The 51,019-nt window shown below is 36.0% G+C and overlaps 1 protein-coding gene and 1 pseudogene across 3 annotated transcripts; one reads left to right on the top strand and one right to left on the bottom strand.

The window, feature by feature from the left end:
• Positions 1–10,094: 10,094 nt before the first annotated feature.
• LOC141818158 (protein FAR-RED IMPAIRED RESPONSE 1-like) lies at positions 10,095–11,607 on the bottom strand (annotated as a pseudogene).
• A 2,839-nt stretch (positions 11,608–14,446) lies between these two features.
• Positions 14,447–48,537, top strand: LOC141818157 (mechanosensitive ion channel protein 2, chloroplastic-like). Of its 3 annotated transcripts, none has more exons than XM_074705715.1 (14): positions 14,447–14,648; positions 15,358–15,411; positions 19,393–19,553; positions 36,338–36,400; positions 36,659–36,779; positions 36,887–36,981; positions 37,056–37,169; positions 39,039–39,099; positions 40,657–40,806; positions 40,935–41,045; positions 41,157–41,324; positions 41,455–41,568; positions 47,307–47,363; positions 47,639–48,537. In XM_074705715.1, exons 1-14 carry the CDS (start codon positions 14,553–14,555, stop codon positions 48,392–48,394), a joined length of 2,121 nt encoding a protein of 706 aa, XP_074561816.1. In that variant the 5' UTR covers positions 14,447–14,552; the 3' UTR covers positions 48,395–48,537. The 3 variants fall into 3 exon arrangements, with proteins under 3 accessions (XP_074561816.1, XP_074561818.1, XP_074561817.1); XM_074705717.1 differs by lacking the exon at positions 36,338–36,400 and adding an exon at positions 15,096–15,274; XM_074705716.1 differs by lacking the exon at positions 36,338–36,400.
• Positions 48,538–51,019: the final 2,482 nt, after the last annotated feature.

Genomic DNA, 51,019 nt, shown 5'->3' with positions numbered 1-51,019 from the left:
AAATGAACTTAACGACGAGATTTATTATCGTTTCTTGCATGTCTCGTAAAAGACAGAGTAGGTGCAAATTCTCCCAATTTGTGACCCACCATACGATCCGTTATATAAATAGGTAAATGTTCCTTTCCATTATGAATAGCGATTGTATGGCCAATCATTGTGGGTATAATGGTAGATGCCCGAGACCAAGTTACTATTATTTCTGATTGTGAATCCACCATGCGCGGGTTCAATTCCCGTCGTTCGCCCATTACATTTTTTTCAAATTAAAAAAAATTCTATTTTCAGAATATTCCTATTTACGGCGACGAAGAATAAAACTATCACTATATTTTTTCCTTTTCCTACTTCTTCTTCCAAGCGCAGGATAACCCCAAGGGATTGTCAAACATCGAAACTCTAGGCAAGATCTTAGTGCATCTTGCACCAACAAAGACATTCCTAGCAGTGCTCAAAAGGTTTCTAAAGTTTCAGATTTTGAGACAATTGGCACAGATCCATAAATTCTTATAGGGATCTCAGAATTAGGATTCCACACCATAAATACATTCCCTACACTACCCTTTTCTAGTACATGTTAATTTTTTATAAATTTAAATCTCCTAGGTCCATTAATATATATTGATCAAAACTTATTGATATATCTAGCAAGCTCTGATTGGATGCATTCCAAGTTTAATAGGTTTTTTTAATACCCCAGAGTCCAAATGAGTTATCAACTTAAAGGCATTCTTAGCAGTGTTGATTTCATTAGTTCTAATTTTGAATAATAACACCATAGTGGTGTTGTTATTCGAATATAAAACCAAAGTCTAAAATTTTAAAAACCTTTTGACCACGATTGGGAATGCCTTCAAACTAATAACTCAAGGTATATTTAGACTCCGGGGCATTGAAACAATCTATTGAACTTAGAATGAGTCCAATCAGAGTTTGCTAGGTAAATCAAAGAGTTTTGACCAAACTCTCGTGATGGGCATACTGTTGGGATTGTCCCAGTGCAATGCGCGTATTTACACGTTTCACAAATGTGCGCAGCAGAAATATATAAATAATTAAACTAATTATTATCACAACACACACATACAAAACAGGAAATAACATGTATAAGGCATGAGTGGAAATTAAAATTTTACAGAATAACAAATTATTCAACGCGTACCTTATTGATAACATTGAGCAAAGTCAGCATCAATCGAGCGGTCCTTGTCGAACTCCCACCTCTACTAGTGATCCACACTAAGCTCTCGTCTGGATAGCTTTCGAAGCCACGGGTCGCGTCATCGTCTTTGGTGCTAGCCGATGATCGATAACGATCGATTTGAGAGAAAAATATAATTCTGGAAAACACGCAACTACGTTTGTTGTGATCGTTTTCGAGGCTTTCTAACTATTATCGAAAATCGTATTCCTAATGTAGTTTTCGGTGGTCAACCTTTGACCGTCGATTTAAAATAAATAGTTAGAACTTTTTCGACGTTGATGGAACGCTATTTAGAAACTTCACAAGTTCCCGCGAACAATAAATCTCAACAACCACCCAAAATAACTTCGATAGCAACCTGTTAGCTAGAAACTGTTTTCGACATAGGAGGTACCGGTGTTGCATTCGTCCACTTGGTCGAACAAAAATGGATTTCCTCCTCTCCCACACGGCCAGAAAACACAAATAGCATCTTCTTCTCCTCTCCTCCTCTCCCACACGGATGAAGCTCGGGCTTCTCCGACGGACAGCGAGCTCCGGCCAGCAGAAGCAATACACAGGAGAAACAAGGGCGAGAGATACTCTGTTATATGGCCAGCGACCCTCTTGTTGTCTCCCGTGATTTTCACAACTAGGAAGAAAAAACCTCATGTGCGATTTCCTTCTCCTAGTTGTGAGCCGAAAATCTAAAACCACCACACTCAGAGGAAAGGCTAGCTTGGGCGAAGTAGTGGTGCGATGGCGGTCGGCTTCACTTGGAGGAGGTTGATCGGCCAACGCTAGGGCTTCCCCATCCGCATACGGTCGACGATGCCCGTGTGATCAAGAACCAGGGATGGCGACCAACAATTGGGAGACGGAGGGCTCACTAAGGAGTAGGCTAGAGTTTCGCTCCTCGCCTGTGCTTCTCCGACGGACGACAAGCGACAAAGAGCGGGGCGGCACGGCGCGAGGAGGAAGGCCTCTGTTCCCAAATCGTGATTCACCATTTATAGAGGAGCTATAGTAATTAGAATCGCGATTAGGGTTGGGTTGGCACGCGTGGGTTGAATCGGATGAGAGAAAACTGGACTGAATTGGTTTTATTATTTACTATAGCGAACCAGTTCACTTTTGATTCGCTTGGATAACCAAACGACCTCCGATTTGACCCAAATCAGTTTTGTTCAATTCGTCTTCACAAGGCGAAGCTTCTCATCGCATTCGTTTTGCCAAAATCTCTTCTATCATGAACCAAACTAAGTTGATTCAATTTGGTTCAAAATCAAATCGTTTGGTTCAATAACCAAACGACCTCCAATTTGAACGAAATCAATTTTGTTCATTTCATCTTCATAAGACGAATTCCATCATTTTGTCATTTGTCTAGTCCAACCAGACTTTATTTCTCTCATTCTGAGAATCTAATTCTCAAACTCGTTTTAAGTCCTTCGAAGAACTTGTAGTGTGTGTGACCCAATAGGTTTCCAGTTATGTTAGTCGTCCGTAATTAACCATTAATTATGGAACGATCATGAGTGACACCTTGTAGTACATCATGATCCCCAATTGATCAGAAAATCAACGATTGATTCCAGAATATTTCTAAACCCTTCAACGGCTACAATGAGACGTGTCTCATTCCTTTCATCATCTCATACCCCCGCTTGGTTCAAGACATGATCTATATGTGTCAGTCTCCACTAGGCTGACTACATCACACCTAGCCTAAGCTAGCTTTCTTGTTATGTGGATTCAAGTTACTTGTACATGTATCCAAGAGTACCGTACTCTTGACATGTAATGCTTTGACCAAAGACTTTTAGTAATAATTTTGACAAGGGTCGCAGGGTATACGTCTCTTTTTCCAAGGAGCGGTGAATCCTCTGTGGGCTATTCAAATACCTTCAGATACTTCGACTTATACCTAATCATTCTGAGTCCACAACTCCTCAGAGATGTTTGCTTAAGATGTTAAAATATAAGCCTCCATGACCAAGGTGACTTGAATACCACAAGTCAAAGGAAACTCGCATTTAAGCTGCACTGAGATCTTCATTGGTATATATAGAACCATATGAAGTCTCATGGTAGGTCACTCCAATGAACTGATTACCTTTAACCAGCATCCACATTTAACTCTCAACATCCAATGTCTCCAGCCAATAAGATCAGCTGCCTGGCTAACCAAGGAGTTCAAAACGTGCTAGTCTTAATAGAATTGATAACATCCATGCTCATTAATTCCTCGACTAGGGATAATTTTAATACATTCATAATTACACATATATAGATGCTCACTAATTGTGATTCAATCATAAATTCTTTCATGCTATGAATCGTATTGTGGATATTCAGTAAATGAGTTTAAGATCCAATTAAACACATAAAAATGTGCACTTAAATAGTGAATTACTATTTATTTAATAAATAGTATAACCGTAAGGTAATTACCTTAAGACACCTTTCAAATCTAACACATATTGAAGGCGCTGGAATTTTGTCTTATTCTATTTCTGTCAGACAAAAATTTTATAGGGACAAAACCTTTCCAAGCAACCCACATGCTCGATCAGACATGTGCTTGATCGATCAAGCAAGTTCTTGATCAATCGAAGCACACCTTGATCGAAGCATAAGATCGCTGGCCTCTTGTGTTGGTATTCAGGATCCATACAAAGAAAACTAACTACGCAGCGGAATTAAACTAGTTGTACCTTTCTTTTGTGGATTGTATAGAAGATGGTTTGTACTCGAAGACCTCTTGATCTTCTGTTGTATTCCTCTCCTCTTCTTAGATGTCGTGTGGGTGACGGTCTACCAAGATAATCACCACCCAACTCTTCTTTTCCTCTCTTCCAAATCGATGGCAACAAGAGAAGGGAGAACCTATGGTTGAGACACCACCTTCTCCTCTTCTTGTCTTCTTCTCTTCCTCTCTTCCTCTCTTCTTCTCTTCCTTTCTTCTCTTCCAAACCGTCGGCCACTTCCCTTGCTTTCCTCTCCTTGCAACAGCCGCCCCTTATGAAAGGAACAAGGAGATAGGGCGCCAACCCTAGGATGGATCCCAAGCAAGGGGTGCCGACCCTAATGGAAGAAACAAGAAGATAAACTAGAGAGAGAGGCGTCGGCCCTAGAGGAAGCACCAAGGAGGAATAAAAGGGGTAAGGGGCGCCGGTCCTAACAAGAAAGAACCTAGGAATTGTTATCATTAGGCGCCCCCTCTCCTCCACTTTTATAGGCTTGCCTCTCTAGGAAGTTTAGGAAAAAAATAACAGAATTAACAGAATTTTGTTGGTTAACAAAATTAACAGAATTCTATTGGATAACAGAATTAACAGAAATTCTGTTAGGTGGATATGAGACTTTATCTAGAGGCTACAACAGAGACCTAGAGAAGGAATTGGTTTAGGTCTCCTGATGGGCTTGAGCTTCCTATGTTCAACCTGAACACCCAACTCAAGTCCATCAATAATAACTCATACCACTAAAGGGTTATTATTGAACTACCGCACCAATCCCATATTATAATATGAGCTCCTTCTTATCATGAGTGCATTAATCTCCCTGTGTTTAAGATATCATATGTCCGTTAATTAATTTAGTTACTGACAACTCAATTAATTAACATCTAATTCCAAGAGTAGTACCACTCAACTTTATTATCATGCCGGACTAAGTCCACCTGCAGGATTTACATGATAATCCTTATGAGCTCCTCAAGGAGACATCATCAACCTAAATAATTAGGACACAGATTTCTTCTATAATCAACAGCACACTATATAAACAGCACTATCTCCCAACTCATCGGGCCTATTGATTTAATGAATAAATCTCACCCTTTGACAAGTTAAAGAAATAAATACTAAGTATATGTGTTTGTTATTATATCAAGATTAAGAGAACGCACATCCATAATAACTGAGGTCTTATTCTTTTATATAGTCAGTATAAAAAGAACAATCTCAAACGGTCTTGCTCAATATACACAAAGTGTAGTAGTGTAATTTTATAGTCAAGATAAACTAATACCAATTATACTACAACCATTCTAATGGTTTGTCACAATCCATCTTAGTTGTGAGCTACTATTTATAATTTATAATGAACTGATAACATGATCTCCTGTGTGACACCACACACCATGTTATTTACACTATAAATTAATTGGACAATTGCATTAACATATATAAAGAATATAAAATACAAATATTTGACCAAAGTGATTCTCATTTCAAAATAGATGTTCATATAAAAAGCTAGGTTTATAGTATACATCCCAACATATATGAGATTTGAATTTCTAAAAAATTGATATGTACTAAAAGATGGCAGTGTAGGGAATATATTTATGGTGTGTAATCCTAGTTCTGAGATCCCTATAAGAATTTATGGGTCCGTGCCAATTACCTTAAAGTTTGAAACTTTAAAAATCTTTTAAACACTACTGGAAATGCCTTCAAGCTGATAACTTAGAACACATTTGGACTCTGAGGCACTATACAAACCTACTAAACTTGGAATGAGTCCAATCAAAGCTTACTAAGTTCATTAATGAGATTTGATCGAAATTCATTAATGAACTTAAGAAATTTAGATTTCTAAAAAAATAACATGTACTAGAAGAGGGTAGTGTAGGGAAGGTATTTATGGTGTGAAATCATGATTTTAAGACCCCTACAAGAATTTATAAGCTTGTGCTAGTTGCCTCAAAGTTTAAAATTTTAAAAATCTTATGAGTACCATTGAGAATGCCTTCAAGTTGATAACTCAGGACATATTTGTACTTTGGGGTACTATAAAAATCTACTGAATTTGGAATGAGTTCAATCAAAGCTTATTAGGTTCATCAATGAGTTTTTGACTAAAACTCATTGATGAATATAGAGGATTTTGATTTTTGAAAAATTGACATGTACCGAAAGGGAGTAGTATAGAAAAAAATATTTATGATGTCTCATATAAGAATTTATGGGTTCATGCTAGTTGTCTCAGAATTTTTAAATAATATCAACACAATGGTCGTGTTGATTTTTTGAATCAACACCCAAGGAAATCATCATCATTTTGATGTTGTTTTTTTCTGTAAAAAAAGTGAAATTCACCACCCTAGCGGCTCAACACAGTTGACCCCACGACCATCTATGAGGAGGCAAATCGAGAAATTACAGTTGACCACGACGGAGGAGGATATTGCTCAGCACTAACATAATTTATTTATTTTTATTTTTTTAAAATTTTATTTCATTTTCTTTTGTAATTAGCTATTAAAAAAAGATATATATATATATATATATATATATATATATATATATATATATATATATATATATATATATAGAGAGTTGCTAATATGGGCGGCTTGTTTGAGCGGCAGGTGCGTGCCTGCTGACGTGGACCGAGCGACGTGGCTGGCTTCGCGTGCGTTACTGTCTTCGCGTGCGTGGCAACGAGAAGCCGCGGCGGCGAAACCTCGAAACCCAAAATCGAAACCCAAATCAAAATCGCGCGATTTAGGTTTTCCTCCGCAGCTCCTCCACTCCGGACCTCCGACCCTCTTCTTCCTCGACCGCCGCCGAAGACCCGCGCCGACAGCGCCGACCCTCCCTTCTTCCTCTCCTCTTCGCGCGCCAACCCTCTCTTCTTCCTCTCCTCTCCGTGCGTGTGCCCTAAACCCATCGCCGACCCTCTCTTCTTCCTCTCCTCTTCGCACGCCCTAAACCCATCGCCGACCCTCTCTTCTTCCTCTCCTCTTCGCGTGCCCTAAACCCATCGCCGACCCTCTCTGCTCGCCGTCAACCTCCACGCCGCCGCAGCACCGTCAACCTCCACGCCGCGTCGTTCTTGCCCTAAGCCTTCTCTGCTTTGCCGGTAAGGGTTTGATTAAAAAAAATAGGTACTATGCAGCCACACTTGATCACACTATGAGCTCCAGAATGGATTATCTGATGTAAGCCATTTAGTCAAATAGGTTAGACATAAAGTCGAATTATAGCGGCTCCATTTCTGAAACTTGAACAGGTATAGTTTATTTTTTGATCACTCGATCCATCTAACACTAACACTCTGACTTGTGTCCAAACACACAAATTTGAAGATTGGGCTGTGCCATGTAAATAGGTTGTATCATCTTTGCCACCCCTAACTCTAACAGAATGAGATGAGAGTTATGATGTGATGATGGGGAAAAACAATTGTGGAGATGAGGGAAAGACAGCATAGAGGAGGGTAGGGTTATAAAGGAGCCAACCTGAGCTTGTTTTATTCAAGTTTGCTTGTCAAAAAATAGATAAACTCAATTTGTTGTTTGATTTACTGAGATCAATTTTTTTTTTCAAGCTTGTTATTAAAACTCCTTGCTTATATCCTAGCTTTAAGTGAGCTCAAGCTTTTACTAAGCTCAACTAGGAAAAAAAATGTACTTATAATTTCAGCTTTCAACTTGTTATAACTAACTGAGACTAAAGTACACTGTTTAAGAATACCATGCTAAGACAAATTTCTTTTTTGTGTTTTTAATAGAATTAACATTATTAATAGCTTCACTATTGTTGATTATTGGTGTGATTATTTTGCTTTATAAATTTCCTCTTATAGGTTGTTTGCTTCTGGTTTAGACTCCAAACTTATACACGTAACAAGAATGGTAAGTCATTTCAATTTAATTTTGACTTAATATCTTGGTTATATAATAATTTGAATGTTTTTTTTTTGATTTAGGGAAAAACATATGTTGTTTTTGTTGGACGTCAACCCGGGGTATATGACACTTGGCTAGAAGCATCTATGCAGGTTAATGGCTTTAAGGGCGCTATATACCAGTCCTTTAAGAGTAGAGAGGAGGCAGAAAAAGCGTTTCAACTAAATGTCAATAAAAATTTTACCCCCACTTCTGTTACATCCACTCAGAACCAAGTTTCTAATGCAACTTCAGCTTCAGTATCAAGTTCGTCTTCAAAGAGAAAACTGTCGCGACCAGAAAAATTATCTAAGATGAAAGAAGCTTTGGAAGCTTTGGAAGAAATAAAACAACAAATAGAGGCTCTCCAATTTAGTGATGATGAAGATTAGAGCAAATAGTTTCTGGATTAGCGTGTCAGATATTGTATCCTGATGATGATGATGTTTGTCGATTATGGACTAGTTTAATGTTTTGTAGCATCTGATATTAATTTGAACTAGCAAATATTATAGAGCTCTTTATGTTGTTTGGTGTCTGCAATGCTCTCTAGTATCTTATATAATAATTGTACTGACTATTAAACATTGATGAATGGAAATGATAGATTAATTAAACACTGTGTGTTGATATGGCATGAACCAATCGGATATAAGTTTAATTTCTTAGGTGATCTTATTACAAAAATATCCCAGGAAAAATATGTGGGATGTTTGCTGGAACTCTTCTGCAGTGCTTGTTGTTTGTCCATCTTGGCACTGATGATACTGCTTTTATAAATTTTGATCACGGGCTTAATAGATCTCTGAACCAAGATACTATCTTTATCTGGCATCTTGTGCCTAATAGCAGGTGGCTGGATTGTTGAAGATTAAATATATTGGGCAAACCACCCTTGGAAGCGCAGCAGTTTTTGGACTCTTCATGGGAGCTGGGAGCTTGATACATTGTGGAAAATCGTACTGACTTCCATTGTAGTTATTTGAAAAGCTTAGCATTCATAGTTTTGATGCATTAAGAGCATGATGTATCGTGAATGTATCACTTCTTTCAGCCAAATTTAAACATCCAACAATTTTGAGGGGAACTACTCATCCCAACCTGAACTACAACCACTACTCCTCCATTTTATCAGATACCTCAAGACAATAGGAACTACTCATTCATAAACCTCATAAACCTCACTTGCCAGGACATTCTGGACATGCACAAAAGTTCAAACATAACCTATCAATTGTTACCAAAACATGCATGCTACCAAAATTGCAAAGGAACCAAAACATGCATGCTACCAAAAATGAGAAGGCTCCAACAATTCTCAATCATGAATAAATTTAACAAGAGAGCTCTTAAAACATGCATTCATATTTACAATTAGTGTTGAAATATTCCTAAACCAACTTCAGTAGAGTAACATCAAATCTGATGAAAGATGGGTCTTTACAATGATTGAAGTATTCATTCGAAACTTTAAACTAAATAATTGGCAGCTTCAATTTCAAACACCAGCACCGAGTTTGGACGAATCCCCCAATCACAAAACCCGACAGCTCGATAAGGAAAGCCGGCACCTCATCCTAGCTTGTAAGCAATGAAACATCCTTCATGTTGTTAATTCATTTCTATTCAATGCTGAACTTTTGAATCACAAAACAAAACTATAACCTATCTGATCAATCTGTGTATTGTGCCATCTTACAGGTGACTAGCTGAAGAAGTACCTAAGATCATCAGGAACATTATTAGGTCTACTCTTTGGGAGAAGGATATTGGCAACCGCCCATAGACATAAAAGTTCAAACTTTCTACACTTAAACAACTTTAACAAGATAAGCTACCAAACTTTCTACTAAGAACATTTCAATAATAAACCACCACAAAACCTAATACCCACCCGCTGAGAAAGGATTCATCTTTCAAAATGATAGAAGTTGAACAGAATGGATCCAAGGCAGCCACAAGCAAAAGGAACTAAGACAAGAGGGAAACAGCAACAGCTCAGCATGGATCCGGCACGCATTGGAGCAGTGGCCTTACACATCTTTTTGAAACCAAAATCATGAGGAATCACAGTATAGAATTCCCTGCAAAAATAAATCTTAGAAATATGAGAACAGATATTTACCACTGTAACTAAAAAGAATAATAAAATGCAGATATTGACAGGTGAGAACAGTTAGACTACCACATTAAGTAAACAAAAAACTGCATGAAGACATGTGTTCATCATTAATTCTGAGGCATGTTGTTAGAACCTACAAAATAAAGGCAATTATTAACTTTAATTTGTCAATTAATCAACGACTTTAATTTCCTAAATTGAGACTTGTATAGTACCAAATCTAGAAGCCAAATCTTCTTCGTTTGTGTTGTCGTCGCTGTTATCATCATCATCTATAGTTGATCTGGTAATAACAACATCATTATATTTACAAATTTATATAAATTTATTATGCAAATAAATTTTGCATACAAATATAAAAAAAATTGGCACATACCTTTGCTGCAAAACCGGACAATTGCGCTTATCATGAGACACACCCCGATGTCCACATCCACGACATAACCTGGATTTTGAGGTTGCCTTCTCCTTTGACGATTTCAATCTTTTTCCACATCCTTTTGTTCTTACTAAAGAAGGATCAATAATACCAAGGGTGACATCCATGGAATTTTTTCTTTGACTACCAATGTCACATGTTTTACTAATGTTCATGTCTTGAATTTTGTGGATACAATTGAATTGTTCCTCCAAAAAGGATGTCCCCTCATCAGTCAAAGATGCATCTTCAATTAATAATGAAGCTTTATAGGATAACCTTGAAAGCCTTGACATCAAAAACTTTTTAGGATCATTGATGGAAAGTTGATCTTCCCCCAAAACATAATTTGCTCCAACCTTTGCATCTCGTGTCCATCGTTTGACTATATACTATTCAGGTAAATGAAAGACTTGGGTGATGCGAAAAAAGGCTAACATATGCCTGCATGGAATGCCCTCAAACTCAAATTTTCTACAGCTACAAGATATGTAGTCCTTTTGTTTGTCATGAGTGAGTAATCTTGATTTGGAAGAAGAACAACTTTGAAATTTCATCACATTATAAATCACTAAATCTTCTCCTATAGATGCTTGTTGCACATAATAACTATGGCTCTCACTAATTTCATTTTGAAACTCCAACCATTTCTTTTTTATATACACCTTAACCATTTGAATTTCCATTGGCCAATTTGTCTTAGTCCTGGGATGCTCATTAATATCAACATGATCAGCAACTAATTCATTGTGTCTTATATGTCTCACTGCCCTATTGAAACGGATAATAAAATCAATCAATGAATTCTTATTTGATATGTACTTCTTAAAAAATGCATGTGAGCTTTCAGATCTCTGACTGCTTGACATTCCAGCACAAAATACATGGCTAAAATAGGCTGGCACCCACTTTTGTCGCAATTCATACATTAATGACAACCAATCATTATTCTGTAAGTTAGCACATTTGACAACATCTTCCCATGATTTCTCAAATTCATCAGGCGTTGTAGAATTTGCAATAACATTCTTTAGGCTTTGATAGTAATCATGAAAAATCAAAGGAGATAATTTATCTGAAAATTTATTCAATATGTGCCACAAGCAATATCGATGCACCGTATTAGGGAAAACTTGTGCAATAGCTTTTGTCATAGCAAGATCTTGGTCGGTAATGATCACATTTGGTGCTCCTTTAGGCATGACTTCTATAAACTTGTTAAACAACCAAATAAAGGAATCACTTTTTTCATCACTTATAAAACCGCACCAAAAAAGAATTGTCTGATGATGATGATTAACTCCTACAAATGGTGCAAAAATCAACCCATATTTATTGGTGTTATATGTCGTATCAAATGCAACTACATCACCAAATACAATGTTAGCCGCCCTTGATACATGATCAGCCCAAAAACATCTATTGAATCTGTTATTTGAATCAGTCTCATAATCAAAGAAAAACATTGAATTTTTTTCCTTCTCAGCTGCAAAAAACTCAATCAATGTTTCAGCATCAATACCCTTTAGTTCATCTCTTTGTTGTTGGTCAAAGTTTCTAAGATCTTTTTCTGTACAACCTACCCGCTCGGGCCCCCCACACTCTATCTCAAAAATTCGCATTTATTGATAAGTTGGCACATTGGCCTCAGAAAATTGTTGAGTCAATGCTTTCTTTGCTGATGAAATATGACGATGTGAGCGAAGCAAATGTACTTTTGAAGGAGTCGAGAGTGTATGATTATGACTCTCCATGATGTTACTGATAACCCAATTAGGTCCAGTTAGTTCTTTTACTAATGAAATATGTGACTTACAACCAGTTCTAGTATCACTGCAGGCTCTTTCCGTAGATTGTTGGTCCCTCATTTTATCTGTTTGACCTTGTTTAAAACAAACAAATTTCTTCCATACAACTTCATTTGTAATCTTATTTTTTTTGCTATTGCTCATCCTTGCACTAAAACCAGCTTCTCGTGCATATTGGTTATAAAACAAAAATGCTTCATCTAGAGATGAGAATTCCATACCAACTTTGGGCTTCCGATCATCTGCAACTTGGGGAATATAAATCTGATCATGACCGTAATTTCCTTCCATTGCCGAGGATTAGGGGGACTCTGAGCAGGTTGATATATGCCTGTTTATGTTGTAAAACACAGATTAGTATAGGACAAAAACAAAAAATTCACATATAGTTTACTTGTATTACTAATGAAACTATTCCTAACTTCAGATAGAATCCATAAGATGCCAACATACTAATGAAACAAATAATACCACACTGTTTAATACAAACTGAACCAATAGGCTATAATTCGTACATCCTTGATTGTAAAAGCTATTTGTGACTAAAAAAATAAGAAACTATCAGAACTATTAGAGCAAGTCATAATGCCAAGGGTTAATACTATGATGGATGCAGTAAACAATGAATGAACAACACACATGTACAATTTGATGTGCAATTTGATGCAGTTCACAGAATGTTTCTCTTCATTTCACTATTTACAAGATGTTACTGATCAGAAAAAAAAACTCATGTAGGAAAAATAGGATGCTAGTAGAGAGGCAACATACACGAACTTGATTGTGAAGGGGACTAGCAAGGGAGCAGCGCGAGGTTCGGGAGTAGCAGGGGAGCAGCGCGAGGTTGAGTAGCAGGGGAGCAGCGCGAGGGAACCGTAGTTCTGTTAAGGACCTTCGGCGAGCAGCGTGAGGGTCGGGACCTTCGGCTCGCGAGTAGCAGGGGCGAGCAGCGTGAGAAAACCCTAACTTCGGCAGGCGGGGATCGAGACGTTGACGGCGAGCAAAGAGGGTCGGCGATGGGTTTAGGGCACGCGAAGAGGAGAGGAAGAAGAGAGGGTCGGCGATGGGTTTAGGGCGCGCGAAGAGGAGAGGAAGAAGAGAGGGTCGGCGATGGGTTTAGGGCACGCGCACGGAGAGGAGAGGAAGAAGAGAGGGTTGGCGCGCGAAGAGGAGAGGAAGAAGGGAGGGTCGGCGCTGTCGGCGCGGGTCTTCGGCGGCAGTCGAGGAAGAAGAGGGTCGGAGGTCGGAGTGGAGGAGCTGCGGAGGAAAACCTAAATCGCGCGATTTTGATTTGGGTTTCGATTTTGGGTTTCGGGGTTTCGCCGCCGCGGCTTCTCGTTGCCACGCACGCGAAGACAGTAACGCACGCGAAGCCAGCCACGTCACTCGGTCCACGTCAGCAGGCGCGCACCTGCCGCTCAAACAAGCCGCCCATATTAGCAACTCTCTCTCTCTCTCTCTCTCTCTATATATATATATATATATATTAACGTTCCTGTGATTTTATAATTTTTTTATCAACCTTCTTTTTTATTTCTAATTTTATTAAAATTTTATTTTTAAAAAATTAATAAATTTAAGAGATGATCATGAATTTAATAACATATTTTTTTTAAATAAGTTTTTAAGATCATCAATTATTGATGTATGAAACTCCTTCATTAAATAATTAATTTTTTTTAGTTTAGTATGATTAAATTTGGCTCGATTTAAATAAAAAAATTAATTTTTAAAAGTTGGAAGACGAGAGAGGTATAATAAAAAATAAATATGTTCTTTGGATAATATGAAATTTATGTATGTTTTTTTAAGAATTTGACAACTTTAAAAATGCCGTTTGAATAATTATCGATTTATATAAGAAACAAATATTTTTTAGTTTAATTTGGAATTGCAATAGATGGAATAATATATTTTTTTATCAAAGTATATAGTGCACCCTTGAGAATTCTTGAAATCTATATGCACCCTTCGTTCTAAATGCCATACTTTGATCATTGTAACATGTTCTAAAAATAAAATTATTTTTATTTAGTAAATCAATTAATACTAACAAATAACAATAATCTCCAGATAATTACAAAATTCCGAAATTTCTAAATTTAAAGTATTGAATAATTAATAATATTTTAAAAAAATATTAAAATTAAATTTATGTATTTTGAGTCCGTATTCACTCGTGCGGAACGGAGTATATTCGATCTCCACAAATCCAACGCGTGGCCGACGCAGCAGCCGTCATCGCCTTCGCCGCCCCTTCCCCTTTCTTCCAACTCGTAGCTTCTTTTGTCGTTTCCTCCCAGATTCGCCTAGTCTTTAGTTCGTCTTCAATCCGCCACATGTTTATGGAGACAAATCGCTTTTGCTTTGAATCTCAACAGCCTTTGGGAGCTAACCTACCTATTTGGACTCCATTGTCCTCTGATATTGTGCTGGTAAGATCCATCTCCATCTATGTTTTTTATCTTTCATTTTCTTTGAATTTTCTTTTCTTTTTAATTCTCTGACTTTGTTGCTACAATTTTTAAGTGTTAGGATGGAATAAACTTACTTTACTGTTCAAATTTTATCCGACGTGTTATCTTTTTTCCTTTGTCATTAACAAGTGGAGATTATTGTATAAGGCAGATAACTGTGAACGATATGGCGAAGTGATTTAGGATGCAACATTTTATTTAATTTTATGCTGGACACTGAAAAAAAGGTAAAAAACAGCTATGATTACATCTCAAGTAGATTTTATTCCCTATACAACATTCGTGCCCATATTCATTCGAATTTGTATGGATTCCAAATGCATATTCCCCCCTTTAATGTGTTTGTAAAAAGCTTATCTTGATGAATGACATCTTACTATCGTTTTATCCTAATGCTTCTAACAGGGTTGAGGGTTTTAAGGTAGATATATTTTGGTGATTTACCGTTTGAGAAGTTTGTGGCAAGTGGGATGAATTTTGTTTGCTAAAAAATTTACATCCTTTGAAGAATGTCTCTTGGATCACCCTTAAATTTGTACGAGTTGAGCCTTGTCAAAAGATTTAGCCCACCTAATCAATTACTGGTAATATGAAGTTCGTGACATGCTTTATCTGCTTGGCCTTTTTAGTCTTCTTTGGTTTCTGAAGAACATTTATGACTTTACAGAGATTAAAAGCAAAGAAATTGTGCCAACCAAAGACATTTCTCGGTTCTTCTCTGGTATGTAATGCCTTTGAAAATATTATGCATCACTTTATTGATTCTGTTTGGCTTCTTCCTTTTTCCAATGGCAATTACTTGTTAGATTCAATGCAATGTGAGGAAGGCCTTTCTTCAGACATTCAATTTTTTTGTTCTTACCAAGCTGAATAAGAGAAAAATAGTAGCTCATGAGTTAATGAACAGAACCATTAGTCAAATTAAGAGTTATGCTCATTTAATCTATCACTCATCAAAATTTCACAACATTATTCTATTTATTGGTGATTTTTTGTGAATTGATAACTTCTAGAAATTTGCAACTAATAATTGTAATCTAGTTATATAGGTTAATGTTCATGTGAATTGTAAATACATTCATTTGACTGAAGTACAAATTTAATTGACAATTTAGTTCATTGGAAATTTGTTAATTAGATGCTAAATTATCTATCCACAATTACAACCTTCTAATCATGACTCTTACACAACAATTGAATTTCTTGATCTCGTTATCTAGTTTCATTTATTTCTCCAATGTTATCATCAACTCCTCGCATAGTAATGACTAGTTATGCAAAGTTAGACTTCAACATGAAGCGTTTAAACATTTGTCTCATGGTTCAATTGCTATTTATCAACAAATATAAATCAAAATAATTAGGGTATCTTTACCATGCAAAATTGTGAAAGAATTTTGAGTTTTGTCAATCTAAATTTAGAATCATTATTGCCTATTTCTTTGGAAGTAAAACTAGAAACATGGTGCAGTTCACACTAAACATTGTATGCCATCTAGTGTTACCTTAGGTACACCATAAAATACTAATAATTTAAGTTCTCTTTTTGAATGGGAGTGAAACATCTAGGGGTTAAAGGTGTGGGTAGGAACACTATAAGCCTATAAAAATCACCCTATATATAAATCCCTTTTTTATTTTCATTCTTGATTAACCCAAGGCTTTCACCTTTAGTTATATTCAAAATACTACTACTGAGATTAGTAAGATAAATTATATTGTATTTACAATAACTGAATCTTAACATATTAAGGTTTTCAATAAACAAATGAGTAGATGGAATTATACTACAAAGCACATCTAAGGATCATTTGATATCTAAGTTTAAAACTCAAGTGCATTAATTAGTAGCAAGGTTTGAAAATGAAAAGGCTTTTTTTATAACAATAACAACAACCACCAAGCCTTTATCCCACTACATGAGTTGGTCCAGACGGAAAGGTTGACCGGCATAAGGCTCGCCTGGTTGCTAAAGGATATACTCAGATCTTTGGATTGGATTATGGGGACACTTTTTCTCCTATTGCCAAGCTATCCTTTGTGCGCTTATTCCTGTCCATTGCTGCGATACGACATTGACCTCTTTATCAGTTGGACATCAAAAATGCTTTCGTACATGGTGACCTGCTCGAGGAAGTCTATATGGAGCAACTTCCGTGTTTTGTTGTTCAGGGGGAATCTTCTGGTCTTGTCTGTCATCTGCGGAAATCTTTATATGGTCTCAAGCAGTCTCCCAGAGCATGGTTTGATCTCAAGCAGTCTCCCAGAGCATGGTTTGGTAGATTTAGTACTGTAATTCAACAATTTGGCATGATTCGGAGTGAGCCTGACCATTCTGTCTTTTATTGTCACTCATCTACTGGTTGCATCTACTTAATAGTTTATGTTAATGATATTGTTATCACAGGTAGTGATCATCTCGAGATTTCGCAAGTGAAACATCTTTTCAAACATTTCCAGACAAAAGATATCGGCAGACTCAAATATTTTTTGGGGATAAAAGTAGCACAATCTAAAGATGGGATTGTCATATCCTAAAGGAAGTATGCAATGGATATTCTAGAAGAAATAGACATGTTAAACTCAAAAACAGTTGACACACCCATGAATCCTAATATCAAGCTGATGCCAAATCAGGGGGAGCTTCTTTCAGATCCTAAACGATACAGGCGATTAGTAGGGAGACTAAGCTACCTTACTGTTACTCGTCCGGATATCTCATTTGCAGTAAGTGTAGTAAGTCAGTTTCTCAACTCTCTATGTAATGAACATTGGGATGCTATGACTCGCATTATTCGATATATTAAAGGCGCTCCAGGAAAGAGTCTTTTATACGAAGACAAAGGACATACTCGAGTCGTAGGGTATTCTGATGCAGATTGAGCAGGATCTCCCATTGATAGGAAATCTATTTCTGGTTTTTGTATATTTGTCGGAGATAACCTTATTTCTTGGAAAAGCAAAAAGCAGAATGTTGTGGCAAGATCCAGTGCAGAGGCAGAATATCGAGCTATGACCATAGCCAGTTAAGAGCTTATATGGCTCAAACAGTTGCTTCAAGAGCTAAGATTTGGAGAGGTTACACAAATGCCACTTATATGTGACAATCAAGTCGCAATACATATCGTCTCGAATCTAATTTTTCATAAGAGCACAAAGTAAATTGAAGTCGACTGTCACTTTGTCAGAGAGAAAGTGATATCTGGTGAAATATCTACTAGTTTTGTTAGCTCACATGATCAACTAGCAGATATATTCACCAAGTCACTGAGAGGTCCTCGAATTGACTACATATGTAACAAGCTGGGTACATATGATTTATATTCTCTAGCTTAAGGAGGAGTGTTAGAATATTTAGGGATAAATATATTTTTATAGAATAATTCTCTTAGAATAGGTCCCTATGTTTGTGTTTAAATAGGGGCTTATTTCTTGTAATAAAACAAGATCTATGATATTATTTTACAAATGGTTTAGTCATTATGAATATTTTCTTGTTCATCATTCTATTATCTCGAGGATACCATGGCGGTTCTCACAGAACAAAACAATCAAGGACCAACTATAACCTAGCTTGCTTTTTGGGTTTCAGTATAGGTAGGTAAGTCATAGAAAAGTCTCAACCTTACTCCCAACAAGTTGTAAAGTAGGTCATGGAAAGTTTTATTAATATCAGTCTTTCTGAATCAAGCTTAGTTCAACTCGTCATATATAGGTTAATCAGGTGTTGGTACTCGGGCATGCGTTGAATCATTCTGTATTTCTTGTAGCTTTGGATACTGAACTTATGAAAAGAAGTATCCTTGTTCTTGTTAAGGTAGCAAGGAGGGTACGCTCTAAATGAGATTCTGCAATTGAATGCCAATGGTGCAGCTACAAATTTCATAGTCTATGGTTTTTTAAATTTATTTTTAATTAATATTTTTTTTACATTTTCATAATAGTTTAAAATTCAAGTTTCCCCTTCCTTTCTCCTTCCCTCCAAGGAAATAGTTGGCTGAAAAATATTTCATAGTTTTTTCCTATAATTTTTTTCCTTTAGCCTTTCCTTTTCCTGCTTCCTTCCTTTGTTAGAAACATGGGCTAAATGTTTTCTGGATATCATATTCCATGAATGAATTTCTTCCTATCTTCTATATAATTTTTTTTGTTTTTTAAATTAGTTATTTTTGACATTTTTCACATGACGAGTGGTTTCATTTGTCTTTGAAGTTTAACATACAGTTAACTCTACATGATTAGGAATTTAAAATATTCTAGAAAAAAAATGGAGTCTTCTCCCAGAGCCATGAAATGACACATGAAGTTAATATTTGGATACCTAGGGCATTGCACTCTCCTCTGCCTCCCTGCTTGATTTGATCTATCCAAGATGAAACTTGCCTGGTTTTGTATATGATGAAACTTTTATAGTTTTTGATGATGTGCAGTAAAATATGAGAATTTCTATCCAACTAAAAATTCCTTTTTATTGAATATTTTGACCTATATAGATTACAGCATAATTCCTATGTTTCTACAAGTGTGTATGCTAGACACTTCATTTCTTGATATTTATTTTACCTCCTGAAATGGTGTTTTCTCATGATGTGTGCTTTAGAAATTCTTCTCATTTGGGAAATGTAAGTTTTTGTACTCCAACAAACAGTTAGTTCTAAATGTCAAAGCCTTTTCCAATATCTCCATATCATTTTTCATGCAGCGACAGGATGTATGGGGGGACATTCATGTTTCGTACAGGATATACAAGCCAATATTTTCTATTTCATACAAATTCAATGTCTTCAGATGTCAATCTTCTACACGGCTGAGCTCTGAGCATGTTTTGCCACTTCTGAGAAATGTGACATTGGCTTTGACTAGGTATGGTTTTTTATGGGCACTAACTTTTTCTAAAAGATAATTTATGTATGATCTTCAGATGCTTTTTAACCTTCTACTTTGTCAACACAAGCTGATGACTTTGAAAAACATTATAGGTGTTTAATCTACACTAGGTAGCTTCTTCATGCACCAGAGTTTTCATTTTGAGCAAGAGTCACTTTGTATCTTAGTTCTTTTCCTACTTAGCATCAATTATGTGGGAAAACATGCTGTTAGAGTTTTTAGGATTGTTTTTTATTAGAAAAGTCTAATCTATAAAAGAGGTTAAGATCCCATGTATTTGACAAATTTCAATTTCCCACACGGTATCAAAGCAAACCCTAGCCTTCTCTTCAAACCCTATTCATCACTTGAAATTCTGGCCATCTCTTCTATCGCAACCATTGAAGGACTACTAACCCTAGCCTCCTCTTCCCTTGTTGATCAGCATTGACAGTCCTTTCTTGCTATTGTTGCGAGTAAGCATCAAATCCCTCTTTTCTCCCCTTTCCTATTGCTTGGCTTTCATTGCTGATTTTCCCTGTCTCTCTCACCAATATTTCTGTAAGATTTGACTTATAAAAATATTAGACTATTGTAAATAGACACGTCATACTTGTAAATGGAGTTGAAAGCTTCATGGAAAAGCTCCCAGCCAAGACTGGAGATATAAAAGAGAATAGATAAGGATTAATAGTTGGATGCATATGGCGAATACACAACAAAATAAAATAGCACCAAAGGAGTCAGGTGGATTCACCATGAAGAGGTTGAGAAGCTTGAGACATTTATTCATTGCGGCACTTAGGATTGTTTCCATCCTCTATTGTTAAATGCCTGAGATATAACTTTTTCAACTTTTGGATCATGGATTTAGGAGCTGCCGATTATATGATCGACTCACTAAGTGTCTTTTCCAAGTATTCCCTCTCTAATAAGAAAATATCCACAACTGATGATTCTTGGACTACTGTAGCAGATGTAGAAGATGTTAAAATAAATCCATTATTGATCTTAAGAAATGTTCATGTCCTCTGTTAGGATTCCAAAATTCATAATAAAGGAACACACAAAACACAGAATTGTATTGGGGTTAACACAAACAATCTGGTAAAGAAAACTCTCTCCACTAGCCAAAAGCCAATGCTTTCACCAAAGCCCATGCTTTCTTCTGACAATAATTCTTAGATCCCTTGCCCTCCAACTTCCCAGAAATTTATAACCACACATATTCTTAAACATGCTAACATAACTGCCACAAAGATATAGCTGACTCTAAAACGTAAACTATCACTATATATTAATTCTGCTTAGGCTCCTTTTTGTTTTGTCCCTCCTGGAATAAGCCATGTTTTGGGCTTGTTTCCCTCATAATCCACCGTGTTTCACCCATGATCCAATACCTGGCCCACATTTGGAACTTGGTTCCTATCATTACCACCTGCTGCAGCTCTAGCCTTGTCCTTAAGGCTAAAATAAGGAAATTGAGTTCTAAGAGTGAAATCCTCCTCCCACGTTGTGTCAATCATGCTCTTGCCCTTCCATTTGACTAGCCATTGACGAATCACTTCATCATTTTGAACAATGTCTCTACTAGCAATCACATATTCTGGTTCCACATCATCTTTTAGTGCTACTTCCAATCCATTGGGTAGATTTGCTTGCACATTGTACTCTCCAATAGCTTTCTTAGAGTCACAAATTTTGTTAGAACCCCATCCTGTTGTTGTACTGGTTCTACCCATTTGGAAAGATTGACCCAATTTCTTCTGAATTGAATTAGGCCTTGTATATAGTCGAAAACTGCCCAAATCAGTGCTGTCTTTGCTGAGATTGCTCCATAACCTCTCCTTCCCTAATGTCTTTTGTGGGATCTCCTATTCCTCCAGCAATTCCTCTTCAACATCCTTTGCCATGCTCATTAACTGCTCCTAAACAGTGAATTCAATGTTCCAACTCTTCTTCTGATATGAGGTAGTAATCCACTCATGAAATAGCTAGTATATTACTTTCTAGAAGACGTGGAATTTATGAAGAAATCAACTTAAAACCTTTAATAAATTCTTCTACATTTCCAGTATGTTTTAATGCTGCCTAATTTTCAAAAGGATTCTCATGTTTACGCCTTCCATAACAGGCTATGAGAGCGCGTTTAAGTTTTTCCCAAGTTAGATTAACTTTGGTGTCCTTAAGAAGATTAAACCAATGAATTGTAGTGCCTTTCATACTTACATGGGCCAACTTGACCTTAACTTACATCAGAAATATTCTAGACTTTGAAATAAATTTCAGCCCTTGTAATCCACACTGCTGGATCCCAACATTGGTAATTCCACTTTCTTAATAGACATTCTGTGCTCTTCCAATTGATCACCTTATTGTTCTTGAGACTCAGAGTGAGAGGACTGATCAACAAAAGTGGATGCCCCCTTCAATGGTGTTGCTTCAACCCTTGTTCATAATTGTTTGCTAATTTGAGAACCATATTTTGTATTTCAGACATCAATCATTGCATAATACCTCTCATTTCTTTTATATTTCTTTTGTGTGTGTCACCATCCTCTCTTCCAAAACATTAACCCTATCTCACTTGACATTCCTTCTAAGCATACAACCCTTCTTAGATCCGGTAGGTCGAACCAATGTTAGGATTCCAAAATTCAGAATAGAGGAACACACAAAATTCAGAATGGAGGAACACACAACACAGAATTGTATTAGGGTTAATACAAACAATCTGGTAAAGAAAACTCTTTCCACCAGCCAAAGCCAATGCTTTCGCCAAAGCCAATGCTTTCTTCTGACAATAATTCTTAGATCCCTTCCCCTCTAACTTCCCACAAACTTATAACCAAACATACTCTAAAACATACTAACATAACTACCACAAAGATATAATTGCCTCTAAAACATAAACTGCTACTATATATTAATTCTGTTTAGGCCTTTTTGTTTTGTCCTTCCTGGAATATACAAGTCATGTTTTGGGCTTGTTTCCCTCATGATCCAACATGTTTCACCCATGATCTAGCACTTGGTCCACATATGGAACTTGGTTCCTATTATCCTCAGATAATGCATAGACCTTATCTCTATCCAAAAGCTTACTTGAGATTTATGTTGCAATGATATTATTTATCATAGTTATTAGTTATTGTTATTGTGAATTTTAGAACAAGGTTTCAAGAAAAGATGATTAGACATGCTAAAGAAAGGGATGAGTTCTACTATTTTGAAATGTTGGGTTAATCAAACATTACCAAAGACAAGTTACTTCCACTTAGGCATCCGTCATTTAGAACCATTGAAAATTTGATTTCATCTTTATTCCAGAGCATAGATGTTGAAAGTTTTCCTTATGAAGTGTGTAAACTTGCTAATTACATGTGTGCCTTTTCCATTAAGTAATACAAGTTCTTTTCCATTTTATCTCATTCACGGTGATTTGGGTTCTTTTACTACTAATGTTTTTGGGGTAAAATAGTTTGTGTTATTCATTGATGATTGTACTTGTGTTACTTGAACTTTTTTACTTAAACATAAATCTGATGTTACTAATGTTCCTCTTAATTTCTCCCAATTTTTTGTTCCATGATTACAAACTAATTTAGGGTCATTGTCAAAAGGGTTTAACAAATAATACTAGGGATTATTTTAATTAAGTCTTTAACTCATTATCAAAAAGAAGGGATAGTACTTGAGTCATTTTGTGAACACCACAACAAAATGTAGTTGTAGAAAGAAAAAAATGGTCTTCTCCTACAATCAACTTGATCCTTTTATTCTAGAAAATCTACGTAAATCTTTTTTGAGGAAGCATTTCTTACAACTACTCATATTATAAATCATTTGCCTTCCAAAATCTTTTTAAGAGTCTAATGAAAATACTCAGCATTCTAGCCAAACATATACACCACAAAAGATTGTCCTTTTTTTTTGATAAGTAAAAGTGGTATATCAGGTATCCAAAATGTACAAAATGAGATTTTATGGTCTATTCATGTCTGATGAAATATCTGAATAGATACCTAAAGACTTGTATATATGTATCTGCACACTCTTGATTATCCTCTCCACATCTAATTGCCCCTCACAAAAAAATTATGATTTCGGGCCCTCCACACATAATGTTTCAACGATGACAAGGCTAAATGACGAGCCTTTGTCATTGCCCTGCTTCCACGGTAATGCTATCCAAAGACACGGATCGTCCTCTGATAGGTGGACATCTTTGGATGCATATAAAGCCAGTCTCAAATCCTTCGCCATAGGTTTGCAATAGGAGGGCACTGGAAGAATAGACACTCTTGTGTCTCCAGCATCGGCCCACAAAAAGTGCACTGTCGATGTCTAGTGGGAAGCCTTCACTTCGCCAGCATCCAGAAGGTGACTGCATGACTCGACTGAACGTAAACTTCCACACTATCCGGGCCCATGACACCTTGGGACTAGGGCATTTGAAGAAGTCGTAAGCTCGGGTTACTCCTGTATCCTGTACAAACCACTCTGCCAGTCTCTGTCTAGCAGTCTTAGGCGACTCAACAACCTCTAGGATGAGATCTTATATGTTCAACAAGAACTTGATCAGCAGGGAATCTGAATGAGCTGCTTGCCAGGCCCACAGATCAATGCGACTCAAGTAGGTATGATGTACCCATTTGAACCATAATGCATCCTCCTCCTGAATCCTCCAAAGAACTTTAGCCAAGAGGGCTAGGTTCCACGACCACAAGTCTTTGAATCCCATGCCACCCTCATCTTTCGATCTACACATATCCGTCTAAGACACTAGAGGGTGCTTGAACATCAAGACCGACAGATGTTATAGATGCGATCGATGATACCCTGAGGTAACGACATAACAGATAACCAAAAGCACTCGATGCCCTGAAGTACTGAAGTGATAAATTGCGCCTTGCCTGCATAGGACAATGTCTTCCGTGGCCAGTGTTGATCAGTTGGATCAGAAAGTCAATTAGCAAGTTATAATTAGATATCCGTAGGCGTGCTGTAGCTAGTAGAATCCTGAGGTACCTGAAGGACATAGTGTCTTCTTGGAAACTTGTGATGGATATAAGCCTAGTCCGCATCATATCATCGACTCGTAAATATTAGACTTTAGGCGATTAACCTACACCAATAGAGCCAAAGTTCTGTAAACATGTAATCAATGTGCCCATTGAAGCTGTATCACCTTGGCTGAAAAGGAGATTATCTGCATAAGCTAAATGAGCTAGTCTAAGGTGCCCACACTGTGGATGGAAGCTGAAGCCTGGTCGAGTCGTACTCTGTTGCAACTACTTCCCAAAGATTTCTATGGAAATCCTAGAAAGGTACGATGATAGAGGATCCCCTATCGTAGTCCTTGGGCTCCTCAGAAATGACCAAAAGTCCCTCCATTGATGGCAAATGAGAAAGAGTTAATAGTCACACATTCTCTAATCCATGCAATAAACTATTTCAGAAAATTCGGCCCAATGAGTGTCTCATAAAGGAAATCCCAATGCACTGAATCAAAAACTTTTTGAAGATCATCTTCAACAACAACAACAACAACAACAACCAAGCCTTATCCCACTAAGTGGGGTCGGCTATATGGATCCTTTTACGCCATTGAGCTCTATCTCCTATTATATCATCATTTATATTTAAATAAATTTTATCTTGTTTTATTGTTGCTAACCAAGTCTTTTTTGGTCTACCTCGTCCTCGTTTGATATGGCATCTCGACTGCTGGCAGGGCCAGTCGACTGCCCATTTTTCTGTGTGATTTTTCTGTCGTCTGATTTATGAGCAGTCGACTGCTGGCAGGGCCAGTCGACTGATGAAGCTGAAAAATCCCATTTCAGCTTCTCTTGACCTTGACCTCGGCCTTCAAACACCTCCTATAGCCTCGTGCCTTCCCTGGATGCTCCATCATCCTCGCACTAGCTTGAGATGCTTCCATCAGCTTCGTCATGTCAAGTCTTTGCCAAGACCAACCTTGGACTTCTCCTTGCCAAGACTACCCACTTGGACTTTTCTTTTGCCAAGACTTCCCACTTGGACTTTTCTTTTGCCAAGACTTCTTTTCACTTGGACTTTTCTTTTGCCAAGACTTCCCACCCACTTGGACTTTTCCTTTGCCAAGACTTCCCACTTGGACTTTTCCTTGCCAAGTCTTCAACCTGGACTTTTCTGCAAACTTGCATTAAACATGTTAGATCACAAGTATTGCCTAACTTTAAACATGGTTTAGCCAAACATTGAAACTCAATGCACTTGGGGCAAAGATTGCACCAACAATCTCCCCCTTTTTGATGTTTGGCAAAACCTTGTTTAAGTTAGGTCTTTAAACCATATAAAGCATAGCATGTGATTAATATTTGATAAATAAAGCATGAATCACATGATATCAGAGCATCAAGAGCATCATAAAATATGATAAGCATGAATAGCATGATAAAGCATGATTAAGCATGATTAAACATGAATAACATGAATAGGCATGAAAAACATTTGTTTCTCTCTTAAACCTTCATAGTTTTCCCTAACTCCTAACTTAAACCTTCATAGTTCTCCCCCTTTTTGTCAAAGATCAAAAAGTTATTCCATAGGCTAAGTAGGGTTAAAATCTCCTTAAAATTGTTTATCCCCCTTTAGTATTGCACCAACAATCGTTTCGGAGGGAAAAGAATATTTTAAACTCTCAAAATATGCTGAAAACAGTAATATCAGTCGACTCATAATGTATCAGTCGACTCAGCAGTCGACTGCAATCTGACCAGTCGACTGATATGCTGAATTTCAGTTATCAGAGACGAGATTGAAAAATGCATAAGTAATTGTACGAGTTTCAAAAATTCGTGAAATTTTACACGTACATTACTCATGTCTAACACTATTTGAGAAAAATAATTTGAAAAATTTTGGATCTCAAATATGGTAGTGTGATACAAATTCCAAAAATGGTTGGATAAGGTTAATAAAAGTCCAACTTAGTATCACCATTTCTAATGGATTGGAATTTTCTGATTTGGAGACTATCTTTAATTTCCTGAGGGATTTTAAAATGTGTTTGATTTTGTTGGTTTAGGATTTAACCACAAGGCTCCCCCTAAACATCATATGATCCTTTCAAACACCATTTAAATCAAATGCTCCCCCTTAATCATAACTCCATGAATTTAAAAACAAATAAGCTCCCCCTTAAGGTTTTGAAATCACAACTCCTTAGAATTTAATCAATCAAACTCCCCCTTAAAGTTGTGAAATCTCAATTTCTTTTCTAGGTCAAACTCTAGCTCTCCCTTAAGGTTTGAAATCTCAACTCCTTCTAGATATTTCAAAATTAACTCCCCCTTAAGGTTTTAAATTTCTTCTAAATATTTCAAAATTAACTCCCCCTTAAGGTTTTAAATATATGCATTATTTGATAATCAAAATCAATAACATATGAATCATTTCTAAGCACATAGATAAATTCATCATATGAGATATCAAAATTTAAAACATCAATAAATGAAATATTAACATCAAAAGTATTAAAGTTATCAAGCAAGTCAAAAAATACATAAGTCATAGTTTAAACAAACATCCAAGTTCAAACATCCAAAGCATAAGTCATAAGTCAAAACCTCCTAGCAAGATTACACAACCCAGATTTTCACCACATGTCATTACTCATCACTTGAAGAAGAAGACCACTCAGGAGTATGGAAGCACTTATGTAGCAAATTGACCATTTTCAGAATTTCTTGTTGTTGTTCATACACTTCGTTCTGTTTCTTTGCTACACTTTTAACTTCTTGGTGTAGAGCACGAATTTCTGCTAGAGCTGCTTTCCCCCGATCATCTACATCATGAAGTGTATCTTCTAACCGGGCAAGTCGCTCTTCATCACCTATGTTCTTGTGGTCATTTTCATTCTTCGCATCATCAGATTCAGAGGAGATTACCTCTTGAGTATTCTTCTTCATCCATCTCAAACCACCATCTGAGTAGATGATTCTTGCAAACTTTAGATGACGTGGACCTAACTGATCATAATCCTTTGAAAGGTATCTGATGGCCCCAACTGTAGTGTCAATTCCCTGGGATGCTAGGAATGATGTGATGATATGGCCAAATGGCATGAAGATCTTGCCATTGATGGGTTCAGAATGATATAGAATGGAATGATATATGTGAAGAGCAATGTCAATGTCAAGTGGAACTTCTAGAGCGAACATCATGATCAAATGAGGAATGCGTATTATCGATCGACCTCTAGACACAATAGGAAGGATGCAGTCAAGAACGATTCGATACCAGACATACTGATCTGCAGACAATTTTGTGACATCAAATCTAGTCCTAGATGCTTTCCTTGGTTCATTAAAATAGTAATCATGTATAGTGTCGATAGTCTCATGTGAGAATGAACCATAGATTTCTCCATCGACTTTAGGAAAGCATACGAAAGGATTCGAAGATGGACGAAGACCAAGGAAAGTTCTGATTAAATCTGGAGTGAAGTCAACATGCCTACCGGCGACAGTGGATATAAAGTGACTTTCAGTTATGTCCGTAGGTCTGAGATTGACATAAAATTCTTTGCACAAGTCTAAATTTATGCTACTTGTGCAATTTACAAGGGTTTCAAGCTGATAGTGCACAATACGGTCATAGATGTGAGGGACTGCAAACTGGAAGAATTGATGATTTATGTATCGACAATCTATAAAATGGAATTCAGAGGTTTCAAAGATATGTTGTCGTATTTTTGAAGGAAATCTGGGTAAAGGAGTGCGAAGGAAGTATTCAGGATCAGGATATTGCGGTAGGTCCTTATTTTTGCTAAGAACTATCCTCCTATGGGGTTTAAAAGCCATACGCTTTTGTCTAAGGATGAAAATATGCAATGAAAGATGAGAATGCATGAGAAAACAAAAGAAAGTTAGTTTTCAACAAAGATTTAGAGTAATAGAATCAAGACAAAGTTGATTTTGAAGGTATACCTCTTTGAAACCGGTTGATTCTCCATTAGAATTGAGAAAAGTAGTTGATTTGGATTAAAAGAAGGACTCCTTTGACTCTAGAAGACCTTGGGAACTTAGAGGAAGAAGAATTTCGGCAGAAAACGGCGCTGACTTAGGGTTGAAAGCAATTTCAGAAACTAGCCGTGGTTGCTATTTATAAAAGTGTTCGCCTGTCAGTCGACTGATTCATAGGTGAGTCGACTGATCAGTCGACTGGTGTAAAACAGTCGACTGCCCTCTTATTTCAAACTTCACAGAAATATTGGTCGAGTGCTGTGAACGTTCAGTCGACTCCTATCAGTCGACTGGTGGTCTATCAGTCGACTGATGTCGAATTTCAAAACTTCACAGAAAGATTGGTCGAGTGAATACTGAAGGTGAGTCGACTGCATCAGTCGACTGCTCATGTAGCAGTCGACTGCCCTTAAATTTCGAAGTTTACAGAAAGATTGGTCGAGTCATTTTGGTCCTGAGTCGACTGATCAGTCGACTGATGAGAATTATCAGTCGACTGATATTCTGAATATGTTCTTTTCAGCATTATCAGTCGAATTTCAGTAATGCCATAGAAATTCCACAAAATTCAGAAAAATCTGAAATTTTGCGAGCACATTTGTTTCAATGATATCTATCAGGGAAAAATTATATTTCATGAAAATTCATCATATTTTTACGAATTGGCACAAACTTCAAGAATGTGCTTAAGTGTGCATTGTTAAATATCACTATGATGCATTGTTGTGATTCCTATAGGTTTGTAACTGTCTAGCATTGTGATTGCATTTGTTATTTGATTTCCAAACATTTTAAATATCCAATTATGACTAATGCGCAAGATATCCATGAGTTGAATATTTGCTATCCTCATAATTGGTCTATTATTGATATTTTGATACTTTCCATGCTATAACAATGTGCCATAAGCACAAGTAGAGCATGAGTATCATCCTAGCATCTCACATAATGATCAAGCAAGCTCAAGCACAATCAAAGTCATCCTAATTGTCTTGTGAGATGTTATTGTTAATGTAATGGCTCATGCATTGCTAAAATCAATCATTCTACAAAACATATTCCTAAACCCCTTCTTATATTTGTGAATTCATTTTCGGGTAAAGGTTTAGTGAATATATCGGCGAGGTTTGATTTGGATTCTATGTAGTTTAATTCTATATCACCTCTTGCTACATGATCCCTTATGAAATGATGTTTAATTTCTATGTGTTTGGTCCTAGAATGGTGAACCGGATTCTTAGTTAAGTTGATTGTACTCATGTTATCACATAGGACTTTTACATTGGTATAATTTAATTCATAGTCCTTAAGTGTGTGCATCATCCATAATAGTTGAGCCACACATCCTCCTAGGGCTACATACTCAGCTTCAGTAGTAGATAAAGCTACACATGGTTGCTTTCTACTACTCCAACTAACTAGGGAGGATCCAAGAAATTGGCATCCACCACTAGTACTCTTTCTATCTAGTTTGCATCCTGCATAATCTGAGTCAGTGTACCCTATCAAATCAAAATTTTGGTTCCTTGGGTACCAAAGACCAACATTCAAAGTTCCTTTGATATACCTCAAAATTCTTTTCACAATTGCAAGATGCGACTCCTTAGCACATGATTGGTATCTAGCACACATTCCAACCGCAAACAAAATATCGGGTCTACTAGCGGTTAAATAAAGAAGACTACCAATCATACTCCTATAGGTCTTAGAGTCTACATTCTTCCCTTCTTCATCCTTATCTAATTTTGCATTAGTTCCTATAGGGGTTGATATATTTTTGGCATTTTCCATTCCAAATTTCTTAATCATTTCCTTAGCATATTTTGTTTGATATACATGTGTTCCTTCATTTGTTTGTTTAACTTGTAAACCTAGAAAGAATGTGAGCTCTCCAACTAAGCTCATCTCAAATTCATTCTCCATATGTTTGATAAATTCATTTAAAAACTCATCATTTGTTGACCCAAAAATGATATCATCCACATAGACTTGGGCAACAAAAATCTCATTCTCCTTTGACTTTATAAACAAAGTTGGATCTATAGTTCCTCTTCTAAAGCCTTTAGAAATTAGAAAGGTAGACAACCTCTCATACCAAGCTCTTGGAGCTTGCTTTAAACCATATAAGGCTTTTCTAAGTTTATAGACATGGTTAGGGTAGTCACTACTCTCAAAACCAGGAGGTTGCTCTACATAGACTTCCTCCTTTATGTACCCATTTAGGAAAGCCGATTTTACATCCATTTGATGGAGTTTAAATCCCATATATGCGGCATATCCTAAAAGTATTCTTATTGATTCTAATCTAGCCACGGGTGCATAGGTTTCATCATAGTCTAATCCTTCCACTTGGTTGAAACCTCTAGCTACTAATCTAGCTTTGTTTCTTGTCACATTGCCTTGTTCATCTAATTTGTTCCTAAATACCCATTTTGTGGTAACAATTGTTTTATCATTGGGTCTTGGAACTAGATCCCATACATTACTTCTTTCAAATTGATTTAGTTCTTCTTGCATGGCTAGGATCCAATCGGTATCACCTAAGGCTTCATCAATTGATTTAGGTTCAAATTGTGATATTAAAGCAATTTGATTTGATTCATTTCTAAAATGTGATCTTGTTCTAACACCTTGTTCAATATCTCCCACCACTTGGTCAATGGGATGATCATCTTCAATTTTGAAGATCATCTTCATGATACAAAAAAGATTTTGTCCCTTGAATGCATGTGCCATTTGTTTATGTGTAGTCAAAACTTAGGGAAACTAGATCCAAGGGCATTAGAATATGTATCTGTAAGGTATTCTTCAACTACAAGTGTTATCATCTTCCATCAAAGAAGTTCTTATAGGATTGGTAAGTGTGCTAGAGTGGGTGGTGGTGAATAGCGCTTTTAAAAACTTATTTTATTTTTTAGAATTAGAGTAAAATATGCAGCAAAAAAATAAAAGAAATGAAATTCAATGCACAAGAATGACACAGTGATTTAACGTGGTTCACAATCCCAGGGTTGCTACTCTATGGTCTTAATGATCCGTTAGGTGGATCACTCTTCGAAATTTACCACTATATTTCTTCTTTACCGAAATGTATCTGGAGGTGGAGAAACCTCTTACAAAGATACAAATATATGAACGAAATGTATACATACGTTGAAAAAGAAGAAAAAATACAAGCAATTAAATAATGTTACCAAATGAAGAGCATTGCTTGTAGGAAGTTTTTTTTGAGTGCACTTGAGGCGTGATGCACACTTTTCTTGAGCGAATTGAGCATTGAAAGCTTTTTTGAATTGTCTTTGATGTTGTGTTGCTTGAAATTGAGCTACTTATATATAATTTTTTCGGTCAACCGATGGATCGGTTGAGTGTACCACAGTTTATCCTATGCTTGATACACTATATTTATTTATATTTGATCGCTTGATCTACAATTCCAATCGATTGGATCATGACTACGCCAGTTTTTCCATCTAAGTTCATTTTACTGATCGGATCTAATAAGACTCATAAACAACCTTCTGGTCGCTTGATCACCTACCATATCAGCAAGCTGTAGCTTATCTCCTGCCACGTCAACAATCCGAAACTTATCTTCCTCCACGTCCACTACCACGTCAACAATCCGAGATTTATCTCTTGCCACGTTAGCACTCTGAAACTTATCTTCCTCCACGCTCGATGCCAAGTTAGCATCCCGACACTTATCCCTTGCTATGTCAATATCTTAAGACTTGTCTCCTTGCCATGTCAGCTTTTCGAACCTTATCTACTGCCATATCATCATGCTGAGAATTTACTCATGTCACATCAGCAACACTGCCACATCATTTGCCATGTCAGCAAGTCTGTGTTAATCGAGACGTCCGATCAACCGATTATATTTTCTAATTACTTGATTCTTCTGGTTGATTGAAAATCTTTTTTGGTTATTTGAAAATTTTAATTTATTCTTGCTTCACAGAGTTAGCATAATAAGTATATTTATCATATAATTGATACTATAACACTCAAAATTGTCTTTGACTTAATTTTGAAATGCTTATTGGTTTCTTAGTCAGATCAACACCTAATTATAAACTACCCATGTCCTACAAATAAGACCCTCACAGTATTTTTTGCCAAAAGGTGCTCTCCTAGACTTATTTTGTCTAGTTATCCGGGGCTTCTTATCTTTGCCAAATATTCGGTCTTGCTGATCCATTTGGACTTTCACTTCTAGATATTTGGTTCATCAATCCATTTGGACTTCCCATGCTTGGTGTCTCATTCTCCTGATCTACTAGGACTTCTCCTATTAAGTTACCTGCATTTGCACCCTTAACACACAAATTAGATCTTTCAATGTTTAATTTTAAATTATTTGTCATACATCAAAACACTGATTCGATTATCTGATGCTGTCTACACCAATAGTTCTATGTGTAGGTGGACATTAATTTCAATGATCAAACATTTTACTCTGCCGCACCTCATCTTCACAGGGAGAATTCTACACTCGAAGATAAGGACAGAATTTCTTACTTGATCTGTCATTAAAGTCAGTTTCTGAGTTCATGTCAAATTGAATTTATACCAAATCCTTTGTTAAATCTTATGTCTCAACTTGTGTCAAATCGTGTGTTTGAACATGTATTTGAATCTATGCATGAAAATTCCAGTTGTCATTAATAAGAATGTGAAACCTGACAAAGCAAGCATGAGGGAGAATATGATAGTTCCTATACTAATGCATGTTTAGGAAACCATTTTGAATTTTGAGAATGAGTTAACAACTTCTACTTCTCTTCATTACAAGTTGAAATAAGATATGATATATGATGAGGACCTAAATCTTCTCTTTGCCCTTAGAAAAGGAACTAGAGAGCGCACAAAATGACCTTTATATCCTCTTGTAGACTTTTTATCTTTTCAATAATTTTCACCATCACATAAAACCTTCTTATTAACCTAAACACTATTGTTATTCCTCCCACCTTATTCAAGGTATTATCCAATGAGAAATGGAAACAAGTCATGAATGAAGAGACATTCAAGAAGAATAAAATATGAGAATTAGTGAAGTTGCTAGAAGGAAAGAAACTTGTAGGGTGTAAATCGGTCTATACGGTGACATATAGGGTACATAGATCAATAGAGAGATATAAAGTAAGGCTAATGGCTAAGGGCTATATCCAAACGTATGATTATATAGAGACTTTTGCTTTAGTTGCAAAAATGAATAGCCTCAGAATTCTATAGATGAAGAATATGGAAATAATTTGAATGCTCATACTATATAAAAATTGAAGAAAGCCTTATATTAAGTAATCACCATGATCATGGTTTGATAGATTTGCTATAGTTATGATTTCTATAGAGTACAAACAAAGCTAAGGCGATATATTGTTTATTAAAGACTTTTTTCAGAGGGAGTTATAATGTTCTTAGTATATGTTGATGATATAATATTGAAAAAAATCATAAAGAAAGACAATTTCTAAGTGACAAAAGACTTAGAAATCAAAGTATTAAGAAGGTTGAAATACTTCTTGGGATTGAAGTGACTCACTATAAGGAAGACATTTTCAATATCCTAATAAATAGATAAGTGGCTTCTAGATCTCCTTAAAGAAACAACGTGACAACATACAAGCCAATAAGTACTCCAATGGAACTAAATCTCAAACTTAGAATAAAAGATGAAGATGCTGTAGTAGATAGAGGAATGTACCAACGTCTAGTAAGAAAACTTATTTATCTGTGTCATTCATGGCCACACATAGCATATGTAGTAAAGTGATTAATCATTACATGCATAACTCAAAAGAAGCTCATCTACAAGCATCTCATCGAGTATTATAGTATCTCAAAGGAACACCAAGAAATGGTAATGGTATTATGTTTCAAAGAAATGGAGGTTTGGTGCTAGAGGCGCTAATCAATAGTTGATAGATGATCGATCACTAGATATTGCACCTTTTGTTGGCGGTAACCTTGTGATGTGGAGCAAGGATGTGGTGGTATGATCTAGTGCAGAGGTAGAATTCTAAGCAACGACTCAACGTGTGTGAACTACTTTGGTTAAAAATCATCCTAGAACACTTGAAGATCAAGTGGGATGGTTCAATGGAACTTTATTGTGATAATAATAAGTTTACAATTAGCATAGCTCACAATCTCATACAACATGATCGAACGAAGCATATTGAAATTGACGCTTCATCAAGGAGAAACTAGAGTGCGGGTTGATTTGTACCTCTTACATATTTACATATGAACAAATTGCATATATACTTACTAAAGGGTTAAGTAGCTCAGTGTTTCAACTATCAATTCAACAACTTAATGGGGAGTGTGGGAAAACATGATTTCATAATAGTTTGTGTAGTTTTAAAAAGTTTGATATGAATATATAAAAGAGATAGGTTCTTGTATTTTACAAAATTTTAAAATAATATAATTTTTAATTTTCAACAAATTATGCTTTGTACAACAAGGTTCAACATCTCGAACCATGTCGAAGTTTTGATATTTGATTGGAACAATATTGTTTTGGTATGTATTGATGTTTTGATGTATGGTGCCCGTGATGGATTGGAGTTGAAGAAGGGAGGAGATGAAATATAGAAAGAAAATATTGTCTGTGCCAAGCATGGTTTTAAATCTTGTACCAAGTTGAGTGAAACATATCATTCCGATAAATTACTAAAACTTGATATCGCTCAACACAGACAATCCAATATCTTTTTAGTCAATGCCTGAAGCTATGACACAACTCAAAATTTTGAATCTTTGTGCTGAATGGTATCGAGTTTCGGTGATTTACCGGAACGATATGTTTCGATTGTTTCGCCTGACACGGTACGAGATTTCAAACCATGTTATATAGTTGAAATCCTATTGAATAACATACTTAGAAATAAGGACTTTGCATTAAATTTATCAGTCCAGTAGGTGCAATTTTCATTTTCTAGATCTATAATTAGGGGGAACTTTGTCATGAAAACCCTTTTTTATTTATTCACCATTTGGAGATCTTGCAATGAGTGTATAATATTTTCAACAATTCTTGTGTATACAGAAAATGCTCTGTGGTGCCAGATCTGATTGTGTTTCAATCCTTTTTTTTTAATTTTTTGCACGAACATGTATTACTCAGAAAATATATACAGTGTCTCTACATAAAAAAACTCACAAAAGCCTCTCCTATATTATACCAAAAATAAAAAAAATGAAAAAGAAAGCAAAAGCCTCTCCTATAAGACATCTATACCCCACTCCCCACCCAAAAAAAGTAAAGAAAAATAACAAGAGTATCCATATCTCAAGATAAATTCACAGACCTTGAAGAGAACACCCATATTCAATTGCCAAATAACATATAAACACAGGAATAACACTTGCAGCCTCCTTGATAGAACTAACAGCCTACAAACAATTGGACAGACCTGAGATCAGCACAGGAATAGGATTGGGAGACTGCAGCAGCTCAGCAAATTTCTTTGCTTCTGAATTTTGACACTTGTGCTCATGAATATTTATACTTATGTTTGAATTTGGACTTCTTTGGTTGCTTCATGGATTCTAGCATTTGTTTTCTAATTTTGGTATTCCTTTTTACTTTTTATTAATGAATTGTGTTTCTGATTGGACAAGATCAAAAACATGATGTTTTTTTTATGTTGAACATTACCTTGCTATTAGTTATTCTTAAGAAATTAAACTAATGATTTCTTTAACTTACTTTTCTTGTCCACTTTCTTCTAATACTTGTTCCTTTCTATCCAGGACTTTTATTGCCATAAAATATTCTTTTCAAGGTCATCTGAATAACATATATTCTGCATTTAGGTTAGTCTTAAACTTTAGAAAGATTATGCTAGGTTTAGCCATATCTGAGTTTTCCTTTAGGAAATCTGAACTTTAGATATTTAGTTTTTTTAGCTCTTTTACTAAATGCCCTTGCTAATATAGATTGTTGCTGATAACTTGTTTTGATTGGTATGCTTTTTAGAACTAACAGCGTCTCATTGATTGTTCCTTAGTTGTAGCTACAAGTAGAGTTTAGAAGAAAAATTTTAAGCCTGATTGGCTATGTTTGTCTCATAGGTCTTGCAATTCTTATCTTGGAAGTCCTATATCTCTTCAGATAATCCCTGCTATTGGGATCATTGCTTTTGCTCTATGGTTTCTTGGGCCATTGATGCGTTATCTGAGAAGCCTGTTTCGTGTAAGAATTATGGATGATTTTTGTCTCTTTCTCTTTTCCTCTCTATATTATCTTTTTTTTTCTACAAGTTTTTATACTACTATGTTTTTTATTAATGCTGTTGACAGAATGACACTAACTGGAAAAAGAGTAGAACATACCATATTTCCACCTCGTATGTTCAACCACTGTTGCTTTGGTCTGGAACCATTATTCTCTGCAGGTTTGCTGAATTACTTGTAAAAAAGGCATCCTTATTCTTTTCTCATTTTTATGGAAAGCTATATGTCCTTGCAGCGTTCTTGATCATGTAGTTCTACCCTCAGAAGCAAGCCAAGCAGTTAAAATACGTTTTCTGAATTTTGTTAAATCTTTATCAACAGTGTTGACAGTTGCCTATTGTCTGTCAAGGTGAGTACACAGTTTTATGAGAATTGTGATACTAGATATTGCAATTGGCTTACTGTTGCAGCTCCTGCTGGTACATATTATTTGACTTGCATGGTTGTGTAGACACGTGTTTTCATTCCTTTTGTGAGCAACCTGGACGAGGACAAAAGTTGAATTCAAGAAGGTTGAATTAAAATATAGAAGTCTCAGTTTTTATTTCTAGCATCCATCTTAAGGAATTAGAAGGTATATATTAGTAAATTGTAAGTGATCCCGAATAGTTGGGACAAAGATGGGTAAAGTTGATTGTCTACCACTTATTCCAGAAGCTCAAGTTATTTGGAAATGAAGCGATTTATATATTTTTGTTAACGGTCTCTTTTGAGGGAGGCTTTGACGCAATGGTAAAGTTATTACCATGTGACTTTGAGATCACGTGTTTGAGTTACAGAAACAACTAAATGCAAGGTAAGACTGTATACAATAGATCCAATGTGGTTCGATCCTTCCCGAGACAAAGATGGGTAAAGTTGATTGTCTACCACTTATTCCAGAAGCTCAAGTTATTTGGAAATGAAGCGATTTATATATTTTTGTTAACTGTCTCTTTTGAGGGGGGCTTTGACGCAATGGTAAAGTTATTACCATGTGACTTTGAGATCACGTGTTTGAGTCAGAGAAACAACTAAATGCAAGGTAAGACTATATACAATAGATTCAATGTGGTTCAACCCTTCCCGGGATCTTGCACTGGAGGGAGCTTCATGCACCGGGCTGTCCTTATGTTAACACTCTCCCTTCATATGGGTGAATCCTTTCATATATGAGTGACTTGATCATGGTTTAAAATATCAAGTTGTGTCAGAGTTTCAGTTTATGACTGGAACGATACGATTTTAGAACTGTATCGTGTCGTGTCTATATGATTTTGATATTTTTTAAATATAAAATATATTAATTAAAAATAAAAAATTTAATCTAAATATTAAAAATATAAAAAAAGATAAAATAAAAATAAATAATCTTTTTAAAAAATATTGAATGACAGTGCCTCCATATGGTTAATAAATAAATAAATATGTTATTATATATTTTTAAAATTAAAATAAATAAAAAATATATATTAAATTAATGAGATAGTTTTATTACGATTTAATTAAGTCTATTTAGATTATCCTATTATATCTAGGAGTTGATTGAAATTATTAATCAAAGTTTTAATATTTTTTTCCTAAATTTTTCCACCCTGTGCCCATGCGCGTCTCTCGCTGCGACTTGTGGAGGTCTTGACGACCTTGCCACAACCTGAGGAGATCGCGGCGTCCTTGCCATGATCCCCTGGAGGTGCGGCGGCCTCACTGTGACATGCGGAGGTCATGACAGCCTCATTGCGACCAATGGAGATCCTATCCGCGGTGCCGGTGCTGAGCCGCCGATAGAATAGTAAATTTCATCCGTTTTGCCCATCACAAAATGAAATTTTAAACCATGGACTTGATTGACTCGACCTCCCAATACATGAGTTGATTAGATATTTTTTTTTAACACAAGTGAGATTCAAATGTTGATTGGCTAACCACTTATCCTAGAAGATTGAGCTGTTAAGAAAAAGACTAAAATATATATTTATGATGTTAACAATGGGTTATTGTGATATTCTGTATTTTTTTTGATTGATTAAAAAGGATATTCAACAAACAGATCTGGTTCTTCGTTGAAAGAAAGGATAATAGTCCAAGGATTCCTTGTATCATTTCTCAAGCTTTATATTCTGTTCCACTTTTCTTGTTTGGTTGTCATTTTGCTGATAGCCTGTAACAATTGTATAAAGAACATGGCTGAAAATTCTACAGTAATGATAAAGGCACTTATTTTACTCTGTTTTTTCAGCTTGATTCAGCAGTCACAAAAATTCTTCATGGAAACTACTGGTGCTGATGATACAAGAAAAGTATGCTTTTTTCCATTCCCATCACTACTGAAATTCATTTTGAGATTTTTTAAAATGAGGATGTTCCGCAGAGATTTACTAAAAAGACTTGTTTGCTGTGTTTAATGTTACATAGTCTGAATTTTGTGCTGAACTTCATGCTAAAGTTAATAGAACCTCTGGAGAGCCACTTTAACATAATAGGTGCTGCTTTAAATTTTTCTATGTTATGTATTTTGAACAGGTTTTGGTATTGCGACCCTCGCAATATGTATGCATGCATGTATATTTTTTTTGCATTAGATATTGTTGGCTGTAGATAATGTATAGTAGTTTAAAGACCGATGTGAAACTTCCATAATTGTATTGATGGATTCGTGTAATTCATGCAAACTGAACACTATCTTTTCTCCTTGTTCAGTCATAACAAAATGTAAAAAGGACTTTCTCTATGTTTGGAGGACTGATGAATCATTGATATCCTGGATGAATATTCTATGGGAAATGGCCCCTATTGTTTAAAATACCCTAGTAATGTCAGACCCCAAAAGTCTTCCTAGTAAGGCTCCACAAAATATATTTCTGATTCTACAGTCACCATGGTTGGTGAAAAATGGTTTGTGTATGTAGAACGCACAACCATGTTTTATCATGTTTCTATGGAAAAATACGAAAAGTTTTGTTTCCATAGGGTCTTAACATGGAGTTTATAAAAAGAGGAGTCTAACTCAGGTTTGTATGAAAAAAGGTCCTTTTAGTGCTTCTGCAGATAATATATTAAAAAATCATAGGTATAAGTTTAGAATAGTATCCCTTTGTCCAGAAAAAGTAGTATCTAGGGAGAAGATGACAAGCTTTTCTGGTAAACCTTTAGAAGCTACATCAGAAATCATCTTCTTCCTAAGGAAGCAGTTGATTGAAAAAATTCTGTCAACTACCAAAAAAGAGACGTAGGAAATGATGTTCTTCCTAGGGAAACAGTTCTGTCAAAACCTCAAAGAATCCAAATACAACTTTAGTTATTCTTACATGAGAATGTTATAAAAAATCACAATTTTCCTTTTTTTGTTCTTCACAGTCATTGTTTAGAGATCAGTAGATTCTATAGTTGCATGACTTGAATTGATAAAGCGGCAGCTGCAAGCAAATATTGTAAAAAACATATTAGCTGATTTAATATTGTTAATGATTTGAATATAAACTTGCATAATAGAGAGTGAAAATACCAAATAGTTCAGACAGACAAGGATTGTAGCTAATGATGAGATAGTTCCATTGTTTGAGAATAACCTTAGTCTACCGCCCCTGGGGCATAGTTGAGTTGGTTATGATGGAGCAGACTTGTTGAAGTGGACAAGAGTCGAATCTTGGCGAAACCGAGTCAATGCCCTCCTCCATCGTGGCCAACTGCAACTTCTCGATTTACCTCCTCACAGATGGTCGTGGGCTGACCGTGTGGGGCTGCTGGGGTGGCGGATTCCATCTTTATTGAAGAAAATAACCTTGGTCTATCTTTTAGCTTGCTTATTCTTTTTAAGTTGTGTAATTCTATTGTAATGTTGAATTTGTATTGTCCAGATGGGTTTTGAATTTGCTGGAAGGGCTATTTACACTGCAGTGTGGGTTGCTGCTGTTTCTTTATTCATGGAATTGCTAGGCTTTTCCACCCAGAAATGGATCACTGCTGGTGGTCTTGGGACAGTGCTGTTGACTCTTGCTGGTCGTGAAGTATGTTTGGAACTTAATTCTTTGTTACTTATGTTTCTTAATTTGGAAGTTTATCTTGGATCTTGGAAATCATTGAAATACAAAGTAATTGCTGTGCAAATATTGAGTTTAGAAGTGTTTATTTGCAGATATTTACAAATTTTCTTTCTAGTGTTATGATACATGCAACACGACCATTTGTGGTGAATGAGTGGATTCAGACAAAGATTGAGGGCTATGAGGTTTCTGGTACTGTGGAGGTTAGTTACACAGTTGTATGAAGACTGAAATAGTTGCCTATATGCAATTGATATGGCTTATTATCAAGAGTTGTGTCCAATATCATATTTGATGTCGGGACAAATGTGCAGCATGTTGGCTGGTGGTCTCCGACTATCATAAGAGGTGATGATCGTGAAGCAGTTCATATTCCAAACCATAAATTCACTGTTAATGTTGTGAGAAATCTGAGTCAGAAGTCACATTGGCGTATTAAAACCCATCTTGCCATCAGCCATTTGGATGTTAACAAAATCAGTGTGAGCCATAAGGAGTTTTTATAACTTAGCAAAGATTTGTTGTTAATATTGCCTCTACTTAATGTTGGAAGAGTTGGGATTTTTTTGTTTTACTAAGTTCTATTTTTTTCTTTAAAACTTTTTTTGGCAGAACATTGTAGCAGATATGCGAAAAGTTTTAGCAAAGAATCCTCAAATTGAACAGCAAAGGTTGCATAGAAGAGTATTTTTGGACAACATTGACCCAGAAAATCAAGCACTTCTGGTGAGAATCCTCAAGTGGCAAGTTTTTGTTTTAATTTGAATTCATTTAGTTTACCTAATTGTGTAATTAGTATAAAGGATTTATATCTCAGTTTCAGAATCGTATTTTAATTTAAAAACTTCCATACATTTTAATTGTTTATCTTGTTAGATCTTTTTTGTATAGGAGAGTATTAATGTAGTCTTTGGTAGAGGTCTTGTTGTTTTAAGGTATTTTTTTGTATAGTTTATGTATAATTTATTTTGGTATGTTTCTAAGCATGTTTGGGTTGGAGTCATTGAAAGAGACTCTAATTTCCATGTTATGTCCACTTCTTTTTAATGATATTTTTCTTGGTGAATTTTTGTTTTGGTGTTGTATAAAATGGTATCAAAGTTGAACTTAATGTATTCTTTATGGTAGGTGCTCAAATTAATCACAAAGGAAGTCTTGAATGCTTGCCATACTTTGTGAATCCAATAGAAGAATGGCAGCTACCTTTGTTGTGGATGTTAATTGTGCTTACATATTCACTATGTAACACATTACTCCCTTTAGGAACTCCTTTTTTAGCATTATTGCTTTTAGGTGAGGGTTATAGCTGCGACACTTTTGTTGTGCTTGTGTAGTATTGCCTCCTGCACCGGTAACTTTTGTTCACCACCTTCGTCCCACCAGTGCAATTTCACTGCCATTGTCTAGTTGCCATAGTAGGCTTAACTGTCCTACATGATCTATTGCCTAAATGGGAGAAACACCCTAGCATTACTCACAAAACAAGATACTTTGCATTTATTGTTGAGCAACGACGTTGTTTTGATCTTTAACAATAGGAAAACCCTTATACCCCTTCCTTCTTTCTCTTTGGTTTAATAATCCTCCATGATCCTTAAAAAACCCTACACCCTCCCTTTTCCCTCTTGCTAAAGCCTTGTTGGCTCTCTCTTCCTTGAACCATTATGCCAGATTAATGATCTAGTGTTTTACCACATGTAAGCCTTCCATCTATTGCCTCTTTATCCCGTAAGTAGTAGCTTCTATCTTCCAAACAAGCCTTCGATCCACTAAGAACCTTGGTGTGCTCACTATTTGCATGTCCAACTAATTGCCACCAACCACTCATGTTTCCTACTTGCTAGTCATTGGCTGGCCACATCTAGTTTGCATCACAACCACTCTTTGTTCAACTTCCATATGCAAGTTCATTCTATGGTGATGCGGTAAAAATTTGTCGCTTCGTTGGATCTCAATGATGAAGCTTCTCCTCGTGATGTGGCTGTATCTGCATGGATTAACACGTGTCAGAGGGCACTAGGAGTCATCCCAGCAAGCAGCTTCGTCATCATGGTGACATGGAAGGAATAAAACAGTAAAAAGAAGAGGAAGAATGTAAAGTTAGGGATTCATACTAGAGATTCCATGTTTGTACCATTGCCAATCTTTTATGTCATGTGTGGATGATACTTAATTATACCTAGAGCTGTTAAGCAGACCAATCCATGGTGGGACAGGTCAACCCATTAGAAATCCATCATATGACAGGGCGGGGTGAGCCGACTCACCAACTTGGCGGGTTGAAAAATCTCCAACCCAATCCAATCCAAGGCGGGTTGTGAGTTAGGTGGATCTGTCAAAAAATAAAAAGTATAGAAAATATTAAAATTTTTAAGCTTGAATTTTAGTTTAAATGGGTCAACTTGAAATTTTTAAGTTTGGATTGCGGTTTAGACGGATCAAACTCACTAGTTTATTAAGTTTTCTACTTTAATTTTAAATTTTAAAGAAAATAATTTTCTCAATCCATGGACCAATCCAAACCCGTCATAAGCTGACCCACACGGGTCTAGGCGGGTCGATCCACCTGAATCCATTTTAAAATGGATTGATAAAATTTTAACCTAACCCACAAGGTCCATAGTCTTTGACTGTTTTCGTTGGAGAATCCACTAATAAACACTTTCACAAGGTCCATAATCCTTGACTGTTTTCGTTGGAGAATCCACTAACAAACACTTTCTCTCACGAGAAAGAGTCTCGCCTTTACAAAAGATGTAGGAACGGTAATACTTTTACCGTCCTAAGAATTAAGTACAACAGACGAAATGAAATTAACAAGTTTGTTATTGACAAAAGGATTAACAAGTGCTTGCGGTTATCAGTGCAGCGTTTCGGTATCGCGGCAGCGTCTCGGGAGCTTCGGCCGTGTGTAGGGTCACCGTAGCATGAGCGTGAATTGGTGCCGTTAGGGTTCCCCTCGCAGCTGCTTTTATGGATAGATCCAAGTGCCTAGATCTCCTTTTGGACGCCTCCATGTCGGCTTGTCGATCCGCTATCGACGCTGACTTAGCATCTCCGGACGCCTGTATCCCTTCCAGGGGCTTAAAATATTGATGTGGAGGTTGTCGGATCAACTTTGACTTTGTTGTGCCTTATCCTTTTCTGAGCGCCTAGAGCCTTCCGGGTGCTTGGAAGTTGAGGTGTCACCGGTCAATCTTGACTTGTCATTTGATCCGCTTCATTGGTTCAAAGTGTTGACATCCGGGCACTTGGATCCTTTCTGGGCGCTTGGACCATCTGGTCCCTCGGATCGAATAGGGGCGCCCGGAACTTGAATTTCGATCTCTTAATTTCATGCATCATAGAGTAAAAAATTACTCTAAACAAGTCAGATCGTTCATTGGATTTTTTTAATTTATGATTTAAGTAAAAAATTACACTAAACAAGTCAGATCGTTCAGTCATGCTTACCTTGGAATTGCACCCTTTGAAAATTGATACAGATCCGTGGCTCGATTCTGATTCAGCTTCAGACTCGAATTCAGACTCGGCCACTTGTGCTTTTGTTACTAGTGCCATAAAGCTCGCTTGATTAGGTTCCTTCATGTCTGATTCCTTCGAAGATAATTCGTAATCCTTCACTTTAACAATAGGTAAATTAATCAAATGGAGGTTATGCTTCGTTACCTTAGTGTTGTTTCCTTCGTGCAACTTGATTAATTTCTCCCATAGATCTTTTGCGCTAATGAATGGGCCGATGCGATTGAGTTCCTCCTTGATTAGTCCACACTGGAGGATCTGAGTTTGCTTTAACATCAGCTTCAATCTGTCTCTTAATTTCGGGGGTCTAACTTTTGTATCCGACTTCATTGACTAGTAGGGTGAACCTAGTCTTGATGGTGGTCCATGTGTCCACCTAAAGCTTTAGGTAGACTTCCATATGGCTCTTCTAGTAGCCAAAGTCGTCTCCGGTGAAAAGCGGGGGATGTGCTTTGTTGTAGCCCTCTTGGTGTGCCATTTAAAATCTTGTATATAAAGATAAGAAAAATATTTCTAAGACTTTATCTTGGATTAGTAGTGCGGGAGCGAATTTTAAAATTCCAAAAAGGCTATTCGAGTGGTATTTGCATCGATTTCGAGCAATTACGAAAAACTAAAATCATTTTGTCAAAAGAAGTAATTGTACCAATTTTGACTGTCAGTTAAAACAAAATAAAAAATCGAACGATAAGAACAAGCTCGAATGATGATTGTATCAATTTCGAGCACCTCACTCTGATACCAATTGTTGAATCGAGAAAGTGCTAGAGGAGGAGGGGAGGGGGGGGGGGTGAATAGCGCGCTTTATACGCATTCAGATATCGTTGCATCGGAAATAAACACATCAATAAAAAAACACAGTTGTTTTTCTTGGTTCGCAACCGCTTAGTTACTACTCTAAGGCTCGTGCTTACATTGGGCAATCACTATTCTTGAACGAGAAAAAGGTTCGTTTCTTTACAATAGTAGGGTTTGGTAACAAACCTATTGACCCTTAGAGATTAAGTGCACAAAAGAAATGTAAAAAGAAAAGTAGCAACTAATAAGGTGTTACCAAAGGCTAGGCTCATTTGAGCTTGCAGCGGTTTTGCGTTGTCGTTGCGTTATTGAAGCTTGAGCATGTCGTCTCGGAGACTTGGATTTGCAGAGTATCACTTGAACGAATCGAGGAAGTAGTTCTTCTACAGCTTTGATCGAACCCTACAGCTCAAATGTGACATAGATAAGATGTCATCAAATTTGAAAATGATGGCAAGAGCATATCTTAGTGAGTTAAAAAGACGGACACCACCAAGTAAAGAATCCTTTTGGTGGAATGATGAAGTATAAAAGAAAGTGACAAAAAAGCAAATAACCCCTAAGTTACTCTACGCTTATAAGAATGAAGAAAATTTCAAAAGTATGCAATAGCAAACAATCCATAAGTTAAGAATGCAACTTTCGAATAATGAACAACTTGATACAAAAGAAGAGAAAAAAGGCATTTATAAAATAGATAAAGTAAGAGAGAGGAGAACAAAGGACCTTATCCAAATAAAATGTATTAAAAATAAATCCAATAGGGTACTAGTGAAGGATTTGGAAATTAAGGAATTTAAATTTCAAAAGTAGAACATATGTTAGATAGGATGCAAAATGGAAAAGCGATCGAACCGAATGATATTCCAATTAAACTTTGTAGAGTAAATATAGAATATATAAAATTTAAGTTTAATAGTGATAGATGTTGCAAGACAATTATTATGATAAAAGCTATAAATTACATGTAACTGAGACCTTTAGGTATTTGGGATTGCTTTTGCAAAAGGATGGAGGGGTTAATAGACATGTTTTGCATATGATACAAGCAAAGCAGGATTATTGAAATTGAGAAGAGTATCAGTGTTTTTTGTGATTGTAAGGGAAGTTTTATAAAACGGTGGTTAGGCCTGCTATGCTATATAGAGTTGGAGCTGAATATTAGATTATGAATCAAACACACAAGCAGAAGATAAAAGTTGCAGAGATGAGGATGCTAAAGTGGATGTGTCTACTAGGATAGATAGATAAGAAATGAGAATATTAGAGAGAAAGTCGGAGTTGAGTCTATTGAGGGAAAACTCCGAGAGACATATTTAAGATGATATGATTATGCACAGTGATTAATAAATAATCCAGTTTGGTTATGTAAGATCATGACAAATATACACATTAATATATGAAGAGGAAGACAAAAAAAACTTGATTAACAACAATAAAAGAATATAAAGTTCATTTAAATATAGATGATTGTATAGTAAGAGATTGAATTCAATAACGTAGGAAGATTTATATAGCAGACTCCACTTAATGAGATAAAGTGTTGGTTTTTGTTGTAGAAGAGATGACTAAAAAAAGGAAGATAACATATGTTTTAATTCTTGAGGAAGTAGGTGAAAGGAGACTCACGAGTTTCTTACTAATTTAAAGGACCACTAAGGAAAGTGAAGAAATCATACTAAGAGAGTGGGTGAAACACTTTTTTGCAAGTATGAAAATGATAAAAGAGTTCGTTTAGAGGCAAGTTCTCCATGGTTGGATAAAATAATGCAAATTTGAAATTTTATTTTAAAAGTTTATAAAAGCTTATTTATGTAGAGTTTTTTTTTAGAATAATGAATTATTAAGGTGCTTTTTATTGGGTAATTATCTTCCTAGAGAATAGAGGATTTATTTCAAACTCAATTCAGTCCTTTTAGGATAGAGATTGTTTCTTCCGTAGAATATTTGCAATTTATTTCCAATTTCTATGGGTTAGTCTTTTAAAAGTTTCCATTTCCTTTATGCTAATCAACTGTAATAATTTTTTTTTTCCATTTTGAGGGTTCCATATTGGTGTTGCATGAACTACACTTGTTGATGTTTGTAATCAATTTTCTTTTTCTAGTATATTTGTCGCTTTATACTTTTCTCTTCTTTTTCAGATTCTTATTTCATGCTTCGTCAAGACTTCACACTTTGAAGAGTATCTGTGTGTAAAGGTATACATGTACCCATCCCTTTCAATTATGACTTAGAGTGTTTGTAGTGTCTTCTGTTTGAGTATTTTATGATTTTCTTTTATTGAAAAATAGACGCACGTAATGTTTATCCACTTAAATAGAAACACTTAAACATCTTCCTTCAGAACCAACCTACTTCCATCTGCTTAAGTACCTGACCCTAATGTTAAGTTGCCTAGTTTCATTTCATATTTTGCTATTCAGTGCCTCCATTACACCTGATACTAACAAAACTGTTTTTGTCTTTTAAAAAGGAAGCTGTTTTACTCGATCTTCTTAGAGTCATAAGCCATCACAGGGCTAGGCTTGCTACTCCTATTCGCACTGTCCAGAAAATATATGGCGATTCAGAGATAGAGAACATTCCTTTTGCAGAAAGTGTTTTCAGACGTTCTGCTGCAGTTAATCGTCCATTTCTTTTGATTGATTCCGAATCAAGAATCAATGGTGATGACAAAGCCAAACCACGTGCAACACCACGTGCAAATGAAGATCAAAGCAACAAGACAAACACACCATCGGAACCAAAATATACCTCTACTGCTGAAAGTGTAACTTCAGATGACTTTGATAAGAACCAAGAGAAGGTGACATATCCTGAAGATGTTTCGCCTAAAAGCAACAAGGACTTTGCAGCTTCACTGCACTCTAATTCTCCCTCCAGTTCACAGATGGAAAGTTTGGATTCCTTACATACAGCTTCTAAAGCAGGCAACCAAAAACCTACCATGATGGAGTCTGCCCATGAACAAATTGACGCAAAGAGTGAAAGTGGGGTTCAAGCAGTCAAACAAATTGCCAGACCTCCCTTTGAAGATAACATTGTCCTTGGTGTTGCTCTTGAAGGATCTAAACGCACCTTACCTATTGAAGAAGGAATAGGTCCATCATCCACACAATTAGAGGCAAATGAGTTTGCAGCTGAACGCAATGCGAGTATGTCTGCAACATTCTCCAAGGAGAGCAAGGGTGTAGCTCCGATGGTTGATCAGAAGGATCAAGACAGATAAGTAATGTTTTTTAATGCTGTCATGGTGGTTTTCATTTTTTTTTAAAAATAAAGGCACGGTATTTGCTGAAAGGTTGGCTAAAACAATTTTATGGGATGAAAATCGTTGCTATTATAGTTGTCATCCTGCGCCACTTCATTTTTTCCTTTGGAAATTTAGGCCTTCTTGGTTCATCAACCTGAACCTGTCTGGTATATCAGATAGTAACAAATATGATCTTTCTGAGTTTGGGCACGTTGATGTCTAAAACTGCTGAATGGTCAGGTCGAATGTTGGTTGCAACATGCACACAACTTGCCCGTAAGATCATGTTGTAGACCTGATCATTATTATAAAATTTATAGTAAAATAAAATGCATTACATGAGGGTTTCATTATTATAAATATCTTTTTGAGAATGAACATGTACTCACAATTGGCATTGCTTGAATTTGAGAAAATGTTCATGCTGTGAGATCTGATGTGAGCATGCCCAATAAGGAATATAAATCACTTTTAATTTTATACACACTTATCCAAAAAAAATATTATCAAATAAATGGTTTTGGGAAATTTGTAATTAAATGTTAATAAAGTAACCACTTTCTTCTTGTTGTAGAAATAAATACATCTCAGGGACTGGATGAAACATGTAAGGTCTGGCATACATAATTAATAAAGGTCATACCAAATTCATATTGTTAGTCTATATAGATGCCAAACCAAGCTTGACATCATATAAAGAAAGCTGCTTCACTTAAATCAACTTAAGGTAGCAAACTTGACTTGAATCTGACTTTTAATTTTTTTTTTGAGGTTTGTGTAGTTTTAAATTAATTTTTGAATTTGATATTGTTGTGCAGTTTAGAATGCAGTTGCCTCATAACCCCTCAATTGGCTTTAGGCTCAATTTAATTAAAACCGTGTTAGAGTTGACAGAAAGTAAAGTTTAAAAATGACACTTTCTATATGCTTTTGGTGATGTCAACTTGGGTATTGATTGTGATCCAAATACAATTTAATGATAATTGTGTTTAGTGTATCTTTTTGGTTTGTGATAAAGGGAGAAGGGAAAGCAGTTTAAGTTAGAAACTTTATCTAAATCGAAACAAACACAATAGCAACATCAGAATTTTTATATGGTTTGGAATCCTCAGGTTCTTACTCTATGATCTATATTTTAGTGTGAGTCTTATTTTTTTTCTTATCGTATCTTTTGATGGTGGAGAAACCTCTTACATATTTGTTCTTGCAAGAAAAATAAGAGTAAAAATGATAAGTGAAATATAACAAAAATAAATTTAAATAAATTTATTGAAATGAGGTTGTTATATAAGCCTTGAATCCAGCAACACTCTTCTGGGATGAGCATCAATAATAGTTGCGAAGTAGACGGTGAATGTAAGAAAGATTGTTAATTCTGAAGTGTCCTCTAAAGTCCTTTTCTAATTGTTGTCCAGTCAATCAGATGATGTTTTGGTCGCTCAGAGCTTGTTCTTATCCAACGACCCTTTCTTTGTTGTTTATTCGATATTCGATTGTCCACACTAGCTTTCAATCAATCGAACTCCTTCTATGTCAGCTTCTCCATCTAAGTATGTTGTGCATTCCATGCTAACTAGGCTTTTCTACTTGCTTGAAAAAACTTTCGATTGATCGATCATGGATAAACTTCACTTGCCATATGATATGCTATGTTACCATTTGACCCGAACTTTGCATTGACTAGATCATTTGGTCGATCAAAATTATTTTCCAATCACCTGAAGACTCTAATTTTGTTGTTATTGTCTTTCGCTTGCTTGGACATCCGGTCAATTGAAACCTTTTTTTCAATTGCTCAGAAAATAAATTTTCCTATTACAAATATATTAGTCTAAACAACATAAGAAATCGCTTGCTTATAATTTATTTACTCTTCTAGGACTTTTTACTTGCTTAAAATTTCCTCAACGACTTCCATATTTGCCTAAAGTTCACTCCTTTAGCACTTCACTCCTCTTATCAAACATTTAATCCCCTTTGATTTGTTTGAACTTCACATTTATCTAAAGTTTACTTTTTCAAGATTTTCACACTAGTCAAACATTCGATCACCTTTGATCCATTTGGACTTCCTCATACATTCTTAAAATCAAGTCTTTGGACACTTATTAGGACTTCCAACTAAATGCTTAATATCTAGTCTCCTACGACCTGCTAGGACTTCTTTCTTATTAACTCTATTAAAATTTGGTGAACCTTAACAATCTCTCCTGTTTGATAATTATCAAACATATTGCTTAAACTTAATCATATTGATCAAATATAAAAATTCTATTTAAACTTGGTCAATCTTGATCATAAGTCGATTGTACCAACATTCATTATTCAAGAATAGCTAAAAGGAACTTATTGTTGAGTCAACTCTAAAATTGTCAAATGAAGGTGGGGACGTCCATAAGTCAACTGCACGGAAGGTTAAAGGAGATCTCGAATGATTTTGCATGTGATCAGATTGATTGAAAATCGTGATATGATAATGTAACACACTCAGTCTTCCCCTGAATCACCTTATGAGCATTTATGATGGATGCTTTTAAAGTGTTTAAGGATTTATCTTCTATTAAATTAGATGGGTTATTTTGTGAATTAGAATTCTTATCC

The sequence above is a fragment of the Curcuma longa genome, unplaced genomic scaffold (assembly GCF_044706935.1).
Source record: "Curcuma longa cultivar G26 ecotype Majalengka, Jawa Barat unplaced genomic scaffold, ITB_CL_G26_1.1 contig_2354, whole genome shotgun sequence".
NCBI lineage: Eukaryota > Viridiplantae > Streptophyta > Magnoliopsida > Zingiberales > Zingiberaceae > Curcuma > Curcuma longa.
This window is presented reverse-complemented; position numbering and strand designations above follow the sequence as displayed.

Bases quoted from the DNA above. Each gene is read 5' to 3' on its own strand.
- LOC141818157 (XM_074705715.1), top strand. From the start codon at position 14,553: ATGTTTATGGAGACAAATCGCTTTTGCTTTGAATCTCAACAGCCTTTG. The intron at 14,649-15,357 runs GTAAGATCCATC...ATGACTTTACAG, and splicing joins TGTCCTCTGATATTGTGCTG to AGATTAAAAGCAAAGAAATT. The intron at 39,100-40,656 runs GTATGCTTTTTT...TGTATTGTCCAG, and splicing joins GTGCTGATGATACAAGAAAA to ATGGGTTTTGAATTTGCTGG.